Source organism: Bacillus rossius, chromosome 13, assembly GCF_032445375.1.
Source record: "Bacillus rossius redtenbacheri isolate Brsri chromosome 13, Brsri_v3, whole genome shotgun sequence".
In the NCBI taxonomy this organism is placed as follows: Eukaryota; Metazoa; Arthropoda; class Insecta; order Phasmatodea; family Bacillidae; genus Bacillus; species Bacillus rossius.
Genome location: NC_086340.1, coordinates 23,235,680 through 23,300,987, shown reverse-complemented (window position 1 = coordinate 23,300,987; position 65,308 = coordinate 23,235,680). Strand labels below are relative to the sequence as shown.

The 65,308-nt window shown below is 34.8% G+C and overlaps 1 protein-coding gene across 4 annotated transcripts; it reads right to left on the bottom strand.

Moving 5' to 3' along the window:
* Positions 1-5,428: 5,428 nt before the first annotated feature.
* Positions 5,429-60,439, bottom strand: LOC134538374 (myeloid zinc finger 1-like). Of its 4 annotated transcripts, none has more exons than XM_063379640.1 (4): positions 60,097-60,439; positions 58,636-58,832; positions 34,119-35,186; positions 5,429-25,318 (listed from the first exon to the last, which is right to left on the bottom strand). In XM_063379640.1, exons 2-4 carry the CDS (start codon positions 58,721-58,723, stop codon positions 24,300-24,302), a joined length of 2,175 nt encoding a protein of 724 aa, XP_063235710.1. In that variant the 5' UTR covers positions 58,724-58,832; positions 60,097-60,439; the 3' UTR covers positions 5,429-24,299. The 4 variants fall into 4 exon arrangements, with proteins under 4 accessions (XP_063235710.1, XP_063235713.1, XP_063235711.1 ...); XM_063379643.1 differs by having other exon boundaries at positions 34,203-35,186; XM_063379641.1 differs by lacking the exon at positions 60,097-60,439 and adding an exon at positions 59,432-60,090.
* Between the last annotated feature and the right edge of the window lie 4,869 nt (positions 60,440-65,308).

Sequence of the window (65,308 nt, the reverse complement as noted above, 5' to 3'; positions counted from 1 at the left end):
ATTTGATCAACTAAATCACACACCGTATTATAGTTATGAGCCCACAAGCGTGTAAATATTTCGAGTCCAACAGAGAATATGCTAGTTAAAAGAAATTCAAACAAATATCGTGCGTGGAATATTATATTAATTTATACCATCTGAAACAATTATTCTCAATATGGTCGCGTGGCAGTGTGGAACTATTGTAAACAAAAAATGTAGGTACACAAACATCGCAATAAAAATCTTTTGAATTTGAACTTGCAATCCAAAGGTTTTCGGTTCGAATCCCGGCAGCTGCAAATTTTTTTTTGTACTTGTAAAAATAAATACAGCGCACGCAACATTTCAAAAGTAATAAATATATTTGAATTAATGAATGCAAATAAAAGTAAATTTATTAATTAAATTGTACATTTCATTTCACTCCTTCTTTGTATCCATACAAAATAGTGATAATTCAATAAAATTGATTCAATTTTATTCATAAAAGTATGCAGAGGTAGATTTTATCATACAAAAGATAAAAAATTTAAAAAAAAATTTCTTCCTCAAAGAATATAATATTTTTAATGCCTAAATGGTTTGGTTGCAAAAACCTATTATGGCTCAGTCTCAGGCCAATTATGATATTTCCTTTTCTTCTGGATCAATCATTTCATCAATGTTTTGTTATGACGTCACGTTAAACTATCGTCCGTAAACTGACTTTACAGACAACCAATTTTTTTATTGTTTATATAATTTAAATTATTTTTGGAAATTTTATTTGCTCTATAATTTGGTTACTTTGGGTGATTTACTCTTTGTTAGGCTGGTGTACTCTCCTTAGTTAAACTTTGTGCCAGTAGACCGAGGCACCTTTTCCCAGAGACTAATCTGAGCTTTTGCAAATCTAAGACTTTGTTGGCAGCCCGTTTAACATTTCCCTCGCTTGCTGGCACGTCCCAGGCCTGTAATATTACTTCACTTCATGACTAAAACTGCATAAAACAGCTCTGGACGAGTTGTTACCATTTCTCAGAGTCGAGCTGACCATAGCCTTTACCGTCACGCATCTGTCTTAGGTTCACTCCCCGAAAGTCACGATTAGGACGCTCATTCCCAGCCTCGTTGCAACCCCACCCCTCCCAGCTCACTCCGGTTCTCAGAATTCAGCTCCAGATCATTGACCGGTCGTACACCTCGCCAGGCAGCGACCGACTTTCAAGGACGACTGGCATAAAAAATGTGTGTGCAAAGTTGGACCCCCACGACATCTAGCGGCAGAAGCAGTAACTTCTTATCTTGGCCGACAGAGTGCAGCACCTGACTGCGCCATTAACCCCTGGTCTAAGCAGACGTCTTGGGCGAGTCGATTCTTTTTATTTCAGACACCCCTCAACAGGTAGTGCTAAAGTCGGCCAGTGCTACCAACTTCGAGACATCTAAGTCAGAGTTTTTTTATGAGGCCCACTCGGGGAACTTCGGAACCTTTCGGTCCGGACGCCCCAGTCTCATCCCCCCCACTTCTGATTAAACATTTACTTTTAATTATGAGACGCGGTTCTTCACGAGACACTTCGCGTCGCGACTGTAGACGGACCGTTTGCAATTATCGGCGAGTCGACGAGACACTGCAAGACTTCCATCCGGCCGCAACCGACGATGTAGTCCATTAAATAAGGGATGCTACCCCTGTAATCTGCTTTAAGTAGTTTAGTCCGTCTGCATAGTACAAAGTGTAATAGTTAGTTTTCTTTTAAATTATTTCTCTTGAAATGGTGGAAACGTCCGCGTATTCGCGGGATCCAGTTCCTGGCTGGCGACGCATCGGAATACAGAAGCCGACTTCACTGTCTGGTGAGTGACTATCCGCGACTTTCCCTACCCTCCCCTTAACGTTTGCGGGCATTTTCTGCCCAGTATACAGTCTGTGTTCTAGTTCTGATCAGTTTTGATTCGGACTGTTCGCAGACAGGGTCTGAGAGTCGGATGCCGAATTGGCATTTTCATCACCCTTCCTCTACAACACACAGGCGCCCCGGCATCATTTTCCCGATGGATCTCCGGGAAACGAAGCCCCGACCTCTGGTGCTTCTGTATTTTTTAACCTTTTCTGAACTATCTTAAACTACGCCGTCAGACGAAGTTCATCATATAAACATTTCTGGACTTTCAGAATACTGGGATGGTTTAAACATATTTGTATTTTTTTATTGATTTATGTATTTTTTTTAAATGAAACCGTTTTATAATATAATTTCGGGTCGACCCATATTTTTATTTCTTCTTTCTCAATATACCTGAGAGCTGTTTAAGCACGTAATGATATTGTATGTTAATATTTTTCTTTAATATCTGTTATAAATTTTCCTTTAATAAATTTGACGTGATTATATTCAGACAGAATCACACCTTGTTTCTGTTCATTCCTAATAACTTTGTGAAACCTTAAAGATCCCCAGCTAATGGCGTATTAACTGCATTTCAGTGTTACGCAGTGTTTTGAAATGCTTTTCGGTGCTATTTTGGTTTTATCGCAACCCACCATCTATTCTTGTCCCTACATATAAGACAAATGAGCTCTTCAAACTGGCATAAAAAGTATCTGCCTTTTTGCCAGAAAACTAGAAAATACAATGTCTGTGAAAGTCAGGAATGTTTTCTCAGAAGGAAGGCAGATAATTATAAAATGGAATATAAATACACTAATTACATAATATTTATAGTTTTGAAAATTTTAAATAAGTAAAATAAATATTTAAGCTAGCAGCTAAAATATTCTCTGGATTAAGTTTAGCCACTTGAGTTCTACACCAAGCTAGCTGATCATCATAATACCTGAAATCATGTTTTGCCTGATAGTATTTTTCTTTTTTGTTGTGGTTGTCTCACAAATTTCTTTTTTCAATTTGACTTGCTGGTCATTAAACAAAAACAAATTTTTAGTCATAACTGAAAAACCATTATCTGAGGACAATATAATTATATTAAAAACAACAGTCTATAATGAAATGAATGATATTCTACATAATGACAAGGTTATTGAGAAGCTAGGATTACTTGCCCATTTTGGAACTGATTTTGTGAAGCAACTAGTTCATCTAGAGTTTTCTGGATCAAGACAGTATGGTATGTACCTGAAACAAAAGGATTATTTTATTCATAAATCGAAAACTATTCACATGATAATGAAAATGTTAAAAAATGGCAAAGCTTTTGAGAAACTATGTTAACTTACAGTTTAGGGCATATTTGGCTTAATATGAAGATAATTTGAGGGGGGGGGGGGGGAGAACCCTTTTTTTGATCAAACTTTGAAACAACAGTGCTAATTACAATATGTAATGCGAAAGACTACAGTAGATATTTCACTGCTTCAAGTTAATACATTTGTGTTTGTATACCTTACATTTAATTAATGTTAGCAAAAATCAAATAGGAAATATTCATTGCACATAAATTTATGATTTCAAATGCAGAAATATAAATAAATTGTTTCGAATGAAAAATTACTGCTTGCTTACCGTTTTGTATTACTGTAATTGGATATTGTCAATTTCTCTGGGTTTTTTTTTTACAGATTTTTGAGACACCTTTTCTTTTCCGTGAGTTTTTCTGTCTGCGGGGAAAACGGTAATGGGCACAGCGTCAGAATCTTCATTCTTCCTGCTCGCTTCTTAAACTTTGCCATGGCTAAAAGCTGCATCAGCCTGAAGAAAAGACACACAGTTGTCTCAACAATTCATGAGACACACTGTCCGAGAAACTTCCCAAACACTGGTGCAAGTTGTGGATATAAGCATACATACTTTGGTAACTGTAAGTGAAATATTTAGTGTAGTAATTTTTAAATCTTACTGTAAAACATTAAAATAAAATAGGTGGCTTCTCAATAATGATGATGATGATGATGATGATGATGGCTGTATTCATTGAAAATATGTTTGTGAAAGAATATCCATTAAATATTGCCGTAAACCACAAAGATGTTGGTTTTGCGTTTAATACCTACATAAATGAAAACCTGAAATTAAAAACACAATTTTTTAGGGGATTATAATGATTGTGTTGCATTCTTGGGACACATAATAATTGCATTTTATTTTCATAATCATCACAATAATTTGTAAAGATGCAAGTTATTTTCATGGTCAACTGGCAATTTCTACAGAAAGGAACATCATATAGCCCACTGTGGTAAAAAAAAAAAGGAATTAACATATGTAGATTTATTTTGCAATTCACTTAGTCACATGTGTACTGTTGTTTATCTAGCAGGAGAATGCCATATAAACTTAAGAACAAAGTTTGATAATATGCCAAAGATAATGCCCTTTTTTTGGTGGCAATGCAGATAATCTAATTAAAATTATGCACTATTATAAAAACATCTTACGGGAATTAATGTTTTTAACCAGCCAGAATTTAGGGACTTGCTGCAGTCAAACAACACATATGCTGTTAAAAAAAATTAATATTTACATTATGCTTGGCCTTATTTTCCCGAGACTGATTTAAAATGGAGTAAAGATCTCTACCTGTTCAAAGATGAATTTATTTGTTGGGGAAATAAACACAAATTGCTCACCATTAAAATTTGACCTGATCTGCCATGACACATTTTTTGTTTTTGATAAACCATTGGTTTTTTATGAAACAAAACATTTCATTAATGGGACTGTAGAAGTTAAGTTGTATTTTTTATTCAGCCATGGTGAAATTAGTCAAACAAAAAGTTTTAATTATTAGTAAATGCCTTTTTACAAAATGGCAGTTGATGTGTCGCATATATCCGATGAGGTGATGACGAAAGCTGCACAAAACATGACATGCAATACTTCGTAGCGAAACATCCTTAGACTTAGCTGTAATTGGTGGTAATATTTTTCTGAGTTTGATGTTTGTCAGCATATTTTGTACACTTCTTGGAAATTTTACTAGGAAGTCACATGTGTTATTTTTAAATAATATTTTTAGGTTTAGATCATGTTTTCACTAATTTTGATATAGATAATTTATTACATCGGCCAAGCTTAAAACTAAACTTGAAATGTAATTTCTAAGGAAAATGAAACAGAATTATTGTTGTCTGGAATAAACTTCTTTTAACCTGGTTTAAAACTAATTCCTTTCATTAATTGTGTAAACCTACCACTGCGATAAAAATTTTCTAGCTTTTCTCATCTGAATATCACACTGCACATGAAGCAGCTACATGGAATATACAAGAGATAAACTTAATTTAGACGTACCCAGACTGTTGATTTTGCAAGTTCCAATTAACTAAAAAATATTTATACTCTGGGGTTCACGATCACATCAAATACACTTGATATGTATTTCATTGATAATTATTTCTAGTGTTGTCAAATAAAATCCTCGGTATGCCCTCATTCATGCTTCTGAACAAAATAAAATGTTACTTAATAAAGGAACAACTATAATAAACAGGATGCTAGAATTGCTTATATACAAGTCTTCATTATTTTATTATTTTTCTCAATCAGCTTGGGGTAAAACAGAACACAATATATTACAATATAAACAATGCAACATTGCGACAAAATTAAAGCCACCAAAAACTACACGAGATAGTTTTATACTTTTTGTGGCTATTAGACTTTTAAACATACATACACACAATCACAATGTTCAGGTCATAAATTTTTTCAAAAAAAAAAAAAAAAGTAAGTTTATGAACTAGATTTTGGTTTTTAAATCAAATGTACTTTACTACGTATGAATTTGGACTACATTGCTAATACATATACTGTAATGGTGAAAATGTATATACCATATCCTGACATAAAATACTATTCTGTTAAATCAAATGAAATGGTGGAGGTGTAAGAAATAAAGAGTTCTTATAAATTGTTTCTACTCTTAACTAATTGTAATTTTGCTATAGGTACAACACTTGATTTTCATGTAACCTCAGTCATTTTCAAGAGTTACTCAGCACACATCCGAACCCATGAAATTCAACTAAAGTTTTGATAAAGGAGTGAAAACTTGGATGGCATTAATAGAGTACTTTGAATCATTAACAATATTTATTTTAAACTTTGTGCAATTTTTATTAAAACAGACAATTTAATCCTATGAAAAGATGGCAGTGTAACCACTTATTATTACTACAGAGAGAACAATTATAATTTTAGATTTAAAAAAAAATACTTTGAACTAAACAAGCCTAAAAGTCTAACTTTTGGGATCTGAAGATGAAGTTGAAAATATGCTGCAACATGAGGTTACAATATATATATTTTTCTAAAATTCATATTTACAAGTTGAGCTAAAACAACTATCGCAGTACAGATGGCAAGATAGGCATCAGAACGCACAACAGAAACTTATGATACATGATGTACTTTGCGGAAAGTTCATATTGCAAGTCCAAAAATTTAGTACTAATACAAATAAGTTCAAAGAACAATGATTCTGTTCTTGCAAACAAAGCAGAATGACAAAAGATACAAAAAATTTAACCCTATATTATGCACAATAACTTTCCAAAACATTTAAACATTAAATTCCGTTTATGGCAAAGTAAATTAAGTGTAAACACCTGCCATATCATTTTTGATTCACAATAGTGCTGGAAAAATGATTCTCATTAAACTTCTATCTGCTACTTTAAATCACAACTTTATTTTAGTCCCTAACAAATAAATGTTTACTGCAGCAGTATTCTTAAAACACTTTCTTCCATTCCGACATTAATTGAGTCCAGAAACCCAGTGCTTGCCACAGGTCCTGTTTATAGTGAAGGGTCCTATGTAACAAATATAGCCTTTAAAGGCATTCCAATTAATGAGGTTTTTCCATGCACCGGTCTCCATACTCACAACTAGACTATGGGTTTGCAATAAAAATAACCAATGTGTGCTATATAGAACCAGAAGTATTGACCATTATTTAAAAAACACCACATACTCTGTTTTATAAAAAAAATTGGGAAATATAAAAAAAAAGAAGTAAGCAAGCCTTTCAGTACTTCTCAGTGATGTGCAAACATCTAACCTTGGTAACAAGCAAATTCACATGTTCTCATGTTGCAAATAAATTTATAATACAAAACTCTTGATACAAAATTTAATGTAGAATTATTTGAAATAATGTAGAGCATAATAAATACATATATGCAAATTGTTTTTTTTTTTTTCAATTACATATCTGGACGCAAATTACATGTAGTTTCCGCACCCACTACTAGAATTAGCTGTCGCAGCAGCTATGTCGACTTGAATCATTCCATTTGCAGACCGAAATTTCAAACTATATAATGAAATGGCTTCGATAAAAGCGGGGGAAAAAAAGAACTTGAAAAATTACTAAACCTTATCTTTCGACAAGGAATTTTTTTTAAATACTGCCCATCTTTTTAAACAGTTAATACTGTAATGTTTCCCTTTGTCTCTATGAACTTTGGTTCATACCACCTGCCACAGATAGTAGCACTTTGGTTGCACATTTTTGTTCCATTCACAAAATTACTCCTACCAAATGCTGTATACCGAGAGTTAAGATGTTACACATCAAAATTAATAAACTGCTAGAATAAATCAAACCTAATTTTAAAATTTATACAAGACCCCTTCATTATGTGTCATTTAATTTTTACCTCTGTTATGTATTTTTAAGAAATAATACTAACAACTTCTTGGATCATTCAGATGAATTTTTTCCATTGTAATTAAAGGGTTAAAATATATTTAGTATTTGTTGTTCAAGTCGTCAGTCTGCAATCTGGCTTGATGTAACTCATACTGTTCTATCCTTCGCTCATAGTTTCTTCTCTGTTCTCCCCGCACTAACACATCAGCTTAAGTAGACTTTGTGCAATTTTTTACCCATCACGTTCCCCTCACACATCGAATTATCAAACTTACAATGCATTTAAAAGTATCCCAACAGCCAGAATATTATTTCAAATTTCCATTATACGTAGCCATAAACTTTTGTCCTCACTTGCAACACATTTTGTTTGTTTGCTGCTTCATTATCCACCAAATCATCGGCATTAACTTAATTTTCTACCAACTTTCACAATTTTATTTGATCCTTTCAGCATCGTTAAATGTTTAAGTCCTTCCAACAAACTTTTACCAGCCAAGCTTCTGATAACAGAAATAGCTTGTCATCAACAAATGGCTGAGTTTTCTATCATGCTAAGTCAACTTTTTAATGATAATCTCATTGTCCACATATCATCTACCAAATCTGGGTGAACATTATTTATTTTCTCTATCCGCACTTTCTTCTAACTCCTCACTTCTTCTTCATTCGGTATGCATAGGTGCCAGCTTTTTTTTAAATTTCTATGTTGTAATTGAAAAGTTCTCAGATGCAATGTAACATGAATAATAAATAATGGGATGTATTGAATGCTTCATTCTCACCATTTTGGTTAGTTCTTTTCCCCTCCCCAAATAAAACGGCATGACTCGACTAGACCCGATGATTGTGTGCTTCAGGAAATGAATGATCACAAGGGATAAGGTCTTTATAATGCAAGAAGTTAAAAAAAAAAAAAATTAGAAAAACGGGTACTGTGTTAATATTTACGACAAATATGCAAGAGCCAAGTATTGTGCATATTTTTGATTTAGTAATATCAGCCATGGTACCTACTAATCATATATATTTTATATAATTATTTTAATATCAGCAAGAATTTTACAAGCTACCTTTTTGTTATAGTTCGTCCCAGGCCTTACAGTAGGTGCAATTCAAATTTACTTTTATAACCTAAAAAATATTCTAAAGAATCCATCCAGTCACTTTTTAACATTTTTTTTTTTTTTGAGATCGTTGAAGGCATCAGGTAATTTTTGAATGCTATTAATTCCACCAAAAACAATTAATGATGACCATGTGACTGGTGCTATAAAGTGATGTCCTTTAAGTGCCTTTTTCCTAATCCATGTAGATGGTGAACCCCAGCAATATAAACTGTGCATAATCCTCGAGAGAAACTACTTGCATAACCTCTAACATGTATGTGTATATACATAAGGGCTGTTTTTTCTTGAAAGTCTGATGAGCTGTATGAAAAAAAAAAGACAAATTAACATAACATATAAATTTTACCACCAAAAAATTAGCAGGGTCCTACTTATTTTTCTACAACATCGCAAAAACGATTGAGGCATTTGTTACATCGTAAAAAAGATTCTCGGTGCTTTCTTCGAAGAAGTCAGCCGCCAGTGAATAGAGAGAGATACAGGGCCAGCGCCTGGGTCTCCCTCTCCCTCACGATGCCGCTGTGAGGCGGGTGGACTAATAATGCGGCGCATGCTGCCCCACTATTCGCAAATCTCGCGGTAAGTCTTGACGCAGGAGCCAGTGCGTCAAGCTATTAGTAGGGACCGGAAAAATTCGCGGGTTCAATGACCTGTAGGATGAACTCCATAGTTCTACGTACACTCGGTCAAATGCCACGTCCCAACGTAGCAGCCTGTGATTCGATAAAGCTTTGGTTGGGTGTTTCTTATTAGCCCAGAGTCATCCAGGTGAGTTGTGAACCAATAGCAGAGGCAGCACTGAGGTATAACGATTTGTATTTTAGCCTATCGCGATTTTTTCCGGTCTCTAGCTATTAGTCCATCCGCCTCACAGCGGCGTCGTGAGGAAAAAAGACACCCAGGCGCTGGCCCGGTACCTCTATTCACTGGCGGCTAACTTCTTCGAAGGAGGCACCAAGAAGATATTTACGATGTAACAAATGCCTCGATCGTTTTGGCGATTTTATAGAAACATAAGTACGACCCTGCTGAACCTTTGGGGAAAAAATTTTTATGTTATGTTAATTTGTTTTTTTATAGCCCATCAGAGGTTTTAAAAAAAACTGCCTATAAGAACAGTCCAATTGCTGCAAAATTAATAACACTGCTTTATCACACATTTTATCACACGCGACCCTTTGCTAAGGTTTGATCTCCAAATAAAAAAAAAACATAATTCATTAAAATAATTTTTATATTGTAGAACCTCATGCTGCAGTATAACAAACAGACGAAGTAACTTACTAATTAAGCTCTGTAATTCCTCTGAAAATAGCATTGGAATGCTATTTACTTTCGCACCTATTGCTCAAAGTATCTAATATGTAAACAGCAATTGCAATAAAAATTATTCATTCTGATTTCTAGTTTTTAAATTTAACAGACAGGAGACAGACACATATATATCAATATTACAGTCAATATACAGGTTAGATGAAATAAGCCATACAGTGTTGTAGTCGGATAAACTGAGATGTGAGATGATTCCAAAAATTCATTGAATAAAATTGAAATACTTCAAAAGCTGGACAATAATGCCATTAAGGGCATTTCACCCCAAACCGACTTGCATTTCATAATAGGAACGGTTTCTAAGCACTTCATGTTGTACAATCATTCTGATACTTAAAATATAGGTAAAGAAATTATAAGATGGAATCTTTCAAATTTTTATTTACTACCATTGCATTAATGACTTGAAATAAATTTTTCTTGCAGCATAAAATACTTTTGTAATAAAACAAACTCTCACTAATATAAAAAAATTTCTATAACACATTTGACATGGCGTAACAAATTGAAAACTTATATTAAAATTAAGTATTTGTACTTTTGAGCAAATACTTTTCTTTTTGCTCGACCTACAATGTGATGTCGACAAAACCTATCCACAACTATGCCACAATAAAAAGCAACAAAAATGCAGATAAAATTTACACTTGAGCACTACAGTCTATCACGAAATAAAAAGTTACATTCCAATCATGTATTGGCCAGGCTTTCATTTCAACAACATATTCCTACCACTCACAAACAAAAACTAAAATTCCAGATAAAATGGCAAGATGAGACAATACTGTTCAACCAAAGCCATTTTCCTCCACTCGGCTTGGAATCTGGCAATATCGACACTGTAACCTCAATTGTCACACCAGTTCAAAACTGGGCTGCAAAAAACCACAGAAAAATATGGTGGCTCCTTCAAAAATCTATAATAAAAGTTATTGTATGTGCAGAGAAATTGGTTTCTGAAGTTGCGTAAGCTATCTTCAATGTGGTATCACATGTCGGTCGCACTAACGGAAACTACTGAACTGAAATGATGCAGTCTCGTACGGGTATACGTGTTGATTCCTTCGTCAATATCTTGTTCCACTTTTCAAATTGTACGACACCATACATGCCGCCTCACAAAGGAACTTGACAAATGTCTGTATTTTTAGGAACATCACAAAAAAAATTCCAGATGTATCATCAACTGCAACAAACAACACGTAACCAAAACAAACCATGTTTGTGCTCTTAAAAAAAAATATTAATCTTATCCGACGGTGACTGCTGTACAAATGCCATGCAAGCGAGAACAATGAAATATGGGCGAGTGTGTACGTTACATATATTTGGCTTCAATAAGTCAACAATTATGTTTACCACAGTAAGCCAAAAGGGAAATAGTAGAACCCCTATTTAAAACTTTCAATAATAGTTCACAGTTTTTTTTTCATTACCTCAAAGTACAAGTTTTCCTTCCTTAAACATTTTTGCTTCTAGAAAATTTTTATCCTGGTCCCTCAAAAAGTGAGAAATAGAGGTTTTACTGTACAGTATGCACCAAACAAGTGCTTTGCGGAAGTGTTTCGATAGATAACGTCTGAGGAGCTACCTAGGCTCATGTTACAAGAGATACACAATGACTTGGAAACATTAAGAATATTCCAAGTTGCATTTAGTTAAACATTGAGACTCGGCCAGATTACAGCCGTTAAAATTTCACGAGCTAGCGTTTAGTAGTTAAGTTTGCATCCCTTAATCGACTTCAGAACCATTAGCATATTGCACCTGTAATAGATGTAATCCAAAATAGATAATTTACACTCTCTACCATATAAGCTTAGAAACATTCTATGTAGGTTAAAAAAAAAAATTATGTGAAAACACAGATTCATTCTTTTTTTTTAACTGCATAAATTTCAAATACAAATATCAATGGTTTTAATCTAAAAGTAAATTTACATATATTGTGTAATTAAATTTTTTTAGGAAAGTTTTAGTTCACTCGTAGCAAATACTATATAAATTCAGAGGCAGTCTTTAATATTTGACAGCATGACTTCTGAGTGCCTTTTTTCCAGTGAAAGTTTGGAAAGGCCACAGAAAAACAGAAAAGTCAAAATAAAATGTTTCAGATATTATAAATTGGCCACACAAATGATTGTATATAGCTACTACGCAGTAAAAAAAAATACCAGCTTTAACCTGGAATTAACAAACCTACGTTCTCAAACATCTGCTTCAAAACACAATAAGAACGTCACATAGAATATTTAAAACCAAGTTTACTTTACAGATGGTTGATTATCCTAAGTAACTCATTAAAAATGATAAATAACTGTAACTTTTAACATGATATTGATTACCACAAACATTCCAATAATTTTCTTTAAAATATCACTACTAATTAAAGCTAGATTCATTAACCTCAAAAAACTATGGCAGATAACAACCGAATTTGAATACAAACTTTACACCAACAAACATTTCACTATACAGACTCTCACTGCGAACAAATTAGTCTTATCAGCTTGTAGATTAAAGTTAAAATTAGCAGTTTCCAAACGTCCAGACAAACATGTAGCCAGGGAAGCTGACACATTGTGGTCGGCGTGAGATGCAGTGCAAAGAAACAGGATTTTTTTTTCATTAAGAACGATGAAAGTAAATTTAAAAAGAAGTCTAAACCTACCCAGAAAAAAATTGACTTGCTACACATTTTAAACTTCAAATTACATTCACTGTATATTTACATATACTATACACTCTGTACAATGTTACAGTCATCAGCACCAATACAAGTTAGTGTAATTTAACCTATGTTCTTTCATATCAAAGACACAAAACTATCACAGAGAGCTATCAGTTCAATTCCATTTGGGAACTGCTAATTCAAACAACATCCAACATCGTATCACTTAGTATCTGTAAGTTCTTAAGTAAAATTCTTTCAATATAAAACACTCTTTAAAAAAACACACACACATACCAAACGACAAGTACAAAACAACTACATAAAATTATGTACATTAAAATGTCACTGCCCGCAAGTACATACTTCGATAATTTACCTCATATTGGTTATTTTACAGATTCAACCAGGCTAGAAATCATCTTTTTCTGTAGGCTATTATTGCATGTTTACATTAACGGAAGCTTGTGGCATAGAGGAATGTTGGCTGAAGTCAAACACCAGCACTACATGACACCTAACATTTGTCAAGAGTTTTGTACATTCCAAAGTATGTATTTTTCTGATTAAATTAATATATAGAACAAATTTTCTCAGTTACCTGAATGTCTATAAAAATATGTCTGCAACGGCTACACCCGAAAATCCAATAGAAAAAAATCATAGGCTATCTTAATCCACAAATGACATTTTCTGAGAAAATGAGATCTATCTTAAGTACTTGCAACTCAAAAAATCATTTAAGCAATCTTTTGTGTCCTAAACCCCAAACATAATTTAAAAAATTTTAAGCTAAGAAATTTTTTTTCAAATATCACTTTTTATATTTTGTGGCATTAAAACTTGTCTGAATTATGAATGCAATAACACTAAATTTAAGTTGAAGTATAACAAGTAATAATGCATTTTCACTTTTTCCAAGAAATATAAACTTTATATAATTATAAAATCGGAGAGAAAACGTCACTTCTTTCAACGTTTGTCCATAATCTCAAAATATATTCGTTAATTTTTATTTGTAGCATGTCTATCAACAGTTAATTAAGGCTAGTTGAAATAAGCTAATGAACATAGGCTGAAAAACAAACCAATTTTAAAAGAGTACTCAAAATTAGGCCTTGAACTAGGAAGTAGCGAGGGGACACTCGCTGCAGTGCTGCCAATGTTTATGGTGCTATTCCTCCCCCGATTGGCCACTTCACACACGTGCTGCGAACCTAGTCAACTCTCCTTGCAAGTAGACAGCCCACTACAATCCTGAAAATCCATCATCACAACCCTCTCTATGTATGACAGTGCACAGCGAAACCCAACCTTTAACGTATCAAGAAATGTAAATAGAAAGGCTGACAACTCACTCACGAGTGAGTAAATAAGATATAAATGGAGTGCATTAATTTTGCGATACTTGTAAAGGTTGAAAATAAACAAAATGAACCATTCTACCATCTGATCCGCAGTCCAAAGATCTTCGCCCAAGAATGAACCAGGGGTCACTCTGCGGAAACTGACGGTAAAAGTGTCGAGGAAACGTGAGATGTGTTTCTATTGGTAGGCTGGAACAATTTGAAGTCACTACAATCGATTGAAGCAATCGTTAAATGGTTGATGAAGTTGCCACGAGATAGCAGCTCATAAGGTAGCCACCTTGAATCTGTTGACTTTAATAATAAATATTGAAAAATGATTCCAGTATTTAAAATCTATTACAAAGTTAAGTGGTCTGAAATTTAAACATATATTCTTAAAAAAAAAAAAGCCTCTATTTTGTATAAAAAATAATTCTGATGAATTGAAAAGCTTTATTGAAGCTTTTAATTAAAATAACCAGCATTACGAAAAATTGAAATGTAGGTATTTTACGTAGGAAGTGGTTATTAAGATAGAGGGGAAAAAAATTTTTTTTAAATAAAAGTACTATAAATCATTTAAAATAGTGTATATCATTCATTCTCTTCTTCCAAATATTTTTGTTCAGTACTCAAAACGCAATGGTGCAACAGTAAATGTGGTAAACAATGATGAAAGCAGTTTTTTTTAAACCCATAATGCAACAAGCTTTTAGTGAGCCACTCTGATGTAATTAGTCGGGTAAAATGTTATGAAGACTTGTCTGTCTTTTTATACTAATATCATACACCTGGATGAAATAATTTGTATAACAAATCAAAATATACTACACTTAATAGTATAGTTTCTGTAGGAAATGCAACAAAGAAACAAATTTATTAACTACATTCAAATTTTAGAAAGTTTCGCACAGTGAAAATTCCAATTATATCACTTCCCCCTGTCACTATGCATGGGGTTGACTCTTTTCTCTACATTCTATTTTTTAACTAAGAAATGTTAATATGCATGTGATTATTTAACAAAATAGACTGCCTTGTAAATGAGCCAATTACAAAAATATTGCATATTTTTTGTCAAAACATTGTTACTTTGTTTCAAGACATTAGTACCATTTTGAAACCAAAGACATTATATGCACCTTTTAAGCATAATCAACATTTTTTTTAAAAACATACAACAAATATAGCTGATTATAACATGTATGAAAATTTATTAATATGTAATCTAATTGCCATACTTATCAAATATCAATATTATGTTTCTATCAGTTTCCAAGTTTACACTAACATTTTCAGTATTCTATGGTACTTTAATATTATTGTGACTAATGCATGTTTTTTTTTTATTTAATACCATTTTCATGTACATTTTATGTTTATTATTGTAGGTGTCATGTATGTGAAGCATAATACTTAAATAACAGAATAGGTTATTACTAATTGATCAAGAGATATTCACCAAAACTACTGAGTATGTATCACCATGAAACACTTTTAATATAGAATATATACAGTCAGCCTTGTTAGGTTGAAAAAATGAAAATTAATATTAAAAAATAAGGCTGACTGTATAAGCCTTCAGAGTAATTTAGCCATTACAGCTAGTGATAAAAGTGTTAATCAGTAAAAAAAAGTTAGAACTGAATCAGTCAAGAATAAATATCCTTCCCAATTTTTAGCCTAATTGAAATGTGTACACTAAAACTAAGATCAAGTAGATTGTGATACATTAAGCTTTTTTTTAAAGTGATTTTTGAATCTCATTCCACAACTAAGCTCAATATAAGTTATCCAACAATAAAACAGCCATCGGGTAACAGAAATGATTTATAACCTGGGTTGGATATTGCTGTATTTATAAATATGAATGTATCTAGAAGAACAGACTATGGCACATTACTGCGTAACAATGAATATACATTTAACCAACATGTCTGGTGAAATTTCTATACAAAAATTTGTGTGAACATTATAAATGAATAAAAACAGTTTTATATTCATATTAAGAAAAAATAATATTGTGCATTTTTATAAATGTTGGAAAACTACTCTCACACACTTTTCAACACAATAATAAAAAATCATGCCAAAAGTAGGAAAGTGCAAAATTTGGAACTGTAAAAAAAAAAAGAAACCTAATATATATTAATAAACTCTTGCAGTGAGATAAAAAACAATTAGATGTTCCAGTGCTGACATATGCAGCACGAAAATAATTTATAATGTAACTAAAATATATTCCACATGTAACATAATATATATCTACTCAAGTAAATATATGAACTATAAAAAATTAATTACAATTGCACAACTTTTAGATTTCATGGGGAAATCCAATATATCAACAGTTTCAAATTACAGTGAAAGTGGGATTGCACAACAAAATTAAACTGATTACACGAGTGACCAAATTTACCCAATATCATCAAGTTATTAACCACAACTCCTGGCCTTCAAATTAAGCCTTCTCTACACACCGTCAAAACTGCAATTTCAGCGGCCATCCAACTTCCATTTCACTGTAATTCTACAACTAAAATCAAACCATTCAACAAAGTTAAATGTTTTTATCTATGTACATAAAAGATATCTGTACAAATGTACACGACCGCCATGCAGCATTGGCTGCGAGTTAAGCAGCGCAACATGTAGTTAAAAAAAAAACTGATCACTATGATTGTTTTCACTCTGCAGCCACGTGAAATTTTATTCACTTTAGAGACAATCTATACATCATAACTCAATAGAATAAATAAAATATTGTTTTCCGAACTAGTAATCCCAAGTATTTCAACATCATTCCACTGATGACACAAGAAATTTGCACATTTGCAGTAGCAACACCAGGGCTTGAGAGCTTACCCTGATAGTAGGACGAAAATTATGTCCACTGCTAATAGAATTCATTGAAAATCTTACTCAGGGTGTACACACAGATCTGTAATTTTATTTTCATCTGGCTTCTCCTTGACCAAAATTTCAAATTTACCTGACTTAGAAGTTATACTTCTTAGATGCGTTAAGAAAAAAATTAGTGAATTTTTTACAATGCACACGCAACATGCGACAAAAATTGACAGCACGTAAAAAGGCTACATACAAATAAAAATGATATAATTTAGTGATCTATATAGAATACTGGTCCATAAAATTCAAAACATTTATTTATTGTGAATATTAGTAATAGATATCATGTTTATGAACTTATTCAAGTGTATTTGTGTAAGTGTGGTTATGTTCCCGAATGTATAATTTATTTCCATTATAAATTATGATTTAAAATTAATAAATTAGAATAAACATTCAGAATATTTATTGATTTTTATTATCAATTAAAATTTATCTCGGTTATTTTACTAATTTTTATAATTTGATTATATTCATACTTTACCAACCATATTCATATCATTCCAATCATTTTATATTATTTCTATTAATTATTTGCATGCAAAATTAAAATTAGGTTTTTATTATGCCAAGTAAGTATAACGTCTCTAACACGCGCGCATAAGGACACACAACCATTATTATATTTTTTTATAATTTACCTCTTTTGCAATATTCTGAAGGAAATAAAGAATATCTAGGTATCCCCATTGTCAGCCTAGTTCACTCACCACTTAATTCACTTTAAAAAGAACCTTGCATTCGCCATCTAAGAGTGTGTACGACTGCACTAAAACACCATCTAGGAAAAAAAAAATTTCATAAAGACTGCAACATGTCATTTACCCTTACAAATTACTATTACTAGGGAATTTCCATGTCTTCTCCAGGGTTTTCAGTAAATTCCCTGATCAGTTCCAACTTCCCTGACTTTCCAGAATAACGTGAACTCCCTGTTAACAGAGGAAATGCAGTGCACGTAGATCACAGTCACAGTTATGGCGATGATAAAAAAAAAATCCAAAGATTAAATGTTAAGTTGTACAGGAAGTTATGGGGAGGGGGGAAACCAAATTATCTCCCCCCCCCCCCCCCACCAACCCGAAGACCTTAGTATCTCCCAATGGCCCTGGCAAGAACACAGAATCACAAATGAATAGAGACCGGAAAAATTTGCAGGTTCAATGACCTCCAGGATAGACTCCACTATCCTCTACACACTCGGGCAAATGCCAACTGTTCATTGGCTGTTGACTTGCTAGTAGTCTCGACTGGGCGGCCTGTGATTCGACACTTCCACGAGTGAGGGCCTCTAATTGGCCCTCATTACTCCAGATTAACCGGGAACCAATGGGAGAAGCAGCACTAAGGTTTAATTATTTGAATTGTAGCATGTCACGAAATGAATCAGCGAATTTTTCAGGTCTCTACAAATGAACTATTATCACTTATTAAGTCAGATGTTTCAACTGTTGTTTCCAGAAAACCTGGAGCTTAACTCGAACTAGTATCAGGGACAAGACTATATGGTGAATTCCGATAAAGCCGAAATACACAGCAAAGCAGGTCAATCCACCATGTAACACAAATAAAACAAAACTTAATTAAATTAACCAAAAAAACCTAACCTTTCAATATATTAAATTCAATGAATAAATTATTTAGCATGGAGCTAACACCAAAATGCATGTACTAAACAGGTTGGAAATATTTTTTTTTATATACTGGAACTGTTATTGGTAACTAATTTTAACATAACTCCATTGGTACATTTTTCAAACACACATATGCTTGCTGATTTATTTTTATTGATCCTAGTAACGAAGCCTTCTTATTGCAAATTATTATATTGTAAAAGTGAATGTATGTCATGTATCAGTCAAAGTGACACTGTATTGGAGATGTATCACTGATAAAGTAAGTGAGTTATTTGTAAATAAACAGAGGTCATAAAAAATAAAAACAATAACACCAAAATCTATTGTTTTAAAAACAAAATTGTTCTAAAAATAAAACCATAAAATCTTGTCTCTAATCAAATTTAATACATCACAATCGATAAACTTAAGAGTAAAGCACTTTCAATGAGGACAGAAATTTAATACTTCACGCGCCAAAACTAAAGTTTTAAATATTTCTTGGTATCGCCAAAGCAACAAGGTGTAAAACAAGATAACACATTCCTACTTTACATATTTTGTGGTGCCTGTGTATGTTTCGTAAGTTGGAGGAATGAGTCTTTGGTGTTAAATAAACATGCTTCAAAATGCAAAAAGTATTTACTTAAATCATCTTGAAGGGAACAAACAATACGGCATATGATGCGGAACTGCCAGCAATTCCAATTCGCTCGTCAATTTTCTTACACAAGTTTATAGATTATGATCACATAAAAAAAAAAAAATCTTTCAAAATAACAATAATAATCTCCCATGGAAATAAACTACACACATAGTACTGACAAAAGAAAAAAAAAATTACTTAAGAATTTTGTAATTATAAAATTATTTTTCATTTAATACATTACAGTTTAGTCTGTAGCTGCACGACTATCACAGCAATATCATCTTAAAACTAAGGAGTTAACGCAGGATTAGAGATAACCTGTAAATACAGAGAAACAGCAAATAAAAAAAAACTAATGCAATGATTTTCACACACATACACCTTTCTTATAGGCCACAACCTACAAAATTACCCACACATCCTCTGTAAATTTCAAGTGGTAGTATTTAATAAACCATTTAACCTCAGTTCTTAAGCATTCAAAGACACTTCCTAGACCAATTTTTTTCTCCTTAAAATGTTGTGCTCTACTATAGGATGCCTTCATTATGCCTAAAAAAACTGTCCACATATTTAAATTGCAAAAACTTACATGGAAATGTTCACTAAAACATGAATTTTCCAGGAAGACGTTACGTATGTATTCAATTTTTCAACTGGGAAGGAATGAATAAATTAGGGATTAAGAGGGATTAGGCCCTGCTATTATTGATTTCTTTTTAAATTGGCAAAAGCCAGCAGCACAGTTGTGGCTAGACGAACCACAGGACACAGCTTTGGACACTTGTTCAAGTCAATTTTCATGAACTAGAAGGATGTCCAATCTAATCTTTTCCTGACCAAATTTTCAAATTTCCCTAACTAATTTTTTTTTAAATAATTTATTTTTCACAATTTTCTGAAGAAAAAAATCAAAAGGAAAATCGCACCTCAAACATCACACAGACTTCCACACTACCACACACACAATTATACTTAATTAGTTTGAAACAAGAACAATATATAACAAAAATTAAAATTCAAACAGAACCTTCCATTTATGCCATTTCATAGTGTGTACGATTATGAACTAAAAAACACATCTAAAAAAAATAATACTTCACAGTCTAGGTGATGGCAAACTGAAGCATGATACATTTCCTCTAAAATTAGGGTCACTGAGGAATTCCCTGATAAATCCCAACTTCCACTGAAATTTTTCTGACTTTCCAGAATACAGACACCCGGGCTAAACCAACTATTATGATAACTGCAGCTGCTCGAATGACATTATCAGTGACTTCATTCCGGCGGTTATATGTTGAAGACTGTTTTTATTAAGACCCATGCCTTCCCGGGCACACATACGGTGTGCAAAGCTTCAGGAAAAAACTATGCAATTTGAAAACTGCTCAAGGTATCAGTGGGGTCTGTTTACAAAAAGCATTTCAGAACCACCATGGGCGGACGCGTAGTTCAGAGTCCGTATTTCATTGTTAAAACTGTGTTTTTAGGAGAGTTAAAATGGCTAGATCACATGTTTTCAAAATAATGTTTAGGCATGAAACATCCAGTAAAGATTCTTGAAAATCACTCAAAGGACTTGCATTACACCTTTATCTTCACTTCTCCGTCATAAGACATGGTTACCGCTCAGATCTCATAGTTGCTCTATGCACGATGGTAAGACTGCATGCCAGTTCAGAGGCGATACCGTGCTAGAAGCACCAGCGAGCATCTCTCTCGTAAACCCGCCGCTCTAACACAAATACACCCCTGACTAGGCATGCCCCTTAACACTAGACGACCAAGCAGAAGAGCTTGGAAATATGTATGTATGCCCTGTGCAAACCATTTTCCCAAAAAGTAAATTATAACAAAGAGACGATGCGTGGTCATGAGAATGAAGAATGACATTAACCTTGTGTGAAGTAAAAAAGTTAATATATTTCTTTACTTTAACAACATAAGTAATTTCCGGCTTAATTCCAGTTTCAAAAACTGAAAGATGACAAATCAGGATTTTTGTGGTTGCCAAGAGCACGCACAGGAAGACGGAAATTACGATGCCTACCGTCACTTAATTCATACGTAGTGCATACACAAAATAAATGTATGTAGTATTCATCACAACGAATGCTCACAGTTAACGGGAGTACTGAATGCACACACTAAACAATAAAGTTGTGATAGTGAAACTGCAAATTGTAATCAAAAATTCAACATGAACTTTGCATTAAAAACAAATTTACTTTTTTTTTGCAACATTCAAAAATATACTACACAGTATAATTCTTTGTAACATCAAAGATACATGGAAAAACTTCTTCCACTGCAACTTTACATAAAATGGCTCTCAAATTCTAAAATAAAATTTCTAAAAATCACATAATTATGCTAAGTACACTGCACTGTTAAATGCCATTCCTGGCACTGATCAATAAAAATTTTATCACCTCAAATAACTATTTAAATAAAAAAGTATAAATGTATCATGTGCAGTGATACAAGCAGAAAATAAACTTTTAATTATGCATCAACAGAGAACTTTTAAAAGCAGTTCACGCATGAGCAAATAATAAAACATTCTAAACAAAATCTATGCATTATAAATCTCTTTTCTGAAGAGAAAAAAAACTGTAAGCAGACATTAACATTTCAGGATAAACATGCTGTAGTATAAATGGCTTTTTACGTTTTTATTTTCAGCTGCCATATATCTACCAGATAAGCCATTGCAATGGTAGATTTATAGGTGTACTTGGGAAAGGTGGGAATAAAAACAAAATTAAATGCAGCAACATCTTTGTAGTGTAGGTAACGCAGTTTACTGCAATAAAAATTGATTTTTTTAAGCGGACTCCTGTAGAAGCAATTATGCCGTTCAACAAACTGACTTTTGCACAGTGCAGTGGCTGTTTAAGTACAGTCCAACCCATGAATGAGTGTAACCTTTTTGACAAGTTCGTGGGAGGCATTAAGGTGGGGTCTCACACGCCAAGTCTATTTTTTCCCCATTTTCTTATCATTACTATTAGTTAAAATATATTTCTCTAACTAACACTACATTTCTCTTGCATTCCTTTTTCTGTCACAAATATTTCCAACAGATATTTCCTATGGTCGCACAAGTTTTTATAATTGTTATTACTTGCACGACTTTCACAGCAATTATATCACAGTTTTGTAAAAACCTCTTGAAAATATTGTGACAGAACAACAACTGCAAGAGAAGTACAGTGCTAAATTTACATAAATAGCCCTTAACAAACAGTAATGATGAGAAAATAAAAAATAAAATCAACATGTTGTGTTAATTAATCACTCACCACATTGGGTAATTGCGCAGCACGCTAGAATTCTTCTTTGCCCATTCACCACTGAATGATATCCTCAATAAGTCCCTACAGCAGCGATTCCCAAACTTTTTCAGCCACGAAGTCCTTCATGAAGTTAAAATTTCTCATGGAGCCCTACAAAACCTTTAGTCCTGTCTGTGTTCTACAAGGCATATTAAACATGACATGTACACAGAAGTATGATAATAAGGCTTACATATTAATAAAGGAAACAAAAAAAACAGTAAAAGAGACAATATTATTATTATTTAAACCTACAACAAGATTATATATCTAATTAAGCAGAAAGCGCAGTTTGGGGAACGCTGCCCTAAAGACCCTTTAACTTTTTCCCTATAATGATCCAAGACGCACAATCGCAGTCCCGATTTGTAGGCCATTATCCAAAGCGAGCCGTGAGACAAGAAGCCCACTTAAAAAAATGTTTCGCACAAAAAATTTCATTTCTGAACAGAGTTTTCATTCACTGCCACCTTCCCACAATTACTCCCGTCAAAGTTTTACCATTCGACTGGCACAACTTGAAAATCACTGTCGCAGTCTACCATCAACACAGATTCGAGGAAGTCAATTAAAAATGGTGACCACCACAACTATTAAAAACTAAATTGTTCCCTGTGTGATAGTATATGACAATTATTAATTTGTACAGCATTAAGAAAATGATGTAGATTACAAGTTAATATTTGAACTAAATATGGTGTGAACCAAATTTATATACATCCAAATGTAAATCTTAGATGCAACTCCTACTAGACACATCCGTTAATAATACAATTCTTTCTTCTCCATGTCTGCAAAAAAAAAAATGAAACATTAATTACATAATTGGTACACAGATTTGTTAAAACAAATATTTAAGATAATTTTACCTCAAAAATATTCACAAGTGGCTGCAGAGTACAATTTAAGATATAAAAAAAAAACAGAACCAAGACCTTGCATTCTAAAAGTTTAACAAGCAAAGAAAGACATCGCACATTTACAGGTTTGCAAGCATTTTGCTCACATAAAAAAACTTACAAAACTCTGTGGCATTGTAACAGCTAATACATACTGCAGTTTCAAGTGACAAACGAGAACCATTGCTATTACCGAGACTTATGTATCTGTAGTGTGTGTGTTTTTCAACACACTCAAAATCCATTAAATGGATATTGCACCTAACATTCAATAGTTACAAAATAAAAAGTATACTCCGAAAAGTATTCATCACGTGGGTGTACCAGTAACACAACACTGTAGGCACTACATGAAAACATTTACTCAGGATTACGTTCACATACTTTTAACAGATGCTCATAAAAAAAGAGACTAAACCATTAACAATGTGTAAGAGAGACCTACGGACTACCGTCAGTAATAATAACTCATTACTCGCAACGGTAATATTTACTAACATGTACGAGAGAGAAACCACGCTACTGTGTCTTTAAAAACCATCGCGAGACGTCGCCAAAGCAGCAGTATTACCAGGTTTCTAAAAAATATCAAATGCTGGACCAAAATTCTTTTTCATGCAACAGCACCTTTCGTAAATCACTTAAAATATATATATACTCTTTTCACAATATCTACATAATATTCTTTGCTCGAAAAGTCCCACATCACAGTGTGTCATTCGTAAAAAAAGAGTTACCTAGGTGTATTTCACGCATGCATGTTACAAGTGAAACCGCGGCCGTCACGTGCTGTGGGGGCGCTCCAGGGGGCCGGCTAGTCATTGCGGGGGGAGGCCGGCAGGGGGCGGGGGCGGCTTGAACTCGACGGGGCCCGGGGTGTTGGGGTTGCCCGGGAACTGGGGCGGGGGCCCGGGCGGCTGGTGGCCGAACGCCTGCGCGTAGCACTGCGGGAAGTACAGCTCGGGCTTGACGACGGCCGTGGGGGGGATGCCTCGGGGCAGCAGCCCTCCCGCCTGGTTGCGGTCGCCCATGGCCGCCAGCCCCGGGTTGTGCTTGGACTCTGCGTTGCCGGCCCGCCGGCCCTTGGCCGAGTGGGGGTTCATGTGGTTGTCTATGTGCTTCTTGACCTCGGGGTCGGTGGCGAAGCGCCGCCGGCAGTTGGGCATGGGGCAGCAGAAGGGCCGGTCGCCCTGGTGCGTGCGGGTGTGCTGGTCCAGTATCGCCTTCTGGCGGAAGTCCTTGCCGCACTGCTGGCACTTGTAGGGCTTCTCCCCCGTGTGGATGCGCAGGTGCTGGTTCAGGATGGTGCGCTGCCGGAAGTTCCTGCCGCAGTACAGGCAGCCGTACGGCTTCTCGTTGGTGTGGATGCGCAGGTGCTGGGTCAGGTGAGACTGCTGGCGGAACCTCTTGCCGCACTCGGGGCACGGGTAGGGCCTCGACTCGATGTGGATGCAGCCGTGCTGCAGGAGCGTGGACTTCTGCTTGAACTCCTTCTGGCAGATCGGACAGCGCACGTACAGGGGCATCCCCGCGCTCCGGCCGTGCTGGATCACGTCCGGGAGGCACCCCTTGCCGGGCATCTGCTTCAGGTAGTTCAGCGTTCCCAGGTTCCCGCCGCCAAAGGCCGCGTGGTTGCCGCCCTTGGCGTCCTTGAAGTAGGACGGGTAGTGGTGCGTGCCGTCCGGAGAGAATCCTTGATCCGTCTGCTGGGACGACCCGTCCTCTCCGAACGTGGATGCGGCATCCTCTTTGTCCGGATTGTCTCCCGGGTACGGCACATCCTGGGGCCACAACGTGGGGGTCATTCCGTTCTTGAACACCAAGTGTGGGCTCACATCTGCAAACACAACACAGTTTCTGTAACCACACTTATACTTGATAACACTGAGCTGTGATAACTATACTTAATAACTCAACTACATACAACTACCATGAAAAATAAACAAAATGGTAACACCAAAGTAACTACACCGAAAGTTAAAGTCGTACACTGCTGTATGGAAACTTTGCAAAACATAAAAGTCTCAATGTGGAAATAAAAAACTTAAAACAGGCAAATACTAATTGAACTGAAATTTTTTACCACAAATGAAAACATAGTACACATACAAAAATACTAAATAAAACATAAGTTTTACAATGCAAAAGTTTTACAATGCAAAAGTTTTACAAAAATGTTATTGGCTAAAACAGATGGCAACAAAGTTTTTAATAAACTTACTCAACACATTCACCAAAACTTAACTGTAACAACAAAATACTTTTTTTTTAAGAATAATTTCATCTGACATATTCACATAAATAATTACCACACTTGATCTAATATAACAATCTTATCTTATTGGGCAATACTATTCTCAGTCACCAATATCACTCAGTATAAACATTCCCGTTCGTAACATTTTCTTGCTTAATAAGTGTCTTTACTATCTTGCAGTTTTAAAAGTTTTCACTCAAAGTATAAAATCTTGTGTTGCTTAAGAAACTATGTATTGTACAGTAACACACCTCTTAATAAAATTTCCTTCGTAAGTTAAAAATATTAAGTACATGACCGATACATGCAATAATTTTATGTATTATTATACCACTGTAATAAATTTTTCCTGTAAATTAAGTATTAATATTTAAAGTACCTCGAGAATCTTTAAACAGGGATTATCTGCTTACTATACTATGAATGAGTGGACTTCTCTGACAGATAACTTTATCAATATTTTTAGTTTTGACAGCTGAACATTCTGCCAACATTGTTGAGAAGTACCGTGTTTTCTCGTATAATCGTTGCACATTTTATTCTAAAATCAAGTTTGAAAAGTAGGGGTGCGACGATTATGCGGAAAAAAAATTTTTGTTGGGTAAAGTTATTCATAAAAACAAAACCAGTTCATGGAAAGTACGTTTATTTTAAAAAAAGGTGGAGTATACAAGAGCATGCCAAACAATCTATATTAATAATTCCTTAAACAAAAACCTTTCTTCAACTTTAAATAGAAAAACCAAAACTCTAACGCGAACGCAAGCCACTTGAATCTGACGTGAACTAACGTGTCGTAGTACACACTTGCCACGAAAGAATGCGGGCTATCAAATGTAGTTAACTCGGCACCTTACAGAGAGCGCGTGTTGCATCCAATCGGCGAGATATCGATATTCGACTACGTGCGCGCGCGCTTATACGGGAAGCAACATAACCAAACATGAATGATGCGCTGGCTACATTTTTATAAGTGGTACGCTGCGGCAACGCAATCAGATAAAGGAAATAACATATAAAAAGTCTTTATAAGAAAATTTACACCTCAAACAACTTCGTATTTCTGTTAATTAAATAAATAAGTGGTAATGACCGAAATTAAATTTTAGATTATACCTACACCGCGATGACGCAGACGATCAGATAAAGGAAATATGGTTTAAAAATGTCTTTATAAGAAAATTTACACGTTAAACAACTTGGTATTTTTCCGTTAATTTATTAAGTAACTGGTAATGACCGAATAAATATTAGATTTCTACTTTAAAATACATTGTTTTATACGGAAAAGATACCTAAACAAAGTGCTCGGCATCTACTAGCGGGACCAAAAACATCATGCGACTTTAACGCGAGAAGTTTTTTTATCCCAATTTTTACAACCTAAAATATGGTTGCGACGATTACGCGCGTGCGACCATTATGCGATAAAACACGGTATACTGGTAAATGCCTTGCTTGCCTAGTTGATTGTAAAACAAAATACTTTACTTTTTCACTTAATGGAACAATTTGCGTCAAATGGGCTTACTTAAATCTGCCAAAATAAACTGGGCTCGTTCGTGGGATTAACTATAAAAAAGATTCACTATGCTGTTACTGAGAAAGGCCTGTGGTACATAAAAAACACATTCGTTAACCAATATTGCTTCACTTATTTTATGGGTCTATGAATACAGACACAGCAAAAAGCTTTTTTTTTTTAATTCATATTATTATTCTTCAACACTGTTTGATATTTTCAATCATATTCTATGTATTCTAGTCCATCCTATAGTTCTTCATTCTTTGTACTGCAGTGCTTTTATTTTGTGGTATTCCACGGACATTCATTTCTCTTGAGTCACAGGCAGTTGTTTCACAAGATTCTCACAAATAAATTTGGTTGCATTAAAGACTTTTCTTCAAGAACTATTAAAGAAAAGGGTTCAAAGTTTCATTTCAAGGAATTAAACTAATTATACTGATATGAGTTAAGATTGTGTCTCATTTTCAATCAAAATCAATTATCTAAGGCTTTGTTCCATAAGCCACACTGGTAATTTCACTTTTTGTCACTACTATTTGAGGACTTATCATGTATAGTGTTTTATTGTGTTTTATTTTTCAACCAAAATTTTCTTAACAGACATTTAATAAATATTGACTCATAGTGTTAAAAAGTTACCAAAGTGTTTACTGGTATATGGCTTGCATGACCTTTAACAGCTCGAAATTAACCTTAGTAACTATCTGACGAGAAATTTTTGTGACAACAAAAAATATAAGCGAGCCAATGAAATAAATCAACAGGAAATTTCACTAATGACTAGAATATGAAATAACCAACTCTGTGTGTGAGACAAAGCCTTAAGACATCCAAACATCAGAAAATAACACAATGTTGACAAAAGACAAATTTAAAAACACAATTATACAATAAAGACAAAAAAACAGTCACTGGCTAATACGTATTTTCTCTGTAAGCATTTGACCATGTCCGCCATCTTCAACTTCTTATTCCAATATTTTGTTGAGTCTAGCTCTCCGCTTTGATATATGTGACATTGTTCTACGCATTACAATTCAAGGGATTGAAGAGCCAAATTCATTAGAACAGAAATTTAAAGATTGAAAATCTGGCTTGACAGGCTGAGTTAAAGTAATGCATGCAAGTATTAAGAATCCTGACCCGAATTCCCAGGTACAATCATTTAACAATCACTACTAGCCAACTGAACAACTCAATCTTACTTAGGACGCATCTATTTTCGTAACCTCGAAACGCAAATAATATAACAACCTCTTGAAGCCTTGAAATTACACACTGCAAATCCAAGTATTTTTTCAATAATCGTTAAGAAACCTAGTTCTTATCTTGCAGCTTGTCAGCATGAGTCAAGTCCCTTGCCTTCCTGTTTTCATTTTTTTTTAAATCGTCACAGCTTGGCTGCCCGAATCCTCTTTTTCTGGTCTCGGTGTGATACGCTGGCTCAAGCGAGGGAATTCTCGTCGGTGTAGCTTCGTTCCTGGTCCTGGCGAAGGCATGATTCACGCTTCAGTTGGTGGTCAACCTACGGCTAAATGCGAGGGAATATTACTGTACACAAGGGATACTAGGGCTTGTACAAATAATTATCCAAAAGAACAGCTTTCAAAACCATAAAAAAAAAAAAAAAAAAATTGTTTGATTTTCCAAAGAATGAGGCAGCTGAGAGAATGAGGCACCACAATAATAGTTCACTTTGAATATTATTTCATTAAGGTCCTACAGATAAAACTACTCAAGTCCTGGAAAGTATCCATTAAGCAAATGTTTGTCAAATCACATGGCTTCATAAAAAACAATGTTAAAATCAAGAGTAATTTTCCAAGGACTTCAAAACATGTCTAAATTTGGCATATTATCTCGAAAATGACGGTATAAGCTCACTGTAACTATAAAATAATTTTTTTAATCCGACTTTAAACAAATAAGACAGTATATAATCACAAAACTGTACCGTAACTTTTTTTCACTATGGTTGAAATATAATATGAACTTTAAACAATTATAATCAATAATACTAAGTAAATATTATTTAAAACTTATTATTAACAGAAGTAGTTATGTTGAAGAAATGATTTAATCCATTATTCCTTGTTATATTTTGCATGAATACCAACATTTCATAAGTTTTCATGTGGATTCTTTCTGCACTTATTGATTCTCACAACTGATTTTAAATTCTACATTAATGTTGAGTTTAGGATAGCTGTACTACATATTTTATTTACAAAACATTTAAACATACCTAAAAATAAGGATTGATAATAAATAATCTATGGAAATTCACAAACCATGTATTTTTAATGATACTGTAAAAACCTAAGCCCAAAAATAATATTATAAATGTTCAATTCAACTTGCCTATTTAAATAAAAAAAATTTCCTTCAAAATCATCTTGCATTCTACGGTGTCTTTAATTTGATGTCATTTTACATTAGATTATATCCTTACGTATAAGGTTTCCCTATTCTCAAAACTACCCTATGTAAAAGTTTTTTTTTTACTATAGATCATTTTAAATTTAAAGTTGTCATAAATTTACACTCACGTCATATTGAACATCATCTCATATTAAATGTTGTCATCTAATAAAGTATAAGCCATTTTCTAGGTTTTAATTAATAAATTATAAGCCATATTTACGGGACTTAACTGAATTCTGGTCTTTGCAATGTCTATAAATAACTGAAGAATCAGTTTCAGGAAATTTTCTTTCAACTTTTTTGTACAAAAGGAAAAAAAATTACATGTACATAAAGGCAAATCACACATAATATTAAATAGAAATAATATTAGCAAGAACATGCAGATATTTGTGTTAAAAAGCTAAAAACCTTTTCAGAGATAATATCTGCATGACTAAATACACAGTAGTTGTAAATATTTATATTTAATATGTGGCCATAAACTTAGGTAATAAGTCAAAACACCAAAGGCCAGTTAGAAATATGCTCCTGGAAAGTAAAGTTACGTGGCTTACAGACCCGTTACTTCTTATTTCAAGACTTTTTCACGACCAGTCAGTCCTCTTCAGTTTCATTGCTTTTCCGTGACTTTCGTGAGTTGCAAACAGCCTATTCTTAGTAAATAAAAGAATAGTATTGGAAAATCTAAACAGGCTATATCATTCACAATTACACCCGCCCCTCAAAGTAACGCTTTTAAATTTGCTTTGAAATATGATGCCAATATATTACTACATTATTCTTTTTCATTTATGTTAGTTTTTAATTCCATGTGCGCACAATGGCAACAGCACTTATGAAGCATTAAATATAATTCAACAAATTAATGATGTGATGAATCAACAAATATTAATTTATTTTTTCCTTAATATGTGTTTGCTTCCTTCATTATCAATATATCTCGGACATTGGTCCAAGTGTTAAGCCAATGTTTATATTATGCCATCCCATATATTAGCAACATCTCTGAAGAGAAAAATCAGAAGGTTTCAGGTTTAGTTCACCTCATACCTACTAGGATGCGCTAGTGGCAGACACACATTTAGTAAACAACAGAGTCGGGAATTATTATGTTAACAGGTTAAATAATTTTTCTATTAACAGGAAACTTTTAATTTATAATTTTTAAAATCATTTTAGAATTTAAATAGATCTATATAAAAACATTACTACTTTGTAACTCAAAAATGTTGATAAGCACCTCTTAGGAATATTATGCCCAAGCCCCATTATTTAAACAATGATGTCCCTGAATTTTTTGCACTTGTTACTTTGAGGGGCGAGTGTTTATGTTAATGGCCATTATAAATAACATATCTAATTCAAATTCTTTACAAAATAAGTCACAATTAATGAAAAGCTATATATGAATTAATAACTTTCCAACTATACTTTCCTGGATGTAATCATTTTGTCCTGGTTTGAAAAATCTCAGTAATTATTCAGCTAATTCAACATACATAGCTGAATTCTCTGAAATGATCTACCTATTTTAACACAAGTGAACTATGTATTATTTTAATCACATTCTATGCTAGATTGTTTTTCTTGGAATGGTTCTTTTGAAACTTTAGGAGAAGAAAAGAATAAGCAATACTGGTTACGGCTAAAAACATTTTCTAAATCAGTAGGGAGGAGCGTATGCAAAACTTTATTTCGGAGGAGGAGGAGATAGAACCACTTTGTCTTCTGTTTGCTTTCAAATCTTTTCTTTTGTTGGTGGGAATAATAGATAGCATATGCTCCTGTCAGTAGGTACTGCAAATAACACACTGTTCACTTGTATTCATATTTTTCTCTGAACAAAAACACATTGGCAATTAAATATAAATAAATCCAACAAGAATAGCAATTACTATTGTAACATACATTGTAAGGTACTGATGTTTTGTGCTCAAACATTTCAGATCAATTAAACATAATATCAATAAATCAACCAAAAATTAAGAACTATAAAAAATGAAATGATTAGGATCAGAGAAATTGTTGTAAAACTGAAGTACAAAACAACCAAAAAAAATGTCCTCAAATAGTTCTAGATAAGGGATCGTCCATTAATCACGTGAAGCTCGAAAGGGGGGGAGGGGGGGGGGGTTAAATCACGAAATATCACAAGGGGGGAGGGGGGTGTAGAGAGATATCACGTGTATTTATTTTTTCGCGCGATTTCTACTAAACCGAAAAGCGACGCGTGACATTGACTCGCCGTAGCCAGGCAACAATATCCCCGCCCGCCGCAACATGAACCACCCGGCTCGGCTTGCCAGTCGCCAGTAAGGCTGTTTTTTTGGCGGCCGAATACATGCGTAAATCACATATAAGCTTTCCTCTATTATTTTTATGCTAGTGAGAATAAACCTGCAACCTTAATGTGTGTCTGGACATTTTTATCACTGTGCTTAATGTTCCAGAATTAAATTAGATTATACCTATATTTAAAGATAATATTCTGAAATTTTTAAAAATATTTTTTACCAATAAAATACACGTGATTTATTGAGGGGGGGGGGGGGGGGGTAGTCTAAAACCTCACCACAAATCACTAGGGGGGAGGGGGGGGGGTTAAAAATTTGCTAAAAAAAAACATCACGTGATAAATGGATGACCCTTAAGTTACCTATTGTCCATCAATTACTGCAACATATGGGAAGAATTTTATTTGCTAATAAAATTAATACAGAACATTTTATTCAATTTATTATCAGCTCAACACAACTTTTTTTTAGTCTGTGGTGGCATGATTATTAGTACAGTAAACTCCCGATCATCCAGGGTAATGACTGGCATGGATAAACTAAAAACACGGGTAAAGTAATGTCGAAAAAACAGTTTGGTTAAAATATTTTCTGTCCAAGCTATAACCCTTATAAGGTTGTACATAATACAGTAGAGTCCCGCTAATCCGAACTAATTGGGACCGAACCCTGTTCGGATTAGGCGGAATTTTCTTATATAATGCCATTTATGGTCTTTATGAGGCGTGGGTTATTTAACATCTGATGTGTCAAATATTAAAGATCAGACACAAAACACACCTTCATTATTTACCGTATTTAGCATAATATAAATACGTAAATATTTAAGTACTATGTACGTAATCATATTTTTTTCTTTTTAGTTGAAGGAGAAATAGATAAATCATAATTTTCTTATGTACATATTAATAAACGTAAGACATTACTTGAAAAATAACTTGCTTTTCTTTGCTTTTCAAGGTTCATAATTGTTATAAAAATATTTCTTTTTTCGTCCTAGCCCTGTTCGGATTAGGCGGATTTTCGGATTAGCGGGACTCTACTGTAGGTACTAAAAAATGAGGGTAACACGTAATTTATGGAAAAAATTTAAGTACACATAACTCACTGAAGCATAACCGTAATTCTAGTCTAGCTTATAGATAATTTAAAATTTTTGTTGAACGTCAAATACCACTCGTTTGCATTTATTATTAGACATACTGTCTCATGCCTTACATGGGTGCACTTATAATTTGCTCTAGCAGTTTCGAAGTTCATGATGCATACTAACACTAACCAACTATGTACCCACTATGTTTGGCAGCATTTTTCGTCCTGAATCACAGTGTAAAATTACATCAATAGATCCACAAAATAAATAAACAAAAATATTTTTGCACTTATGGTTTACGGAAGTGAAATATGGCACGATTATCCCACAAACAGAATAATCCGCACCAGGATTATCGGGAGTCTACTGTATTTAGGTTTTTTTTTAACAAGGTACTTAAAAAAAATTTATGCTTCATTAACATCTTTATTTATGCAAAGAGGTTTTAATCTACACAATCCTCAAGATCAGAGTGGTCAGAGCTCGAGATGTGCCAGGGTGTCACGATTGAGCCTTGACCCCTCGCCACGTGAGCACGATGTTAGTGTAACGTTCCTCCATTTACACAGTACACTATGCAATCCTAACCACACTATGGTACATACATAAGATTTTTACATGCATACTTGCTTCATTTCCACTTGAGTGTTTCTATGTTTCCAATTTCGCAACATACGTCATACAGCAATGCATGATCACATTTTAAGCAAACAGTGCACAGATGGTGTTATCATTTATCGTTTCTCACAAGTACAACTAGCATTAAATTAGAGGATTTAAAGCCACACTGCAAAAAGAACTGTTCAATAAATCAGGTTCCTACACCCGATAATCAACAATGAACACCTCTTAAAAATTTGCAATTATTAAAAAAAAAACTTTAATGGTTTGTTTTTTTGTATAAAGAATGAATTTTGATAAATTTTAAGTAAGAAGGTGGCATGAGCTTGAGCTAAGGGAGTGAGCAACGATAGCCTGACTACTACAGATCTTTAAGAGCGCGGCCTGGCGCCGGAGGTAGAGGAGTGGGGCGCTCGCCTTGGTGTGTGCGGACGTGCTGGTTCAGGATGGCCTTCTGACGGAAGTGCTTCCCGCACTCGGGGCACTGGTATGGCTTCTCACCCGAGTGGATGCGCAGGTGCTGGTTGAGGATGGCGCGCTGCCGGAAGGTGCGCTCGCAGTACACGCACGCGTACGGCTTCTCGTTGGCGTGGATGCGCAGGTGCTGCGTGAGGTGCGACTGCTGGCGGAAGCGCTTGCCGCACTCGGGGCAGCCGTACGGCCGGCTGTCCGTGTGGATGCGCTCGTGCTGGAGGAGCGTCGACTTCTGCTTGAAGTCCTTCCCGCACGTCAGGCACTTGAAGAGCCTCAGCTCCCCGTTCGCCCCGCCCTTGCCCCGCCCTTGTCCGCCCGCCTGCATCGTCTGCTGCTGCACGATGTCCGGGAGGGAGGCCGCACGCGCGTCCTGCATCGTCCCGTTGGCGACGTACGCGTGGCCGTTGGAGCCGTCGCCCAGCGGGCCGCCGTCGCCCACGGGCCCCAGCGAGGCGATCATCACGCCGGGCTGCTTCAGGTAGTGCAGCGCGGAGAAGCCCGTGGGGCCCAGCATGTGCGGGGTCATGGCGGGGGACGGGTGGCCGCGCGGCTCCTTGAAGTAGTGCTGCGGCACCGCGTACGCCTGCTGCGACTGCATGTCGGGCTGGGCGGGGGGGAAGCACTGCGCCGGGGCCCGCTGCTCGTCGTGGGGGGGAGGGGGCGGGGGCGGAGGGGGCGCCTGCTGGCCGGGGGAGTGCTGCTGCTGCACCTGGCCCCCGGCCTCCTCCTCGCCGGGCGGCTGCTGCTCCAGCGAGGGGGGCTGCGACGGGGGCGGAGGGGGGTAGGGCGAGGGCACGGGCGACGTCATGGTGCCCTGCTGCTGCTGCTCCCTCACGGGGGGCATGCCCCCGCCGCCGTCCCCCTCGCACGGCTGCTGGGGGCTGCCCGAGGCCGACGAGCCCTGCGGGGCGATGTAGGCCCCCTCCTGGGGCAGCCCGGGGCCCCACTGGGCGGGCTGCCCCTGGGTGCGGTTCATGTCATCCTTATACAGCACGTACGGTGCCCCTGTGTCTGGAAACACCATTCCCACAATAGGTCACTCGATACAAGTACTGTAGCCATTATTACTTACTACCTTTACATTTTCTTATAACAACATTTTTATGAGATGTACTATTGATTCAGACATTACAGGCAGTCCACATTAAAAATTTTTTTATCGTGTTATAGGTTATATCTCCATCATATTTATGTACTACTTTTATAACTTTTTACACTCAGGACGAGAAACAATTATTGTCTACTCTAATCTGTCTTTAGCAATATATATATTTTTAAAGAAAAGATTATATATAATTTTAAGGGCCAATTCACTCATATCTCCAACTTTTACAACAGCAAGCTTAAACAGGGTGTCAACAAAAACTGTAATATTTCCCTAAGTTTCTATTACCAAAATTATTATTTTCCCTTTATCTTTTTAAAAATAATTTACCTATTTTCCAATTTTCTAAAAAAAAATTACGAAAATCTAACTTATACCATCCCTGTAGCAGACTTAGTTTACACACAACCTTGCATACGGCTTTTGTGTATATGAATATGCACTAAATTACCCTCTGAAAATAAATTCTTTCTCAGTCTGGGTAAGATCAGAATATGACATTTTCTCCTTCAAGTTACTATCATTGTAAATTTCCAATACTCTTCCAGGATTTCAAGTGAATTCCCTAACCAATTCCAACTTCCCAGACTTTTCTCTGACTTCGCTGAATGTTGATGCCCCATTAACAGCAGCATGCTAACTTTCTAAACCATAATTTGATGTTGTCAGTCCAATAAAAACATTTTTATTTAACTGAATATTTAGGAAATTCTAATATAATTTGTGCAAAAAATTGTAAAAAAAAAATTCATTATTTTCTGAATATGCCATCAAAAAGCAACACATTAATTACATCAGTAGACTGATACTTGAATACATCCTAAATCAGTAACTAAACTTTATAAAAAAAATTGCTTTGCCATTAAAAAAAAAAGGCAAATATTTTTTATGCGCACACACACTACGTTCAGGTTAAGGCATGTAGAAATTTAAGGGCTGTCAGTAATAAATGTGTGACTTGCAGAGAATCATAACCATAAGAACAAAATCTTTGTTCTGCTACTGCCCCCAAGAAACTTAAGGGCTCGGTTCACTCCCATGCTAGCCGAATGGCAGGATAGGGATTTACAGGTTAAACTTAAATGCACGCGATTCCGTCAGTTATTGTAATAGAAAACTAAAACAAACACCAAATTGTAGATATTATAAACATGCATGTTTCTACGAAAACAATTTCAATTTAATTTAAATTTTTAAGTTTGATATTGTAAAATTAAGTTTTAATTTTGTCACAATTATCAGTCAGTATGTTCTACCCCCTTAATCATCTCGTAACAACGTTGGTCATATCTCAATCTCACGAAAAGTCCTTGGCTATGACAATGTATCTGGTTAAATATACAAGCAACACCAAATTTTTTAAATGTATTTTGTGGCAGTGCCTGATGTATAGGCTGCAATGCACGCTGGTAATATGACGTGCTCCGCCGGCGGCGGACATGAGATAAGGGCCGCGTGGAAGAGAGAAGGAACGGCCTAGTTGCCACTTCGCCTATCTCCCCCTCACCCACCCCTTATCATCAGCTCTCACGCGACAGGCTATGAAACAGTGAACCCGCACTTCAAGTGATTTTGTTCCTCGGTTCAATTCTCCAGTTGCTACACTACAGCCATGGGAACAAATTGGCGTAAGTGTTCCAAGATCTCGCCGTATATATTTATATGATGCAACAATTATTTTAAGAAAATTTAATTGTAACCTTTTTACAGCTGGTAAAGTAAGATGAGGCGATGTTGTAATCAGCATAACAAAAGCGTAATGCCTACAGGGTAACTATCAGCAGTGTCGTACTCGAAGGAGGATAGGGGAACGGGGCTCAGGAGTGAGGTGCTCAATGAAATTTTTGCATTATAGCACACTCGCTTAATTGAATACTTGCGCATTTGTCTACTTGCTCACTTGCATACTTGCACACATTCCACACATTCGTAGACATTATTATTCCCCTATCACTTACATATATTGATACATCACTTCTAACGCGCATAGCGGCCACTCGTCCTTATGATTTTTATGGGTTTCACGGCTAGAGTATGCTTTTTAAAGCAACACAGTCAGTGCAGTATATAATTCTGTAGTGAACAGCCGGCTTAGGGCTAAAGATTTCCAGCGGGAAATCAATATATTATTCATTCGTAAAATGTTTTTATTGGCTTTATAGGTTGTGTATGGTAAACGCAGCCTTACAAGAAATACAATACACATTTTAAAGTTTTATTATTTTGCCTGCCTATAAATTCAGCAAGCCTTTTTAAAAGATTGCAAGCAATACCGTTTAAATGTGCAACATGAAATGACCACTCTATGCGATATTCAACAGTATTATTTCAGGTGACAGTAGCTGAAGACGCTATGTACCCTTGGAAGGAATTTGGATCAGAATTCCGGGTGTGCCATGAATATTTGTAAAATTGTATAATTTTTTTATATAATTTCTTTGTCCATCCGCCCCGGACTGGCAGACGTAAAGAGCGAGCGTTGAAAAGCAACAATTTCACAAGAAACTATCTAAGCTTAATTATTGCATAAAAATGTGATGAAACTATTAAAACTATCAAAAAAATTATGACAAAAATCAAAATATACAAGGATTTTATAATAAATAAAATACAGATAAATTTTACAAATTCCGTGCATAAGATTTTGATTTAGATATTGTAATGCAATGCAATGTAACGTAAATATTAACTTGTAAAAGGAATTATTATGTTTGATACAACTATTTTAAAATTACATTTCATTGTCTGGTATTTAAAAAGTGGTTAATATTTGTCCAACGCGATAATGTATCAAACGTTAAAATTTTATAATCTAAAATGAAAAAAATTTTTTTTGGCAAAACTCCACGACCCCAGAGAAACCTACCAGGTTGGCTTCCATATGGGAGCACATAAAGAAACGTACTCCCATATGGAAGCCAATTTAGAAGATTTTTTGTTTCCACCCAAACCGCCTCTTGGGTAAGCCTCACTTGTTACAAGGGATTGTATTCCTATCAGACAAATACCACCATTTGTCTGAGCAATCCGCCTTGGAGGAGCCGGGGCGCGAACCCGGGTCCTAAAAGTTACAAGTCAGACGCTCTACGCCAGAGCCAAGAAGGTAGAGCGACGTCATACCTGCTGTTAAAGTTTATATGGAAGAAATGACAAACATAAGTCGTTGTAGGGCATTTTTTTGTCGCAGAAATCCAAGACCTACGTGAATATACATATATGGAATGCAGAAGACAAGCAATCAAAAAAATTGGTTGTCTGTAAAGTTGGTTTACGGATGATAGCTTAACGTGACAACGTTATAACAAAACATTGATGAAATGATTGATCCAGAAGAAAATGAAATATCATATTCGGCCTGAGACTGAGCCGTAATAGGTTTTTGCAACCAAACCATTTAGGCATTAAACATATTATATTCTTTGAGGAAGATTTTTTTTTAAAATTTTTCTATAATTTGTATGATAAAATCTACCTCTGCATACTTTTATGAATAAAATTGAATCATTTTTATTGAATTAACACTATATTGTATGGATACAAAGGAGTGAAATTAAATCTACAATTTAATTGATAAATTTACTTTTATTTGCATTCATTAATTCAAATAAATTTATTACTTTTGTAGTGTCGCGCTAGCCGTATTTATTTTGACAAGTACAAAAATGAAGGTATCGCAGTGGCCGGAATTTTTATTCGTCAACCTTTGGATTGGTAGTCATTGATGCTTACCGCACGGCCACGAAGCCATATTAGAAACTATTGTTTCAGATGTTATATATATATATTCGTAAAAATTTTGTTTTGTGTTGTGGAAGTTTTAAAAACGTATGTAGTCCGCCATGTTTATTTCTTATAGTGGTAGGTGGGAAATTAATAACCGTACCGATTGTGCTGAAAATCGGTGAGCGATCGTTAAATTACATAATAATAATTCAAACGACGAAAATATTATTGAAAAGTCAAATCGATGGTTGTTCCAATCGACTGGAAGAGAGATGCCACGCATGCGTACAATGAGCATAACAGGACACATCTGTAGCGGGACATCCGTAGTGTGACAATGTGCGTTACGGGACACTTTTTCGTCCGTGCAGCCGGAGTTCATAGATTTATTAGACGTCACGTCAAAACCTATGGACTTCTAACTATGGATAAGAGATTTTGAAATAAATTTTAGGCATTAGTAATAAAGATTCCGGCGGTTTTATTGGCCATTGTCTTGCATTTATTGGCCAATAAATTTAGGCATTAGTGTTCCTAAGATTAGGTAGTTGATACGCCAAGCCCTAACAAACCCGCCGGCACACGGGAACCTGTAAAATAAAATAAGGTATCAAAGTTTTTAAAACTAGTCAGTGCTGAAATTAATGGAGTTGAAATATTGGATGTTTTAAAATGAAGATTACTATGTAGGATATTAATACATTGTTATCAGTTAAACAATTTCTTACTTACAAGAGAATTTAATACTATCAACATGCCAATGTCTACAATTATAATACGCACAATGTTATTATGTTGCTCTTTTTATAACATGGTTGTATTTGATTCGAACAACAGGAAAAAATTATTTTTCTTTACAAACTATATTTACGAAATTGAGGTATTTCGACAGACCCTTGAAAATAATTTTGATATTGTAGCCAATGATTAGGCCTACGTTGGACAAAGTTAATTGTAAGTTAATTCAGATGGCTCATGAGGCTGGAATATACATATATATAAAAGTTACATTTAGGTTTATGTAGTGAAGTGGTCACTTAGTAACTGCAATTACGTTTTCTCCCATAATCTTCAGTATAATTTGTGCCAAACTTCTTAGCGGGCGAATTTTCGCGATGTTGTGCATTACCACATCAAAGAACTTCTGACTCAATGTACAGTCGTTATCTTGGTAATAGTCTGCTTACAGCCGAGCTGTTAGCAATTTAAGCTACGGTGAACAGTGCTTTTCTGAGGATCATTGAGTGAGCAACTAGATGGATAAGTCGTTGTGACATTGCTTGGACAGTTATTAGTAGCAGCGATTTTTTTACCTCGTAATTTATATATATATATATATATATATATATATATATATATATATATATATATATTCAAAATACTGAACATTTAAACGACATGCAAAGCACGACAAATTGTACAACTCATTTAATATTGTAAATAGATAGGTAAACTGAATATTTCCATCTTTTATTTCAGACTGTTAAATAAAATAATAAATGTTTATTACATCCACAGCGCACGCTGTTCACCATGTATTTGAAAAAGATAAACATGAGCGAACTATTTAACTGATCAAATTAGTTTATGAACATTTTATAATGTGCATGAGCATTTAAAATCTAAATGTATTCTAAATTTTATTATTCAGGTCAGATCAGTGAAAATAACGATTTCTCCAAAAATAACATACATTCAAGCCGGCGCATACAAAATACAACTGCAATACTTATTAAAGCTGAAAGAGTTGAAGCAATCAGCTAAAAAGCTAAAATATAATTAAATAGAGCTGGAAAAAGGTGTGAATTAAGAATTCGTGTGAAGCTATTTCCTTTTTATCTGGGAACCACAACTTCTTAATTATTTTTTTCTACACAGGAAAAAAAATCACTACAAAATAGCTACTTTTATTTTTACGAAGCAGAGAAATGTTCGTTATAGCTGTATGTTTTCACTTGTGTGTTTCGACATAGTAGTGGGAAAACTACGACAGAAAAGTAATAATATAAAAACATTATAAACGTAAAAATTTGCTAATGCTTTATACATTTCAAACCTAATAAAATTTTTTACAAAATAAAAAATAAAAAAAAATATGGCTGAATAATAAGTTGCAGTACCTAGAGTCGGGATCAACAAAAATTATTATGACAAAATTTTCGTTTATGTTTCCGATAGAATATTTATTATTTTGTGAAATGTCGGATAATACAATATGTTGGATAAGAAAAGGTCGGATGAACGTGACACTACGGTAATTGAATATTTGTGAATAATTCAGTCATTCATTTAGTAAGAAAATGAAAGTAGGTAATGAAAATAAATCATTACATTGTGTGGTTAAATTTATATCAATCATTTATTGGAATTAAATAAAACCTGCATGCGTAGTTCCGATTCGAGTGGTAAAGTCTCTGTTTTCAATGAGTAGAATAAGTGATTTTCCCGAGGTTCAAAGTAAAGGAGGTGCTTTTGGGCGTTATTCATTTAATACCTAAATATTTCGATAAATACTAAATTGTTTACATGGAATTATGTTAATATAAAGCAGTGTTTACGTTTATAGTAGTCGAATGTCAAGTTTCCTTTCGAATGACTGTGAAAAACGGGGAGGTTCATCGCAGCAATGAAGGAAATATTTTTGTGCCTAATATAAGTTATAAGCCGAGGCTCTAGATTGTAAGGATATCAAGGCAATCGCGGACTACATATATCTTGGGTGAAAAATATTGGGTCCAGTAAGGTATTGCATTAAATGTTCTGGACATTTATAACCCGGAACCACGAGATGAAAATAAACTGTAGAAAAACTGCTAAAATGTCGTTTATTTATTATTAATTCTGCTTGCGTTTTGTAACATATACCAGCCTAATCAAAACGCGAGTCAATAGGCCTCAAAGATATAAACATTTTATTGGTAACAAAGTATTAGCCTGGATTAGTACCTATATATTGCACTCTTTTCAATCCAGTGTTAGTCTAATAACGTACAATTTCAAATTTATATAAATATAGTAACATTTGAATCAAACAAACGGTACGTATTTTGCTGAATGTATCAAATATTTATTGCAAAACCGATTGGAAGATGATATCAGGAAACTAAAAAAAAAAGTTACGTTAACTTATCAAAATATTGTTTGCCAAAATCGAAACCATTGAAATAAATATATATGTCCTTTATGGAAATAACTTTAAACTGAGCATACACAAAAAAATAATTCTGTTTTAATTATTAGGATTTTGCCCTTAGTTCTGTGGTTTTTTTATTTGAATATAATTTTGTAGGTAATATTCTATTTAACTTTTCCTTAATCGTACCAGACTGCCTTTCCCACCAGCCAGCCAAATGGTCCACGGACTGCTATTCAATATATCCATGGTTAAACCAGCAAGCAAATAGCACAAGCTGCCAATTGGGGCCCATTCGGAAGCAGAAGGCACTGCCTAGCTGCCCTCGGATAGCTTGCAGAGCGACCGCGGAACCGCCTGTCTTCGGTAGCCCATAGCCCTTGGTGCGAGCGTCACGTGTCAGATAACGCTTGGCAACACCGCGTTGTAATTATCGTGTCCCCTCGCTTCTACGCGGATGACAGCGGCGCCCGGGAAGAATATATGTCTGTGATAACGAGTGTTCAACTGATCGTGACTACTAGCGCTCTCCAGCGGGACAGAATCACAACCGTGACCTTGAACCGAGCCCTTAACGCTGAGAACTAGTGCATCCCCACTCAAAGCCACCAGCCGGTCATGTGGCACACATTTCATTGTTTCTCAATCAGACTACTATTTCAGAAGATATCATCATCTTAACTTGTGTTCTACCTACAGATGGTTCACTTTTACATGACCGTTCTTGGAAACCTCACTTTATATCTTTAAGCTGCATATGAAAATTTATGTTGAAATGGGGCAAATTAATGTTATGTAAACAAGATCATGCGACATAAATGCTTAAGTCCTCCTGCATGCTCTGACGGAGGGATAATGCATGTTTTTTTTATTCGATGCAGTTAACAAAATATTTAATCAATGCAACATATCATCGGTAGGCCAGTCAAATTAGGTTTTAACCTGGAAAAAAATAATGTTAAGCTAAATTTTGGTGCAGTGTTTGATGACCTTGGTAAACAACATATTAAGATACTCTTGACTTTCTCATGTTTGCGTCTTTGTTTCTTAGCCTCTTAATGTTTCCGTGACCTACAATTTGTATTGTTTTACCCGTTCTCTGCCTGTAATGATGACTAATGGTTGTTCCTCCAAGACAATATCAGGACAGGACATATTCATTGCCCATCATATCTGCTCCTTGGTTTTACTTCCTGGAATTCCACTGTATCCAGTAAAAACTACCACAACATGTAGAAAAAAAGTGCTGTTGCAATGTGAATTTTCTTCTTGTGCATTATCGCAGTTCTCTCTAGAATCAGCAGAGAGACTCTGGATGAAAGAGAATGCAGATACTGTACACGCTGGAACTGAGTGTGTGTTTCTAGCCATTCTTTAAATACCCTCGTGTCACTGTTGTTTACAGCAAGACGAGAGTCTCGAAGATCAACAAGGTGAAACTAAAAGAATAGCTTACAATCTTATGAAAACTTACCCCAACTATATACTGCGTAAACAATATTGAGCATTTGAACTAACTTGCTCAGTCGTTTCATATAATTCCTAAACTGCATTACACATTTTCAAACATCCTGGAAACGAGTGGATGTAATGGGGGCCAGAGAACTTTGTGATAGCACGTCCATGGATGAAACCATTTTGGTTTTTGAGGGGCCATATCAAGTCTTGTTCAATCTCTTGATCCGACCATGTGCCAGTGTAGAACTCATGGCTATGTCTAATGGTGAAAAACCCACCTCTGGTGGCATTACTCTGTCAAAATCCTCCATTTAATGAGCGTATAAACAGGCAGTGCCCTGCTGCATGAAACTTGGGAAGAATCTTGTGCACACAATGCAAACACAAGCCCCTGTGTCCAGTGTGCTCAGAACAAATGAAAATGCACATTAGTTAAACTTGTTTGAAGTACTTAAGCCAAAGAGACACTGTAAGACAATTTCGAAAGATCCTCAACTTTGATGTCAATGCTATTGAGCGAAATCCACAACCACAGGATTTCCAGAAACATCTTTAAAGTGCTTTTCCTTTTCAAGAATTGTTTGTGCAAAACATATATCACTTTTTGCTGAGCTGTAGAGTTCTGTCATTACTCTTTTCGCTTGGTTTTCTTAAACTTTGCTATGCCTTTCTGAAAAACAGTTTTTAAAAACTGCACTGTTAATAGAAATGATGCATTTTAAATACTTTGATGATGTATCCATCTTCACTGTAGCACTCTCCAACATTATATAAATAACAAACTCTTATAGATTGTACACTACTGAATCATGTCACACTCCGCCGAGCATAAAGATTCTGGTGGCGCTTGTCCTTGAAATGTCTTTGCTGATGGACGGAAATTACACCAATGTCATAAAGTCATGTGCTTATCAAGGTTTTTGGATATAGTTTTAGAACCATCAGTCACACAGAGAAAGTATACATATCATTTGAATCTGCATGCAACATGCAACAATGTTTGTAAGTCATTTGATCTAATTTTAATGTTTTTAGACTATCACAATATTTTTCTATATTCAACAAAAAATATTGTTAATATATATATAAGCTAATATGTAATAGAACTACAGTGGAGTCCCAATAATCCATACTTCTACAATCCAAAAGTCCACTTAATCTGAAAACTAAAGTCAGAAAGAACTAAAATTACAATAAAACCACAGTGATACTAAATAATACATATTTGGTATATTTCTGAAAATTACAACAAAATTTAAAGTTAGACAATGTACTCAACAACTTACACTATTGTACTAGGCAGCGTTCCACTCTCTTATCACCCATTTTGCCAGAGATCAGGTTGTTTAAAATGATATTATAAAATAAACTGCGTAATCACACGTAATAATAAACATTTATGTAATCATACATAATGTCATTTAGGTTTATTTTAAATATGATTTCGCTTGATCCGAAAGGGTTTGGTTCCAATCATTTTGGATTGTCGGGACTCCACTGTACTATTCGCAAAAGCATGCCCATTTTTATGCAAGAGAGCTAAAACATTTTCAAAGATAGTTTCCAGATGATTCAAGTGAGTAGTTGGCAACTATTTATATTTAATGTGTAACTAAAAATGACAAGTCAAAAACTCAAAACCTTATAAACTTAAGGTCGTTGGAAATTTAAGTTCCATGACTTTCAACACCATTGCTGTTTATTTTGGGACTTTTCATGTCCAGTCCTTTAGTTTAATTGCTTTTCCGTGAGTTCCTTACAACGCCCGTGACCTGAAGTCATCCTGGAAAATCAGAATCTGAAAACTTTGGGGAGTGGTAAATATATAGAATACTCAAAACTAAAGGCAATATCATTCATGCACTCACTCAGTGGCAGATTTAAACATTTATCTCTAGAAGAGAGAGATGTGAAGGGAATAGAGAGAGAGAACAAGCATTTGACTCAAAACTAGGGCGCTACACTCTGTATTACATTGATTACTGAAAGCAGTTGAAATCTAGTTGGCAACATATCTGTTACGAACAATACTCAGTGTCGTAACAAAGGAAGACTTCTTTTCTAAAATAGAAATTCTACGTATGCTACATGCAGCACAGTTGTGTCTAGCAGATAGTTTGGATGGATATTGTAAGTACAGCATATGAGTAGGGATGAAATGTTTAGGGGTCATTGATTCTGTTGCTAAAACTTATGTTGTGTGCTCTGTTCACAATCAGGCACAGAGTAATGCAAAGAAGCTTAAGGCAACAGGATCTTCAACATTATACTGGGCTCTGAACTACTTGGGTACTAACTCAATGCCACGGCGCTGGAACGAACGAACCTGCGACACTAGTCCTCAAGAGAACACTGGCATTCTATACGAATCCCGCCTTATAATTTTGTCATTTTTCAGTATCACTCTAATTAATCTTTAGTATGTTTAAAAAAATGCTATTACAGTATACTTAAAATCATAAAATGGTAAATAACTTGATAAAAATATATTAATATATAATATACCTGCCCCTCAATGTAATGCTGTTCAATTTGACTAGTTTTGAAGCAACTACTGTAATAAATTATGGCATTATTTGAAGTAGCAGTCATAGATTCAAAGTAGCGCTCTTTTTCATCTACATGAAATTTTATTTCCAAACAGGCACAATGACAAAGGCACTTGTGTATCATTGAATACAATCAAACAATTAGTAAGATGACAAATCAAATTAGATAGGTACCCTTTCCTTAATGGTTATTCACTTTCTTCCTTCACTGCCTATGGTAGAATATTTTATACTATGCAGAAATATTTCAGATACCTGTGTGTGTTCAGCCAATCATTATAATCCTGTAAGTCAACAGCAGCTCTGGTGAGAAAAACCAGAAGCTTTCAGTGCTAGTTTACCTCACACATACCAGGATGCACTAATGCATGTTGTGTCATCAGCAATTCATGGCTGACATGGCTTTAGTAAACAAAAACGTTGATAATTACGTTAACAAGTTAAATAATTTTTCTTTTTAATAGAAATCTTATTTGACAAAAATATATTCCATACTAAAAAAAAAAATTTTTCTAGCTTAGAAATGTTATTAGTATGTACCTACATAGTAAGAATATGTTATGCCTACTTTCTAAATGTAATTCAAGGGTTTATTTTCATCCATTTAAATGTATTATACATGATTAATACTGTAAATTTATTTGAACGGAAGCAAATGACAGTCAATAGGCACACTTAGCACACTTTACTGGGTGGAAAACAAGTTATTTTGATTAACATATCCTCTTAAATAACTATGGAAAACACTTGTAAGCATGGAAGCATAATGAATATTCAATGAATAAATATTTTAAAAAATAAACTTTCAAACAATATTTCTTTCATTTTTAAGCTCAAAAGTCAACACATACCATAAACGTTTCTGTCTTACATTTTAGTTGCTGAAATTTAACCTCACCAACTATCTGCAATTAACTACAATTGTACGTAAACACGCCACTAATTGTTAAGGTCAATGCATCAAGACCACTAAATAATTCCCAGAATTGGGAAACCGATGAAATGCATTTCAATGTACTAATATCACAAGAAGCTTTGCACATTATATATAACAAGGTATTCCATTAATTATGTCCAATGGTCAAACCGAGCTAAAATTCTTAATATTAAACAATATAAAAAAATTATTAAAAAAAAACTGTTGAAACCAGGATGGCATCTTTCTGTTATGTTTCCTTAGAAGTAAGAATTGAATATTATCAGATGATGCTCTTGAATGAAATACAACAAGAAAATGTATTTCCAAGATTCTCATACCAAATTTTCCTTTTAAAAATAAATTTTTTTAGATACCTACATTTAAAAAAATTTTCATTAAAATATAAAATTTTGTTTAAAACTTTTAAGCTCTTTAGGTGTATCTGGCAACAGCGCACACAAACACGGACAGTGTTAATGGCAGAAATAGTGCATTGGAAAGAGAGAGTTATTGCCTGCTAAAATGCACACTGAAATCTAGTCAGTGCAAAATGGAATTGTTAAATTAAAACAAACATTCAATGAACTGTGCAAAATATATCATATTTAAGATTTTTGTGTATTTTTGAACAAAAAATGTCATACTGTGAGTGTTGCATGCAAGGTGAAAGATATGTTGATCTGCAAACTTATTCAGAACTTTTTCAAGACCTTTTTAACTAATATGTTCTTTGAATTATTCTTGCAATGTGGAAACTTCACTTAAAAAATTTTCATGGACATATGCCACAGCTGGTTTTAACTGTATGTTATAGAGAAACCGCAATGATGAACAAGAAAGACGAATACACAAACACACCAAAGACCAGCCAAAATAAGCCAATTTCAAACGTTAAACACTTGGACAGCACAGAGATGATTCAGTGGAAGGAATTAGTCATAAAAAAACATCACAGCACAGGCAAACAGTGAGCTAACAACGAGACGGTTGTAACAAGAACAGAAAATACAGACAAACAACAATCTTGAACAACACAGCAACAAACAGATGAACCAACGATGATAAAAAAACAGATAATCTGGACAACACAAAGACGATGGCACAGACGGACACGGCAGGCTTTCTAAGGGCCGGTTGCACCATTGAAGATCGCTGATCGATCCGAGATCATACGAGGTAATGAACCAGGATCGACACACAAACGGATTGCACCATTCGAGTTCACCTTCTGACATAGGATTGAGGTGAACCTCTGTTTGAACCACCGAAATTGATGGTTCAGAGCATTTGGATCCGAGATCTTGTGTATTTTTCGTTGGTTTGTTGTGTTTTGTAGTCGTGTTCGCATAGATACTGGTTTGTTTACAATTGATATTTTGATGGGCTACAATAGTTTACACGAAATTTAGGCCGATATATTTTTAGGTATGCCCGAAGTACTGTAATTGTCATCATAATGTTATTTAAAAAATTATGCCAATTCTTGCCAAGATTCTTCCTTCTGCTTACAAAACACGCCATCAGTTCTCTTACACTCTAAAATATCGTCTTTCTTGCAACAAATCGACAAGGATGATTTTTTCTTTTTCAGATAAAAAACCCTTTTTTAGGTACTGAAATTTTCTTTTCCATCGTCATGTGTACCCGCGTGTACCCTAGTCAAAACTCAACCGACCACAAGTTTGTAATCAATAAACAAAAAATAGGCTTGTATGTAAATATCACGATGCCAACATTTACAGCAAGAACTTCAAACATACTAAAGAAAATTCTCTGTGACTAGACGGAATTCAGTAGCCAATAGAAAACTTGCTTTCATTTTACAATCGATATTTACCAACCTAAACCTAGATCGTGAGATCGAATGTCTGAACTCGCAAGTTCACTTTGGTGCAACACATATACACTGGATCTCAGATTCGACTTGAGATCACACTGAAACAAAGATCTTACGATCTCGGATCCGAACATTTATTGGTGCAACCGGCCCTAAGACAAACAGTTGCGACGTTTCAGGAACCGACATCTGTTCCCGTCCTCGGGCACAAGCAGACTGATAAGAGGACACATGAAAACCAATACTAATATCACAAGACGCTTTGCACATTATAAGCAAGGCATTCCATTAATTATGTCCAATGGTCAAACCGAGCTAAAATTCTTAATATTAAATAATATAAAAAATTATTTAAAAAAAAGTGTTGAAACCAGGATGGCATCTTTCTGTTATGTTTCCTTAGTAGTAAGAATTGAATATTATATATACATATATATGTATGTGTGTGTGTGTATGCTTCACTACCTCTCCTATAGGCCTTTATCTTTTCGGCTCCCTGTAATGAAAAAAAAGTAAGCCTTAACTACACTGCAAGAACCAAACTTCACCCTCCCTTCTTGAAGGCGTCCTATGTTCCAAGTAAAGGAATTTCCAGGCACTAGGCCGCCAAATCCGAGTCTTAAGGCTTACCAAATCAAGATGGCGGACGAGTTTTCAAAAAACCAAGTTGGTTAATAAAACTTTTACATTAATTTGGAGAGGAATCGGGACTTGTGCTGCTTGTAAAAATTAATGATAATTTATCATAATGAATGTGTAGGAAGAGTTCTTGTGGATATTTTAACATCTTAAATAATCTAGTGTTAGACCACTACAGCATCTTGCCCAGATATTTGATTACATTTGACGTACTTTTAAAATGTTAAATAGTTTTATGAGTGTTAATGCTATAAAATAAAGTTGCGGACTAATTTTAGCTCCAGCGGAGAGTTTGGGTGTAATACTAATTGTAATTGTGGTTTTTCATAACTTAATTCGTAGGTATATTTAAAAATTATAAACATGTGGTTACAATGTTGAATTTATGGTTTCAATGCTGCTGGCATCTTTTATGCTTTTTATTTTACGTTTAAAATGCAATGTCTAAAAGTATTTTAGTGTTTTCTTTAATTAACAATGTAACATTTTGGAAACACAACATATGTGGCTCGCTTGGTAAGAATGGTGCTCGACTCATTTCTAGCATCTATTATGTTCTAGCAAAAACTGAACTGAAAAAACCATTTTGGATATATGCCTTCAAATTCCCCCGCATAAGTGATACGGTTTACAATAAAGTGATTTATGGTGCAATAAAGCATGTATAACCTTCCCTGGGGTATGTAGTTATATTTTAAACATGAAGTTGATGAATTAACATGTTAAATAATGATTTTTCAGTATTACATTCTACATACCAGGAATGGAATAAAAATTCTTAGTTACTTCTGAAAGAAAGCTTTTTTTTTTTTTAACTTCAATTAGTTCACCAGTAGTTTGCAATTTTAACAGGTGGTTAGGTTAGGTAAATTTAAAAAAATATATATAGATTTGTGATACTAGTCTGTTGCATTATGTTAGCTCCATTCCCAATATTTTAAAATTGTAGGGATGGATGGTTAGCTCCATTAAAAATACTGTAAGAAACAGAACGATTGGTTATGGCTGTTAATTTAAAATCTAGCTAACTTAACCTAACCAACATTCTTTACTATTTAATATAGCTAACAAAACCTAACCAAATGTTCACTAATTTCAAAGTATTTTTAATTACGCTAACCATGTCTACATAACTATCCATGATTCCACAGTATCTTAATGTAGCTAACCTAGCACAACTGTTTTTTAAGGTTCTAATGTATCTACCCTACTTAACTACTCTTTTAAGACAGTAAACTACTGGTAATGTACTTTAAGTATATATCACAATGCCCTCTGAAGAGTGATTCGAAAACATTTCAGGAAGTAAAAAAAAAAAAAATATCTTGGAATGTCCCCTACCCCCCCCCCCCCCCCTTACAGAATTAAGGCTCTCATTCAGAATTACCAAATAATATTTGTAGGAACTATTAATAATTAATGACAGCAAAATAAAGAGAAAAAAAATCTTTGTTCTAATTTACTAAGTGAGTCATAAGGGCATACTCACCTACATATTGTTATGAACTAGAGCTGTAGCAAACCGTATGTATTCGGTACTGAGTAACGGGTGCGCCATCTAGTAACGAGTAACGAAACGTTACACACAGCTGCACCTCGTTACTCGCATTTGAGATTGGATTAGAAACAACGTAAGAAAGTATTTTTTACAAATGAGAAATATGTATGTTTTTGTTTTTTATTATCGCGTATTTTCACGTTTTTTTGTTCTTATCTTAAAAGAGATAAGGGGTCGTCCATTTATCACGTGATGTTTTTTTGGCAAATTTTTAACCCCCCCTCCCCCTAGTGATTTGTGGTGAGGTTTCAGACAACCCGCCCCCCCCCCTCCCCCAATAAATCACGTGTATTTTTTGGTGCAAAATATTTTTAAAAATTTCTGAATATTATCTTTAAATATAGGTATAATCTAATTTAATTCTGGAAAATTAAGTACAGTGATAAAAATGTCCAGACACACATTAAGGTTGCAGGTTTATTCTCACTGGCATAAAAATAATAAAGGAAAGGCTTATATGTGATTTACGCATGTATTCGGCGCCGAAATCACAGTCATACTGGTGACTGGCAAGCCGAGCCGGGTGGTTCATGTTGCGGCGGGCGGGGATATTATTGTTGCCTGGCTACGGCGAGTCAAGGTCACGCATTGCTTTTCGGTTTAGTAGAAATTGGGCGGAAAAAAAAATACACGTGATATCTCTCTACAACCCCCCCCCCTTTCCCCTTGTGATATTACGTGATTCCCCCCCCCCCTCCTTTTCGAGCCTCACGTGATTAATGGACGATCCCTAATATAATAAAGTCGCTCTGATGAAATTTAATTGTTTCTTGGTTAACAAAAATGTTAACCATAAAATATTGTTAATTGTTTATATTCTATTTGTTATTATTTACGCGACATAATACTGTACGCGTACGCAATACGACTGGATTCATTGCTGCAACATAACATAGCATGTTATGCTGTATCAGAAGTAACGAGTAACGTAACGATACAATAGTAACGAGTACTAATTGTTATAGTAACGAATACATACGGGTACGCTTTTTTTCGTTACTTTTACACCTCTATTATGAACACGAGAGACCAGGCCGCGATGCCAGGTTCGGAGCTGGCTGGCGGCACTGCACAGCCACTGGTGTCACACGCCGTACACTGACGTAAAGAATGCCATGCACGCCTGGTCAGATTACAAGGGTCGTCGCTACTCCCTTCCCTCCTCCACTCCCCACGCATCGTCCTGCCTCGGCGCTGTTATCTATCGCTGAGCGGCCTGAATGGCTGAGTGGCGTGAATGGGCGCCGGGTCAGCCCGGGATGACGCGACGTGTCACAGCCGCTCTCGTCGGTCCGAGATGGGCAGGCACTTAAGCAGCGACGCCGGCCTTCGCGGAAGCCGCCGCGAGTGTTCCGAGCAAGGTCCGAGATTTCGGAGAGTTCCGCAAGTGAAGGTGAGGTATGGCATTGGCGAAGAGGGTGAAAGAGCCCCTCGAGAGTGGCGCGACACGGAGAGACCGGACCGCGAGAGTGCGACTGAGTGGCGCGAGACTGTGTGTGGACAGGCGCAGGGTAAGGAGCGAACCACTGTTGAGCCTAGCTCCAGTTTGGAGTGCGACTGGCATTGAGTGACTTGCGAATGAACATTTTAAGTGCCAGTGATAAGTGATCGGACATTATTTCAGTACAATTATTTATTAGAAATGTAAATATTAGTAATTAATAAAACTGTAATAAAACTTAACTGGGCTATCCCTTACGAACCCAGTCCTCCCCACATAGGTCGCAACAATATGTTATACACAGGTGATGAAACACCCTTCAAATGTCCAATGAATTAGCTATTACAAACAAAAACCTTTTTTTTTTTGTCGGCCTATCTGTAACAACAGATAATTTGGCTTCGCCTGCCTGCTAAAAGACAATATGTGGGGAAATTTTTTTTTTTACATTACATAATCTGCTTTGGGTACATGTGCACACAAAATTAATGGAATAGTGTTACAATAAAATTCTTGAAATATTATACGAATTTGTTCCATGAGAAATAAAAGTTGTTTCATGTGGTAGGTTTATATGTAACAAAAGCTCTGCACATGCACTGGATCTAGATGGGATAAAATAACAATGGAAAGGACGGTGTTGAGTATTTATAAACATTGTGTTTCAAACACAACTCTACCAGCATTGACACCAGGCTTTTTTCCCCCCTTTTGACCAACTATTCAAGCAGAAAAAACGTCCATTGTAGTCAAATTAAACCCTTTCGAGAAAATTCAACTTGTCATACTTCTCTGAGTAAGCTATTAACAAATGCTGTTTTATCTGCTAGGTGGGTGTAACCATTTGCTATGAGATCATCTTTTAAGTGATTATGTTCATGAGCAACCGATTCCTTGTCAGAACCATTTATTTCTGCTCGTTAATCAAAGTATGAATTATGCTAGTTTTAGTGCTAGTTGGGTGGTTTGGAATTGAAGTGCAGGCATTCGCCTGTATGTGTCGGTTTCCTGTATACTGTAATGGCGATTTTGCAGCTTCCCTTTAAGGCTACCATCAGTTTCTGTTTCATATGTGAACTGTATATAAGGCCTGGGTGAATTGAGGAAATATGAAAACTTTTCAGGTCCATGTTGACAAACAAGAAAAAAGTCATCTACATAACGAAGCCAGAATTTCGGTGGGTTGTTGGTTATGTTTAATACTTCCTGCTCAAAACTCTGCATGAAAATACTGGCCATGAAAGGAGAGAGAACAACCTATTGCCAACCATATGTTGTGTTTACACAGAGTGATAAATTCCATGCGCGATGGGATAGGTATTTTTGTTCTTTCCTTCAGTGTACTATCATGATTCAATTTAGTTTTTAACACAGTAAGTGTTTCTGATACAGGCACGTTGATGAAAAGGCTTTGAACATCAAAACTCGAAAGTGTGTCGGTTGGTTATACTTCTAATGTTTTGGCTATGTATATGAATTGACCAGAATCTTTAACGGAAGTGGGTGTCTAGCCTGCGAGTGGTTCTACAATTGTTAGCAGAAATTTGTAAAGTTGTAGACATGAGAATCGCAAGAGCCAATGATAGGTCATAAAGGAGGCATGCCTAGTTTGTGGATTTTCGGAAAGCCATAATTGTGAGGTAGCTTGCTGCTGTGTGGTTAGTGCACCTGGTTTTGTCTGGTATTTGAATGGTGGGTTTGCACTGAATCCTGGCAGTAGGATCTAAGGTGATGAGGTTGGTGATTTTATCGTCAGTCTGTTCGGTCTAGTGTAACACTTTGAGTGAAGGATCATTTTCTTTTCCAGTTTGCGAATTGACTGATGCATAGTGGTCCATGCCGGGTATTGATACGTTCTTTGAATGATTCTTGCCATGGAGAAACTTGATTTAAAAGATTTTCATGGTAATATCCATTGCTGGTTTTAACTGTATGTCATAGAGAAACCACAAAAAAAATGAATACACAAACACACAGAAAACCAGCTTATATCAAACACACAGATAGCACAGAGATAGTTCAGAGGAAGGAATTAGCCAGAAGAAATATCACAGCACAAACAGCGAACTGACAATGAGACAGTTGTAAGTCCAGCGACAAACAGATGAATCCAATGATAATAAAAATTGATAATCTGGACACCACAAAAACAGAGCAACAGCGATGAAACTAAACAAATATTCTGGACAACACAATGACAACGGCACAGACTAACGCAGTATGCTTCGTAAGACAAACCGTTGTGACGTATTAATTAAATTTTTCAACAGCTATATTAATATTACAGGGTAATTTTTGTATAAAACAAGCACAATTAAACATAAAACAAAACTGATATATAATATTCACTAGATTCTAAAATTGGCTTAAATATTTTCAGAGATAATTTCAACATATTGTAATTCAAATGTACAATTTCCAAATATTTATATATAATGTGCCACTACAAACTGAAGTGAGGCACAAAAAAAAAATTGCAAGCTACCAAAAGGCTGTTCATGATTTAAAGTTACGGAACTTAGAACATAGTTGCTGTTTATTTCATTACTTTTTTTGTGAATTTCGTGATCAGTCTTTCGGTTTCATTACTTTTTCGTGACCTGTAGACATCCTGATTGTGACATCCAATGTGATTGGCGCTATAATGAGATAGCTCTAAAGTTTAACACATTTTTCAACAACTGCTAAAATTTCCCAAATCAATACTGAAGACACACACACACTCTACATTAAAGGGTTTTACGCACAGCATTTGGTACACTAGTTTAACTACAGAACGTTTACTACATACACAAATTCATGCCTATAGCAAGATTGTCATGAGAATATAGACAAGAGAGAGAAAATTAATAAATATGCAAGCCACAACTTCATGAAAAAAACTGTGTATTGCAAATAGTAATACTAAAATATAAGAAAATTTAATGCCCAGACTGATACACTTAAGTCTATCTACTTTATGAAGCAGTAATCATCCCAACATGATCTAAGTGCACTAAAGGCTGGTTGGAACATGCGTGTTGTTCCTATTTTTGTGAAAGGTCTTTAATCTCACATTCTAAGGTTAGGCAAATTCCATGATCCGTACCCTCTTGCGCAAACTAAAAACTAAGGGGTTTTTAAGGACCCCTTTAACACTATCACAAAATGCCTCAAGAAAAACTTGTTAACCTAACATTTAATTTAAACACTAATTACATTTACTTTTTAAGTTCAAAATAAAACAGTCACACATACTTTTTTTTTTAGCATAAAAGCTGGTAATTAAAAACAAATTCAAAAGTTTCCGATTTACAAAATCTAATAGGATGGGTTCAAAACTATCCAATTGTACTGCGCAGTTTTCACCAATTGCTGCCAAGTCGAAAACAGAAGAACATTAAAATACCAGCATTTACCCATTACTTGCATGCTCTCAGACTTAACTAAGGAGTTTGTAAGGATTATTAGTGAAAATTGTATACTTTTAAGAGCCCTTGTTCAATTAAAGACAAATTAAGGACTTAAGGATATTAAGTAGTCGTACGAACCCTGCATTCTGAAATGTGACAACAATTGAGGCTCTCTCGTTCAGATTTTTCCCGAGTGTATTCAGACTGTAATCTTGGCCGCCAAATGGCATTACTATGCTGCCGGCGTTGTTTAGTTCGCACAGAGTTCATCCTTACTGTCGGTTTTCATTTCAGCACAGTGTTTCCCGTTTTAAAGCTGATTTAATTTCACATTTCACGAACACATTTCCGTAGTGAATTTTTATAGAAGACCTACTTCATGTCAAGCAGCTTATTACATGTTTTGGATACCTTTGTACTGAACATTAATTTTTCTTTGGTATTCCCATTAAAAATATATTGACATTTTATAATCTGGCTAAATAACTAATCTGGCATAGCTACGGTTCCAAGCATGCTCGATTAAAGATGTTTCACTGTATAAATTAAAAAATTAAATGAACTTTATCTCGAAAAATTTGAAGATTGTTTAGTTTAGAGCAATGTTAATCAGTGTTGACCTAGAACTTTTTTTTTCTAGAAAAAACTCAAATATATTTGAAATTTTTTTTTTGAAAATAATCTGTTACATTTTAAGTTTTTTTTTTAAACTAAGGGATAGATTATCTCTTAACCAGGAAAGAGATGGTAATAACTGCTCCTACATGTTGGGGTTCTTAATAGCTCTTTTGAACACGTTTTTTTCTCTAAACTTAGTAATTTTGTCTGTGGCATGTTTAGGTGTCCACATAGATTCTGTATATAATGCTTTCTTCTTTTCTTTACCACTAGAGTGCAGAAATATTTTCTGCCAGTTACTGGAAAAGAGCATACTATAGGCCTACCATTAGTAAGATTGATTTCAATGGATATTTCTGGCATGTGTAAAATTTTGGTTAATCAATTACATCCATAGTTGTAGTTAATTGTGGTAGTACTTACAAAGTTCTAAAAATACAAAGCATAATGCCTAAGGACACCAAACAATGCATGCTGCATAACCTTACTGCTTAGTCAGTTTTGTCAACATCAGAATTTTTTTTTATGAAACTATCACCTGACCCAATTTGTACTGGGAATTAGTTGAAAAAACGAGAATAAAAAATGGTTTGGAAATGCTAGGCTTTCTTTAAATACAAAAAAAAACAATGGAGCATTAACTTAGATAGAATATTGTAGACAATATCATGCCCTAACATTATGCCTGAAGGCCCAGACACAATCAACATAGTATTAAAGCATGGACAGTTATAGCTATAAGAACATATACAACACGAAACTATAACAGCATCCATGCTAAAACTTAACCCCCCTTCATTTGTTTATTTTTGTTGTATTGGCCTTCGAAAAATTAATGCTGCTATAGTAAAAAGTGTGTACAAAAAGTTAGTAATAACACAATAAATTCCATTATTGCACAAGAATTTCAAAATTAAATGTAGCCTACAAATATGTTTTTTCTTCTCTGAAAATTGGACAGTGATGTTTATGGATTAACTCCAATGTGCAAACCTAATAAAAACAAATATATTCTGCAAAATCTAGTCAATATACACATTTCGATATTTATTGAAGTATAATATCCAAAGGATGAATTAGGACTTTCAGAGCTTCTGATTGGCTGAAAACACATCAGTTTAAGCAAGAGTTAAATCTATTATGAACTATACTTCAAAATCATACCAGGCTTGTGTAAATGCTTAATGCAATACGTACAATTGCAGGTAGGCATTCAACTGTTATGTAGGCTATAATACTGTGTTGTGCTTATGAAAAGCTTCTTATGTTGATTGTGGCCAGGCATTAATAAGATCATTGTCAGAAATCACTTAAAATAAAAACTTCAACTCCATCCTACACACAAGACGAGGTTATTTAAGCCTTGAAAATTAGAATTAAAGTAGGGATGACAATATTAAACCCTATTACAACAGCAAACTTAATATGGAATGTACAAAAAAAATTTAAGAATCCTTTCTTCAATTTGCATGGTTGAAGTGTGTCAATAATATGATAATCCTTCAGCAATCATAGCATACATTATATAGCTTCTCTTGAAAAAAAATAGACACAAAATATCTTGTAAAACAAAGAACTACTTTGAATGTGCAAAATAAAATGGAGTTTGACTAGCATTATGAAAAAATTAGAACAAGTACTAGAATTTCCTGTTATTTTTAATTATAAATTAGGTACCAAACTTATAATAAACAAATTATGATCAAAATCTTGAGTATTAACTTTTGAAACACAACAATTGTTACTTTTGACAGGATCACATCTTTCGAGGCCATCTCTGCAAGTAGCAACTTACTAGCACTAAATATGCATGTGCATTAATTAGTCTAACATAACACTATTCTACAATGAGAGCTAGCATAGCACTGCATGATTCCAACTTAATTATTAACACATGCACTAGCCAAACAAAAGTCAAAAGTCACACAAAACTACATTAATACTGACAAGCAAATTAATATCTAACAAACTGCACAAGAAATGTAGCCTAGATAAAAAAAAAAATCTTAAAAGTGAGAAAAGTGAATGGAGTGCTGATGTAAGTTGTATCAGGTTAAGGTAGGCGCAGTTACCATGTACATTCCTTACCCTGTGCTATGCAGTACATTATCTGACGAGGGACCTTCAGGCCAGCGGCCAAGCACGCAGCAAACGACGCTGAGAAATTTAGAGCCATCCTGACTCCTCATCACAGTCTAGCGATCAAAAAAACACAGCCGCTGTCTCGTGGTCTCGCCACGGCACATCTGACAGAGTTCAGCCCCATCTACTCTCTTTTAGTTAGCCTGCAGAACAAGAAAATACATTAGCCCAAACTGAGCTGGCATGACAGTGTGTGTGCCTGCTTAACTTTATACTCCTCTAGCCGTACTCAAGAAATGCTACAAACCTCTAGACGCAGCTGAAAAAACAGCAACTACCCAATGAACCATGATTCCAACACTTCACATTCACACATAATCCTTAAACCATTGGTTTGAAGCCACATGATAATGTTTGAACACCAAGAGCTAGCATCAGCTCCAAAATGATTGGACACACAACAATTTTCTTGTTCGATAAACTTATAGGTTGCAAAATGCCTAAATGCTAGAATACATTATTCTGGGCTTGCAGTTTCAATTAATTATTTGTATATCTTAGCAAGCCCAATAAAAATCAAAGAACAAAAATTTGCATTTAATGAGTTTTTCTTAAAACAACTGTTGCTATATTTTTCCATTAATGTTATGCATAATTAATAGTTATTTGATTTGTGTGTCATTTAAGTTATTAGCTTCTACTATAAACAATTCACAATGTAATGAATGACAATATAGTTGTTTACATGATAGCCATTCAAAACATTCATAGGTTATTTACTGCAAACATTCTATAACCTTACATTTTTTTCGCAATGCTCGATGAAACTGCCAAACTAACCACGATTACCAATTAGGAACCACGAGTATTTAATTATACCGCCTAAATTCAACTTAATTATGAAACTAGACTATTAACGTTTTAGCACATAGACCATGTATTTCAATTTTAGAAAACCTGTGTACACTTAAAATTTTGAAAATTATAATTTCGTCGTTACAATGCACACTGTTTCACCGTACACGGAATATTTTTTGCACCATTCTGTCAAGTTTCCCTCCTGCCTAGCACATCACTATAAAAATTTCGGCACAAAAATGCACTTGGAAAACTAACCCCACATTCCACAAACGTCACGTTCCATACACGATATTTTGCATTTTATGTAGCCTTCACACACAACTTTTCGTATCACTGTCTTTTCATCACATCTATCAACACACTGGAGATGAACAGGAATGAACAAACAAACTTCAAATCACAAAGGAGCAGCAACTCAGGACGCAAAAGCTTTACCACAAAAAAAAAAATAAAAAACACAGTTTAAAAACACATATCTTCAAAACAACCAAGCGATGATGCGATCCGGTATCCAAAGCGGGTGCTCATGCTATACGCAACATTACATCTCGGTATGCAAAAACAGTCGCCTATGATATTCCATCACTGTAAACAAAAATAACTCACCAGACCTATAGTACTCCTTAAAATATCGAGAAGCAGCCCGCTGCACTATTGAATAATAAAGGTTGACATACGGGGTCGAACCCGCAGACGCAAGAGCCATCTATAGCGTTGGTGCGCAGTGTTTTACACTGCATTACTGCATTTGATTCGCGTTTTTGAGATTTCTCCCGGCGGTGCTCGGAGTCACACTAGCTGCTCGCCCAGCTCCCGTCCCGACTTGCAGGCGGCCAGTCTCATGTTGGGCGTTCGGCGGCACAGACTCGACTCGCTTTCCAGGCGGCGCGCGGCGTTGCCAAACGTCCGCCCTCACGTGCATGGGAACCCGACTGCACGGCTTACACCACCAAACACAGACCAACGGCGGGGTCTAAATCAATATTACTCTCGTCTCAGATTAAAATTAAAGCATCGGTGAATCTTGAAATATTATAAAATAACTCCCATTCGATATCAGTTGCATCGCAGAACGGCGTAAACACACATCTAAAAATAAAATCCAGAGTAACAGGTATTATGTTGTTTAAGTTCGGCTTTAAATTTTGTACCTGCAGAACAAAGAAAAAAATGTATTTCAAAAACCAACATATATTTCGATTCTTTTTTGAAATAAAATTGAAATCAATATTAATTACCTTATTTTATTGTGTATCATACGTCCAAACACCGGTACTCGTGTTTAAGCACACTTTTATGTCATGTATAATATATACCAATATGTTATTAATTAAAAACACATTAAAAATAATAGTTTTTATTTAATTTCGCATAATTTTGACATAAATGCGAAAGATTAGTGAGAATTACAATAAAATTTTATTTTTCAAGAATATGCAGTAAATAAACTAGAAATCTTGAAAAAAAAAATAACTTTTGATTCTAAAACTAATTTATTACTATTACCTGTCTCTATATTCCCGCATCATTGCACAAAATTATAAAAACTTTTTTTTTTCAATTAATTCGAAAAAAATGTAGTTACTTCACAGTAAAGTTAAGTTCCCTAATGCATCTGAAAAAGATTTTGAGTTGCATTATATCAGCAGTTTTTGGGCTAAGGGCAGAATATGTACGATGTGGGGTGGCGGGTGAGTGAACACAAACTTCGGCATTCCTGTGCATCTATCTTTCTCTCTTTCTCTCCCCCTCTGTTTCTCCCACCCACTGTTTCTCTCTCCGTATGTTTTTTATTCGAGCTCTCTCTCTCACGGCTTCTCTTTCCATCTGTTCCTATCTCTCTCTCGTCTCCTACCTTGGTCGCTCCCCACCACTTTCTCGACTGAAGTCCCGCCAGAAACGAATATCCAGTAGCCAACCATCAGTCTTCTGGAAACTGTGGCAACACTGTACATTTTTTGTTTATGTTAGCCGGCGAGCCTGTGCGCGCCATCTCAGCCCCTTAAGCGATGGAAAATGCAATGTTGCCATATTTAAATTAACCATTCCCGAATGCTTTATACATTTGCTACTAAGCCATTTAATCGTTCGATAATATTATTATTCATTATTTTACTCTCTTTTTCATTCAAAGTGAGAGGCACATTAAATCACGTATCATGATTAATTCTTGAACGATATTTTGTGTCACCATTTCACACGAGTTAACTTTTTTAACATTGTGAACTTCAAAAATATTAAGTAACACTTATGTAATACTAGTGGTACAAGTATATAATTTAGTTTTAGTTCCATAATATTGTCATATCAGAACATTTGTCATTCTCACTTGTTATTTCTTAATTACAAGGCTACTCAGAAGATCAAAACTTTCAACCACAACAATGGGGTGACAAGTTCTAGTCCATACAATGAGATATGTTATGCCTGTTTGTAGTGTTAAGTAGTACGTAATATTACATCTGATGTAGCACTATCATAAAAATTCGATAAAATTTTTATATACATATATATATATATATATATATATATATATGTGTGTGTGTGTGTGTGTGTTTTCTGAGTGTATAACTAATCGCTACTCACAACAATGATCATTATTCGTTACCTACTAAATTATTCAAACACTAATGACGGAATTAAATCTTAGTAGCATTCCACAAGGACAACAAATACTAGTCCAGATTATTACTTTCTGCATGACAGCTATGAAACTTCGAGCATTTTTAAAATAAATATTTGTAAATTAAAAGGTTTCTTAGCTCGTAAGGCTTTCAGATATTAGGGGGCAAAACCCTTACATAATTTCATGGCTTTTTTTCTCGGAGTAAAACCTGAATAGTTGTGAGCAGATTTGGTCATTTTTTTATTTTTGTTTGAAAAAAATTCGCACCAACGTTTAAAAAAAAATAGGAGGACCAAGAAGGGAAGAAGGGTTTTTACGTCGTAAGATTACATATAATGGGCTCCGAACTAATTCGTAACAATTTGATGCTTAATTTTAGTTATGCTTGGGAATTGGGTGATAGAAAATCTAATCTAAATGAAAACAAGCAGTATTAAAGGTCAAACTAGATTTTATCTTTCATGTGATTTACAGTAACAAAATATGTGTGTCACATGTAGATGTATGCTCTGAGATGATCATAAAACAAGTGTTTTTAATTAAGTAACTTTCATATTTGGTTGCCTACATTTAATAAAAACATTAAAAAAAATTATATAGTGCAAGAAACCCGTAAATTAATGCTTTTTTAAAATAAAAAAAATTTAAAAAAATTCTTGCGACAACTTTATTATATGCGTACATGTAGGGTGCCTATGCGTGTTTATATTATATTAAAAAGAAAGTAATATTTTTGTCAGAGTAACAATAAACAAAACAACTTCTCACGAACCACCTACATTTGTAAACGGGATGAAAAATACCTACTTTACGTATTCTATAAACATGCGTATGCTACCTACACAAAATTTAAATCAAATCCCTTACGTTGAGGGGGTCTACGTAAATTCAAACTGAAATTTTTAGAACAATTTAAAATTGAAATTGTTAGAAGCAAAAAATATATATATTTAAACGACCTATCTTGTTCGAATTTGTCTTAAATTGAATACACTACTTCCAAAAACCACCAATTCAACAAACATACAATATGACCAACAAACAGAATTACCTTGTTAAAAGGCTAGTTTACGATTGATTACTAGAATTAACAGTAGATAAACATTAGTTCTGTATTTAAAACTAGCTGACGTATCTGGCGTTGCCCGGGCTAAGAACAACGTAAAGAGGGTTAAGTCAAATAAAGATCAACAAATACAATAATGCAATTGCCGTTACCGTTGAGAATTAGAAAGCATCAGCATTAAAGTTTGTAGGACATATTGTTTAAAAAAAAAAAAGTGAAATTTTTATTTTTAAGACCCCTGTAATCCCTCCTTGGGATATGATTCTCGTAAGATCCGTTCTTAGCGGATGGCTGTGTAGAAAAAGAAACATACGTGCCAAATTTCAAGTGTGTATTTCTTATGGTTCCTGATAATTCTTGATGAAAAAGTTAGTAGTATTTTTATATATACAGAATGAGTCTAAATTCGACCAACAAACTTTGATTGCAGAAACAACACGACAAAATAAGTTGAAAACCATCTATTACGACTTTTGGACTAAAGTGCTTTCCAATGATGGTGTACGCCTTTGACATTGTGGCTGAACAACATTTTTTATTGTAAATAATAGAGAAATGCGTCTGAGCGTCTGAATTATGTTTAATCGAACGAACCTAAACAAACACCGCGAATTTTGTGGCTGAAGCAAGATTACTTCATTGAAATAATTGGGAGTAACACCTTAATTTTCCACGTATTTTTGTGGGGTGTTACTAAACCCCGATGTCTATGTCCGCCAAGCAAAACGTTGAGAAGCCTCGAAGTTATGCTGTTTCTTTTTCTCCAGAAACAGTCAATGCGGTCATGAAATTAGTAAAGAGGTGGACAGTACATTAGATTAAATATTTCATTTATTGTACATTCGTTAACACATTTTACTTTGTGATTGAATATTAAATTCCATTCGCAATGACAACGCACGGTTACACTGGACACAATAGCGATTGCAATAGATAGTAGCATACTGCCAAAGTTTATTTAAGTTTCAATAAAGTTTTCGTATAGGCACCCTACATCTACGCGTATAATAAAGTGGTAGCGGGAATTTTATTTTTTTTATTTTTTTATTTTTAAAAAGCATCAATTTGTGGGTATCTTGTACAACAGAAAATTTTTATGTTTTTATGTAATGTAGACAGCCAAATATGAAAGTTACTTAATTAAGAAGACTTTTTTATGATCATCTCAGAGCATAGATCTACATATTACACACATAGTTCGTTACTGTAAATCACATAAAAGATAAAATGTAGTTTGACCATTAGTACCTACTGCTTGTTTTCATTTAGATTAGATTTTCTATCACCAAATTCCCAAGCATAACTAAAACTAAGCATCAGAGTAAAATGTAAGCTTGCAGAGCTCTGGTTTTAGTTAAAAATATTGCTATATAGTAAAGCACATATATATTTTTTAAATATCTGAAGTGAAATATAGCCTATGTACATTTTTCTTGCACATGGAAAGATTTGTTCAATTTATAAAGGCAACGAAAATGATTTTAATACACACTCAAATTATATTCCCACTTCCATATCTTTTTGTTGTAACTTTATTTCTTTGTGATACGCATGTATCCAATGTTTACATATATCTATGGTGTATATGTTTACCGTTATTTAAAAGTATTTTTATTATTAATCTTTAAACTTCAAATAAAAATTAGTCTCTGCCTATCTGGAACAATGTAGCTTTATAACAGTGAAATAATTATTTTAATTGGTTCAGTAGTTTTCAAGTGTACTTAGGACAAACAAACATACAAACTAACTGTATCACACACTAATATATATATATATATATATATATATATATATTCATTTATACTCATTTACACAGAGTCATAATTTATGTACAGGACTAATTCTTATAGTTAAGTACTCAATCATAAATTAACTTTAACTTTGAGAAATATAGAGATGGAAAATCTCCGTCGATTTAGCTAATGAACAAAATCGGATCAAGGGGTTGGACATCGAGAAAGTTTTTCATGCGTAAACATCTTAGCTCTCAGTATGCGGCAATTGGTAGGAGTAATTTCGTGAATGGAGCGAAAGTCGATTGGAACGGAAATGTGTAAACACGATGCTGCCATCTGTGGAAGTCTCAGAAATCTCTAAGAGATGGCAGACACGCGTGATTCATC

What these genes read in the sequence shown, in the direction of transcription:
- LOC134538374 (XM_063379640.1), bottom strand. Translation starts at nt 58,723, where the DNA reads ATGGCTCTAAATTTCTCAGCGTCGTTTGCTGCGTGCTTGGCCGCTGGC. An exon ending in AATGTACTGCATAGCACAGG is followed by an intron (nt 35,187 to 58,635) that starts GTAAGGAATGTA and finishes TGGTGTTTCCAG; the next exon opens with ACACAGGGGCACCGTACGTG. An exon ending in GCACGTCCGCACACACCAAG is followed by an intron (nt 25,319 to 34,118) that starts GCGAGCGCCCCA and finishes TTGTGTTTGCAG; the next exon opens with ATGTGAGCCCACACTTGGTG.